The 72,089-nt window shown below is 38.7% G+C and overlaps 1 pseudogene; it reads left to right on the top strand.

The window, feature by feature from the left end:
- Positions 1–37,082: 37,082 nt before the first annotated feature.
- Positions 37,083–37,201, top strand: LOC111740322 (annotated as a pseudogene).
- The last annotated feature ends 34,888 nt before the right edge of the window (positions 37,202–72,089 follow it).

Raw genomic sequence — 72,089 nt, 5'->3', positions numbered from 1 at the left:
TAGAATTTCTACTGTTCCTTTCTCCGGAGCTTAGGAAAGGAAGGATGGTGTAGCAGAAAGCAGAGGGACTTTGGAGCTAGGCAAGCCAAGCGTCAAATTCCAGTTCTATAGCTACCTTGCTGGGTGACCTTGGGAACTAAGCTTGATATCCATTCATACATTATTAATTAATTTATTTTATTTCAAAATATTTATTAAGTACTACTATATGCCAAGTACGAAGCCAGGTTCTGAAGGATGGTAAATAAATATACAAAAACACACACTCCATATCCTTCGCAAACCTTGTAGTTGTCAGGGCAAGATATCAAGAGTCCAGAGTTCAATGATAGAATTCTTGAAAAAGTAATATAGTTCTCCTTAGTTACAAAGTTCATTCTCCTTTACTATTGATTATGGTTTTTATTGTATTGAGTATTGAAAGGCATATTGCATTTTCTAATTTTCAATCAACATCTCTTTCTTCTTTGTTCTTTTTCTATCTTTACTTTCATAGGTTTTCATTTCGACCTCATTCTACCTGATTGCTATTGTACTGTTTCATTAGCATGCCTTCTTCGATGAAGAAAAAACACAGATCAATACATTTTGATGTATCAATACATGTCACCTCTCAGTGAAATTACAGTTATCCAACATAGGCCTTTTAAATATAAAGTATTATTTTCATTTTTTCTTAAATTTAACAGAAAATAGAACACAAACTTTAAACTAATAGAGTTACCAAACTTTAAGTAAAAAGTTCTTTACAAAAATAGATTCCAATTATTAAAATCCTCTCTAAAGTTAAAGAGGGCAATATATTACTTAAAACATTGAGATTGGTGATATTTTTAAAAATTATATGCTTCCACCCTAAATAGCATCTCTTGAATCCTGGCTTTCCCCATTTCCTGATTTTAAATATCCCTTTTCATTGTCAAGTTTTATAATACTTTTTATACTAGGTGAAAATAACACTCAGAATCATTAATATTAGTTATACATTTAAATGAATTTAATGTTCGTCACCGTTCCTTTTTACCATGACTTCTTACTCCTATGTTTTTAATTTCATCTCTTTACGGAGTTCATTTCTTTGTCTAGCATCTGTTGCTTTAAGTCCAGGGAAGGTTTATGCATGGTTTAGGTTGATTTTCTGCATGTTTGAGGATGTAGAGCTGTCATCTTAATATATTAATGACACATTATAGCTGGACATAAAATTAGTGAGCCCAATTTCATTTCTTCCAAAATTTATGGATACTCTTCCACTGTCTTCTGGCATTGCATATTGCTGTGGAAAAACATAAAGCAAGCCAGAACTTTTGCCTTCTGTATTATTTTAACATCATCATCAGTAGTAATAGTAGTAGTAGTAGTACTAGTAGTAGTAGTATTGGCATATAATAAATTTACTAGGACCCGTGCTCATCATTCTGTGTAAGAAAATCTTGGCATAGGATACAGTGATATTTCTTTCTATTGAATAATCTTTATTTTACAAAACATTTTCACAAGTGATTTTTTTCAAGCACAATCTTATCTTTGACTATATTTTTAGTTGAGTTTATTATATTTTGGGGACTTTTTCTGTGGCTTTCACTTCAGTGATACTTTAAATTTTTTCTTTGGTTATTTCTTAAGCTCTTCCCACCTTCTACGATTCAATTGTTACTAAAATTCTTGCCGTTTGGCTAATAGATCATTATTTTTTTATATAAGGAAGATATCAAAGTAACTAATTTTTTTTGAAACTATTGGGAATTGGAAAACTATTTCCTTGAACTGTTCCTCAATAGTATATGTTCTTTTCGCTTTTCATCCCAGTAACTATTACATTTCTATATATAGATTTTTATGCCTATTTCATTGTGATAATTTTTTGAATCTGACAAAGTGTTGGCTGAACAATATTGTACTTGGCGAGGGCGGTAGAAGTAAAAGATGGGAGGAAAATTCTTTGAAGGTGGTAGATATCATTATTTTATTGGTCCTCAGAATATATTCATCAAATCGAACATTTCCATTCCTGGGAGCATGTGTTCATTCCTTCTTTTTAGGCGATCGGGAGATCACGTTGGTTCCCATACAACTCCTGTATGTCACAAAGTTTCTGATTTGTGATCTGGTGATCACTCTTTTCATTCTATCCTTTAACTTCCTTTTTTCAGAGATGGAGCGACGAGACTAGGTAGGGAAGAACGAGTTGGTGGGCTAAATCATAAACACTTATAAAATGTCATTGTGTAGAGACTTCCTCTGGGCCAGTGGTTTCTCTCTTCTTCCGGGGCCGCCCACGATCAGATTTTCAAAGATCACCGAATAGTCTTTTCAGGACTGCGACACTTCTAGAAAAATCTGCCCCCAGTTCCAGGTCCAGGGAGCCTCACCAATGTTCTCGGCATCCATCCCCTTGACACGGACCAGATTTCACGGTACTGCATAGGAATATATCAACGTTTTGTGGTTTGGGGTTGTAACTTTTTTCACTGTCACTGAAGATACAGTAGATTTTATTTCTCCTTCCCTTTGTCTTTTTTTTTCTTTTTACCATTTGCAGAAGACTTAAAAGGAAAATTCCCCAATCTTTAAATCAAAGTCTATTCTGTGACTTTTCAACAGACCTCATGTTAAGAATGAACATCAGTGTCCTTACAATTTCCATCACTCTACCTCCAACTAGAAAAAAGCATGAAAGAGTACATGAAGGAAGTATGGAAGCTGGACCTGTGATGAGAGATGAGATGATGGAAGCTTGAATTAGGCAATGCAGTTCACTCCTTCTGCTTGCCATGACGTTATACTCACTCGGCTTCTTTCAGTGAAAGATGATCACTTTAAAAGACATATTTCCCTGCTGTGTTTAAAATAAGATGAAAGAAGAGAAGATTGACCTAGAGTTAGTTCACAATGCCTTTCTCTGCTAGTGCTATACTTTGGACAAAGTCTACTATCATGCAACTTAGAAGCTCTAACTCTCCCACTGCCGTGCCTAATGTAAGGACTAACACACAGGACCACTCAAACAAGGGGCAATTAAGTGAAATAATTCAATAAATTCATTGTGCAAAGTCCATCCCATCTTTTCAAAGTTAAATCACATCTTTCTCCAAACGTCTCTCTCATTCCCTACAGCTTCTCCATACCGGTTTTCCCTTTCCAGAGATAAACAGAGCAGTGGAGTCTGGTTTGCTTGGGTGTGCAGTCAGCACCCTGTGAAACAGACACAGAAAAATGGTTTTCTTAGACCTGCAGTTTAAAGTTTTTCCTTTTTTCCATTTTTGTCACAACTCAGCAGTCCAGTCTTGCCAAGGCCTGAAACAAGAAAAAAAAAAAAAATTTGAATGAAAACTGTAAAACCCCTATGCTCAGAACGTCCATCCCATCTCTGGAGGCAGCCCCTGGAAAACGTGTGTCGCCTTTTTGAGTAAAGCCATCTCTCCTCCCTTTTTTTCCTTTTTCCGAGACTCTGAAGCAAGCCTTGGGTGGGGCCTCTCCTCCCCAAGACACAGAACCTACTATTTTGGGGACTTCATGCTTCAAAGGGTCTAATTCTAATTGGGTTATGTGTCCACTGGAAACTTAGCCACAGGGAGTGGCTGAAGGCCAAGAGAGGCAGCTTGCACTTGACTGAGTATTAGAAGGACAACTAATACTTAACTGCTTTTGCAGCGGGCATCCTAGTTTAAATCTCAAATCTTGGCTCTGCTATTTTCTAGTCGTATGACTGAAGACAAATTACTTTTCCTCCCTGAACCTTGCTTTTTCTCATCTGTAAAATGGACTTAATAGAACCCTTTTCACATGTCATGTGTTCACAGTAATTAGCATAGAGAGTAAGCACTCAATACATGCTAACTTGCATGCACAAACTCTCTCTCTATCTGTGTGTGTGTGTGTGTGTGTGTGTGTGTGTGTCTGTCTGTCTGTCTGTCTGTCTGTCTGTCTCTCTCTCTCTCAGGCACATACACACACATTTTACTGAGTACCAGCTGCTAGATAGACTAAGTGCTGTGCCTGCGTCCTTGGGCCAGCTTTATGAAGTTTGTATCTATTACCATTATTTTGCAGATGGTGAAAGTGAGATCCAGAGATGTTAAGTAAACTTGCCGGAGGTGGCGCAACTAGTCAGTAAAGCAATGAGGTTCAGATTTGAACCTAGATCTCTGACACCAAAGCCCATGTTGTTAAATTCTCTGTCATTTCAGTCACTCGAGATATCCCAAGTTCTCTTCCAAACTCAAACTGCAAAGTCTACAAAATGACTTTACATCAGGTTGATAACGGTCAAGTGCAAGGAATCCTCCATGTTGACTGAGTCACCAGACATCTCTGTGGCCTCTTGCAGGAGAGTCCCTCCCCTTGGATGTTTCTACCCGAGAACTTCAACTTGTCACTCCCTCTGTGAAGGATCCCCTGTTTCCTTCTATCCTACAATATAAAAACAGTTAGTCCCATTCTCTTCTGTGGTCCCAAAGTTTATTGTCATTTTTCAATCTCAATTAGTACTTCTAATTCATCAGATATTTGCTCTCGGGTATCTATCTCCACTCCTAAACTAGTTCCTAAGAGTAAGGACTGTGACTTATTTGTACATTCACCACCTCATGTCCAGAATATCCGAGGAAATGCATGTTGAATGAAAGATCACAGGAACAGCTCTGTTTTACCAAAAAGCAGTCATATCACCGATGTTGGGCCAAGCACTTTCCGTGTAGTCTCTGATTGAATTCTCACAATCATCCCATAGGGGAGGAACTGTTGTTGTCCTCACTTTAGAAAGGAGGAAACTGAGCTACAGGGTAGTAAAGCAACTTGCCATGCCCTTACTGAGATGGTACAGAGGGGAAGTGCACCAAACTACACCCCGCTCCAAGGACATGCTCTTTCCTCTGCTCTGAAATGAAAGAAGCAATTAGCTTCCTCTGCGACAGACCTCATCACTTTACTTCAAACACCACTCACACGCGCACATAAGGGCATGACCACAATTGGGGCTTTACTCCTCAGGGTCAGTGTGATTTTTCCATGCAACGTAACCTTTTCTAAATGCACATATTTCTCTTCTCCGCTCCTCTACGGGAGCGTTACTATAACCCCTTGCCAGCTATTTCTTTCATTAAAACTGAAGACAAAGAATGAGTTTGAGATGGGTGTCCAGGAAGAGAAAATGCCAAAGGGCGGGGAGAGGGCTGGAAGGAAAGCAGAGGGCCATGGAAGGATTGAGAAATGGGGCAGGTCCCTCCATCCGCCACCGTTAGTGGGCAGCCCCAGGAGCTGTGACTCTCAGCAGCAAAGCGAGCAGGGCCAAGGCCCTCCCTGTCTGCCTCTGAGATCATTCCCTAAGTACTCCACCACCCTGGTCTCCAGGGATTAACCCCTGTCTCTCAGGAAGGCACTTCCCCTGCCCGCCTGTGTCCTCGGCTCCCGGAGGCTGAGCCGATCTCGGAGCTGACTCAGTTGTCCCTTCCTTTGAGTTCCTTTTACACTCTGTATGTGCTAGTCCTGTCTACTTTTCCAGTTACTTCTCACTACAGAGTCAATTTTATCTCTGCTGCCTGAGCCTACAGCTCAGGGCCTGACACAGAGATGGAACTTAGGAGAAGTTCCTATAACCAACTTATAGAGAAGAGAGCACAGGCTTCAGAGTTCAGTACACACAGATTTGAATATGAATTCTGCCAGTTAGTCTCTGTGACTTCTTAGACAGTTACACCATCTCCCTAAGCCTCATTTTTCCCATTTGCAGTTGAAGATAATTGCTCTGATTCAACTTTGCTGTGTGGCTCACATGAGATGATCCATGTAAAAACATTTTATAAACTATAGAGTGCTGACCAATTAGTAATTCTCATTACAATCAAGTAGTCTAATATTACACTATTAGAGCTGCTATTCTGAGATCTAACTAGAGACCCATTTTACAGGGTTTGGGTATACGGGCCTCCCAAAATTTGCCTATGTCTTCTGAGTGCTTACAGGTATCTCCCTACATCGTCATTGTAACCTATTGCGTTCCTTCGTCATTCGTTTGTTTATTTATATTGACGCAGAGCAGGGCAAATTTCTCCGAGTTGGGAGGAGAACAAGCCCTGCACTGAGAGAAGAGAGTCCTTTGGCAGAGAGTGTGGAAAAAATTCAACACACGTGCCAAAGTTAGAGTCAAAAGGAAAGTTTATTAGAAAAGGGGTAACACTCCACAGAGTGTGGTCTCCTCTCAGAGGCAGAGAGTGAGAGGGACAGTGAGAGACACAGGGAGAGAGAGACAGAGTGAAGGCACTGAGAGGGACCCTGAGTGTTCAGGGAATTCAGTTCATACGTCTTTCTTGAGTTCCTATTTCCTTTGATATGGACATACAGTGAGGAAGGGGACGGGGAAGAGTATGTAATGCTAAAAGACAAGAATATGTAGAGTGAAAGGCTGCTGGCAGTTCCCAGCCTTTAATCCTTAGGTTCTCCACACTTTTAGCCATAGGGAATGACTGCTGGTTCCCAGTTTCCCCTTTTCAGGTGTGGGGAATGGGCAGTTAGCAATCTCAGTAGAAATCTTCCTTTGTTCTGAAGGTGTCCTCCTGGCCTGGCTTCAGGCTGATCAGCATATTAGACTCTGAAAGTAGCTTGATTAACATTTTTAATTCTCTCGCCTTCTCCCTTCATTAAAATGAGTTCAATAACTGCCGTTAGCAAAGGGAAGGTGTTGGCTGTGGGAGCTCAGAATTGGGCCATATATCCTGCGAGACAGCAAGGAGATGGTGTCTGGGATGAATCTTGGTGGGTCCAGGTGGAGCAGCATGTGCAAAAGCAGGGTATGATAGAGCATGAGGCTTACTGAGAGCAACACGTAGTCTGGGTAGCACCGAGAGATGCCAGGGGTTGGTTCATGTGGGGCCATTAGTGTCAGGCAGCGTCTGTTTCCTGGGCATGCAGCCTGTGCAATTGCATATGCCCTGTGCTTAAAAAGGCCTTGTGTCTTCTTTAATGCTTTGCTATTGCTGTCTTGAAATTCCTAATAATTTTTTAACTAACAATTCTGCATTTTCATTTTGCACCGAGACTCGCAAACTCTGATGTCAAGGCAGAGAGTGTAGGCTTTTTCTTAAGGACAAGAGCTACTCACTAAAGGATTTTAAATAGAGGAGAACGTGATTAGACTTGGGTTTTAGAAACATCAGTCACAAGTTGTTCCTGGGGAGACTAATGAATGAGACATCAATGGAGAAGCTGTCGAAACAATTGAGGTTGGAGGGTGCTGAGGGTCTGGCCTAAGGCAGAAGCAGTTAGAGGAAGGAGGCGGGGCCAGATTTGATTGTTGTAGTAAGTAGAAGATGTTGAACGTAAAGAGCAGAGATAAGATCAGGATAATTCCCATTTTTAGCCCAAATGATGGCATGAAGCAAGCCACCAATGAGACAGGGACCCTATGTGGTAAGTGGCAGAAAATTCCTTAAAGAATAATACTATTTAGTTGCAAAATTTCCCTCCTCATCCTCCCCGCTTTCTGCTCCTCTTCTTAATCTCCCTTTTCCTTGTCCTTCTTCCTTGCCTCTCCCTCTGTCTCTTCGGTTTCCTTTTTTTTTTTCTTTTTCTTTTCATGGAGCTGGTAAAATTAGTATGAGCCAATAGGAAAAAGTGAGACAGATTTCAGACTTTAAAGAAGTGTCTTTTCCTGTCTGTCCTCTAAATGGCTTTCAAGGTGCCAAGCAGTTTCCTTCCTAGTGGTCTTATTTCTGCCAACCTGATCCCTCTTTCCAGAAGGCTTTTGTCTAACCACCCTCCCACCTCTCCCCACACCCATGCCTTCACGCACAGACATTCAACTTACATCCTCCTCATTCTTTAGGCTTTTAATTGACAGTCCTCAGGAAAGTCTTCACTATTACTAAGCATTGCTTGCAACCCCACTAACATGAACACAACACACACACACACACGCACACACACACAATTTGTTCCCCATTATATATTCCCGATTTCCTGTCCTATCCATTTTTTTCAGCACTATCACAACTACAATAAAATATTTTAATTATTATTTGTATAATACTCTTCTCTCCAATTAATATGTAAGCACCAGGAGACAAAAATCATGACTACTTTGCTCATTTGAACTGGTGGATCTCCGTATACTTGTCACAGAGCCTGGACAACAGTAAGTGATAAATAAATATTTTCTGAATGCAGTAATATTAATGTAGGGAGGAGTCGAGAGAATTAAAAATGTTAATCAAGCTACTCTCAGAGTCTAATATGCTGATCAGCCCTGCAGCCAGGCCAGGAGGACATCTTCAGAACAAAGGAAGATTTCTACTGAGATTGCTAACTGCCCATTCCCCACACCAGTGAAAGAGAAAGGAGAGTCAACAGAGTCATTCCCTATGGCTAAAACTGTGGAGAACCTAAGGATTAAAGGCTGGGGACTGCCAGCAGCCTTTCACTCTACATATTCTTGCCTTTTAGCATTACATACTCTTCCCCTTCCCCTCCCTCACTGTATGTCCATATCAAAGGAAATAGGAACTCAAGAAAGACATATGAACTGAATTCCCTGAACACTCAGGGCCTCTCTCAGTTTTGTTTTCTCTCTCTCTGTCCTTCTGTTCTCTGCCTCTGAGAGACCACATTCTGTCTGTGGAGTGTTATCTGTTTTCAAATAAAATTTCCTTTTGACTCTAACTTTGGTGTGTGTGTTGAATTCTTTCCACACTCTCCGCCAAAGGACCCTCTTCTTCTCTTGGTACAGGTTTGGTCTCCACCCCACCAACTCGGCAAAATTTGCCCTGTCCTGCATCACATTGAAATTATTTATTTCACATTTTCTCAACCAGATCTTGAGTCCTCCAATGGAAGAAATGAGGCTGTCTAACTGTAGATCATGAGTGCTTAATAGGGATAATTTTTGCTATCTGTTAAGTACTTATTTAATACCCCGAACTAACTGTGCTAAATAATTTATACATATAATCTCACGTAATGCATATTACTATAGTGGAAATAGCTTACCCAAGATCATAGCTAGGAAGTGGGAGACACACTACACAGGAATGGGTCCTACTGATTCTAAAACCCATGTGATTAATTTATATATTTTATATCCCCTCAAAGTGCCAGGCAAATACATGATCACAGGATGTGGTAGTCTTATTAATAGCCCTGTAAAAGATACCCTTATACTTGGAAACTGTGAATGCTACCTTACACGGCAAAATGAATTTTTGCAAATGTAATTTAGAAATATAATTTCTGAGATGGAGAAATTATCCTGATTTTTTGGATGAGCCCTAAATGCAATCACAAGAGAACTTAGAAAAGAGAGCAGAAGAGATTACAAACAGAAGAAGAGAAGGCAAAATGACCGTGGAGACATAGATTGGAGTGATGTGGCCACAAGCCAAGGAGTGCTGGCATTCACCAGAAGCTGAAAGAGGCAAAGAACTGATTCTCACCTAGAGCCTCTAGAATGCTTACTCCTTATTTTTAGCCCACTGATACAATTTTTGAACTTCTGGCCTCCAGACCGTGAGAGAATAAATTTCCAAGTCTCCAAGTTTGTGATAATTTGTTACAATAGCCACAAAAAGCTAATATATAGGATAAATGAATGTTTATTCAGAAGAATGAATGAGAGTGGTAAATGTATAGAAGAATGAATGAAGTGTACAGTGGATGATTCTTGTAAAACACACACACACACACACACACACACACACACACACACACACACACCCCTACTTTTTAACTTCCAAGTTAAGTATTGCCTCCATTGTACACATGAAGGAATTGGGGCTAAGAGTTTAAATGACTTTTATAAAATAGCCAGCTCCTGGGAAAAGAATCTGGGAGTGGACACCAGACCTCCTGACTCCTATGTTAACCCATTATTTTCTTTCTCGATAAGAAAAACAAAATCAGCTTAAGAGAAAGAACCCGTATGTAAATTTTCTACCTCAAACTTTGAATATTTGTTTGGATGTTTACTCCACACTTGTGCGATCGGTGGGATCGGTCACCTACCACAGTCATGAACCCCTGAGGGTAAAGACCACCCCTTCTTCATGGCATTGCTCCTGGTCTCTGGCACAGTATCTAGCATCTAGCAGCACTGGGTGGATGTTTGAAGAAAAGAAGAAATGAATCAAAGAAATTCAATACTAGACTTAGTAAAAATTGTGACTTAGTGCCTTTTTTTTTCCATTTTATGATGGCTTTGGATGCCCAAATCACCAAAATATTAGAAAAAATAATTTTCAAACAAGTGGAAAATATTAGCTTATAGTATAATTATGGATGTGTTTGTCTTCACTACTAACTGAGAAAGCCTAGAGAGAAGAAAATATGTTCCCCCGTCTCTGTAGCTCTCATCTCGTGGGAGGTATTCAATTAACCAATACTTACTGTAACTAAAGACGTGGTAAGGCCCCTTTTGCTCTCTGAGCAGGCAAGCTTTTATGCTTCTGGGACACAAATCTGACTGTTCTCTTCCTGTGTGACACTTGGTGTAACAGTTCCAACCTGAATATAAGTAGCATTTGTAGCGTTCGAGCCACCATGCATCTCCATCACTGTACGTAATTGAAAGCTAACCCTGGCTTCCTCAGGGAGGAATTACATATGGAAGATTCATGCCTTTGGGATATGAAGTTCCCAATTGTTAATTTATAGGAGGTCATAAATCAGTGAGAAAAGAAACATTGGCTCACAATCCATGGAGGGAAAAGACATCTTCCAAACCCAAATGAAAACCAAGCCACATGCCTAAGGATGATTTAAGACCCTGGGATCATTTATCTGTCCCCGGCTAATTTGGACTTCTCCTCAGAAGAGAGTTTTGCACTGACCACTGACCATGAATGAGAAGGATATAAGACATTGTTCAGCTAACTATATATCACCAAGAGTGTCATTTCTGCTCAGAAGCGTAATGCCATGCATTGCATCGTTGACCATTACCTGCCAGTTGGCTGTAGCCACCATGGCCTCTGGAGCCAAGGTCTGTACTTGTAGGGTCAGCTCACATTGAGATATTGGTTTAAAAATGAGATTCTTAGCCATGGTCAAGGTATTTGAAACACTGTTCTTGTAGACTAGAAGCAAGAGGAAAATAGTTGGAGATAGTGCATGACTCGCTTGAGGTGATAGTTTCCCAGGTATATACAAAAGTCAAAACTCCTCTGACTAAATACTTCAGAACTGTATGTTTATAGTTTATAAAATTGAAATGCCAATAAAATTGTTTCTGGAAGTATAAAATAGTTAATTATTAGAAATTAATTGCCTGGAAATGTAACTACTGTAATTTGTGATTTCTGATCAAGGAAAAGAATTGTTCCTGAATATCTGCTATTATGGATCAAGATCTGTGTTAAATGCTAAAGATGGTGAGTCCCTGCCCTCTTCCTCTGGCTTCTGGGCCAGAGGATGAGGTGAAGCATGTGAACAGGCTGTTATAGTCTGGCAGGTGTTTTGACGGACATAACATAGAGAGGGGGTGTGGGAGTAGAGACGATCCATTCAACCCACTCGGAAGTACAGGGCAGATTTGTGAGGCTTGACGAATGAGTAGATTCAGAGGCTGAGGAGGGCAATCGAAATAGGGAAAAGATCTTTAGAAAAAGGAACAGATTGTAGTATGAAATAGCAGTTTTGTAGATTTTTTTCATCATGAGTAGCTGGAGTGGGAGAGGGTTGTTGGATCAAAATGTATGAGGTTAGAAAGGGCAGTCAATGAGACTGGAAAGGTTAAGAAACAAATTTTTTCCAGATGAGAGTTTGTCTCAGCTGAGCCAAAGCAAAGCAGACCAGAGGCTGTATCCTCATTGGCTGGACAAGAGAACAGGGAATATAATTTTGTCCTATTTACCCATTGACTAGACAGAATATGAAAAGAAGATAATAAAGACAGTGTTGTATAGGGGTGAGCAAGATAGATGGAAACTGGGAGACCTGGGTTCCAAGCCCTTCCCTTTCATGAAACTTACTGTGTGACTGTAGGCATGTCTCTCCCTCCCTTAGCCTGTTTCCTCACCAGTCAGTTGGGGATAATGACAGCTACTTCACAAAATTTGAATGACGTACGAAAATATGTTGAGACAAGCATTTTCGATGTTGTAACACGCTTTTTCAAAAAGAAAGTTGCTCATAAAATTGATGAGAAGAGTAGGAAAGAGTCTGTTAAAAGGAATCTATACAAAGTTCTTTCCAACTTTACATTCGATGAACCTGGCAGATGACCTTGTGAGGGGCTATTACAGAAAGACATTCATAGACATTCGACTGGCTGAGTGGAGGCATAAATACATCAAGCTAGACTTTCAGAGACGAGTACTGTGAAAACCAAAGAGAGGAAAGAGGTGGCATTGGGAAATGGCTGGGCTGCTCACGGGCAAGGGCAGGGAGCGTTGTGGACTGGATAAATTTTGTGAATCTTCTATAAGATTCTTACAAATTTCCCCAGTGATGTAGGACATTGAAATCATGTCACGTTCCCTGCTGCAGGGCCTTCACACGAAGTGGGAGGCAGGGCTGTAATTTCCTGGGCAGGGTCCAGGATGGGCATAGCCTTTGGCACAGCTGAGTCACCCACAGGATATTAAGAGACATTGAGTGCCTCCCCTATGCCTTCACTGACCCGTCTCAATGCTCTGTTGAGACTCAAATCTTATTTGTAAAGGGAAGACCCCCCAACCCTCACAAGGGTCCCCCATTGCTGTTCTGTGGGAGCCATCTAGTTCCTTTCAATTGATTGATTTCTCCGGATATGCCAAGGGGTGGTCCTGGGGGTAAGGGGGGTCTTGGCAGGATATGCCCCCATATTCTCAGTTCATTTGCCACTGTGCCTTTGCCAAGTTTTGCTTCCCATTGCATTTCATCAGATAATTCCTTAGTCTGTATCTTTAAGGCACATTCAGAGAATCTGAATTAAGCTTCAGTCAGCCCCTGACTTCCCCGAGAACGCGTTGTTAGGGAACTCGCCTATAAAGGCAGCCCGGGCACTGTCCCAGGCTCCAATTGCCTTTTCCTCTTCTCCTCATCCTCCTCATCATCATTCAATTAATCTTCAGCCAGTTTTCCTCAGTGGCCCCTACTCTCCTGGCCACTTGACAAGCCCTTGTGTATCCTAAACAGCTATGCCAAGAATCTGCCCATCGTAGCCCTTCTTTTCTGCTTTCTGCAGCCATGAGACTTTTGTCTAATTATCTCTGGACTTGGTAGCAGTTTCATTTTCTGGAGAAGAGCATATGAGCTCTGGTCTCCAGCTTCCCTCAAACCAAAGACAGGACCCTCAGATAACAGGGCCACTATAAGTGCCTCCTGTCAAGCACTCTAATCCACCCAAAGCAAATCCTTCTCTGAGGAAAAAAAAAAAAAAAGAATTAACTTGCAATATCTTATTCATAAGTTAAGCATCAAAGTAAATGACTACAACCCTGGCTAATTTGGAATCCTTGGGACTTCTCTGTTTAGGCCAGAGGGAGGAGTTTCCGCAGCATTCTCTAAGCTGTGAAGTTGTTAGCAAATATTCTCTGAAACATCGAGAGTTTTCACAATGTGTCTAATGGGAACATGGGGGCCATCTGCCTCTCAGAAGCAACCAAAATAGATCCCACATCTAATGAACCATCTCCATCCCCACTGCTGTCACTCTAGGCCATCCTTAGCTCTTACCTGACCCATACAATAGCATCCCACATGGGCTCCCTGTCACCACGTTTACACCCCTAAAATTTATTCTGCATGTGACAGCTAAGAGACACTTTAAAAATTTAAATCACATCTCATTTTCCCCTCCTACTCTTAAGTCAAACCCATTTAGGATAAAACTTAAACTCCTGTGTTCTGCCTGTAAAGTCCTATATAGTTTCATTATTGCCTACCTGCCCAAATGTGACTCCTAGCTCTCTTTGTCTCATCCACTCTGCCCCAGCATAGCTATGCTCTCTCAATTTCCCAAATTCCCAAACCGGTTCCCTCCTAAGAGTCCACACAGTAGAAGTTTCCCTTTTTCATGAGATATTCCCCCTTCTTGTTTTTATATACCAGGGTTCTTGTCATTCAGATCAAAGATCTTCAGAGAGGCCTTCCTTGGTCACTTAATTTAAGTTAACTGACATTTAATGTTAGTTTGAACCATATGAAATTGCTGTTTCATGGGTCAAATATCGAAAGTTTCATAAGGTTCAACCTATTAAAAGCTCTGCGTCTATTTGTCTTGCATGATAGTGAGTTTTTACACATGTTTGTGTTGTTTGCTCTATATGCATATAGTATGAAGTGTTAGGTCTTATACATAGTAGGCTTTTAATAAAAGGTATTTGCTGTTGTGTCACTGTTGTCATAGTCATTATCATTGTCATCATCATCATCATCATCATTATCATCATGATCGTCATCATCCTAAACCATGAAGAAAGACATAGAAGATGAGGGAAAGATAGAAACAGAGGAAACGGGAACATTAATCTGGCTTGGGACATAGGAGACAAGCAGTCTGAGACCCAGTCTTCCACTCGAGGCTAACTGTGTTATCTTGGATAAAGCAGCATCTTTTGGAGGTAACACAAGGGTTGGGTTTTTGAAGCAGACTTTCAAGAAACAAATAGCTTACCAAGTATCAAACATTATGAATAACTTCAAAGCTGTAAGTAATCACAAGGCACAGGGAGAGCAGCAAAGAGAGGATGGGACAGCCAGTGCTCTAGGCCCTTTCCTGACACATTAGGACTTGCTTTGACCCAGATTTCACATATAGGTTTCTAAAATATGAATAAAAGCACATCACTTGAATGAAAGCCACATCTTTGCATCATGAAACGTTTCTTGCATGATAGTGAGTTTTTACACATGTTTGTGTTGTTCGCTCTATATGCATATAGTATGAAGTGTTAGGTCTTATACATAGTAGGCTTTTAATAAAAGGTATTTGCTGTTGCGTCACTGTTGTCATAGTCATTATCGTTGTCATCATCATCATCATCATCATGATCATTATCATCATGATCGTCATCATCCTAAACCATGAAGAAAGACATAGAAGATGAGGGAAAGATAGAAACAGAGGAAACGGGAACATTAATCTGGCTTGGGACATAGGAGACAAGCAGTCTGAGACCCAGTCTTCCACTCGAGGCTAACTGTGTTATCTTGGATAAAGCAGCATCTTTTGGAGGTAACACAAGGGTTGGGTTTTTGAAGCAGACTTTCAAGAAACAAATAGCTTACCAAGTATCAAACATTATGAATAACTTCAAAGCTGTAAGTAATCACAAGGCACAGGGAGAGCAGCAAGGAGAGGATGGGACAGCCAGTGCTCTAGGCCCTTTCCTGACACATTAGGACTTGCTTTGACCCAGATTTCACATATAGGTTTCTAAAATATGAATAAAAGCACATCACTTGAATGAAAGCCACATCTTTGCATCATGAAACGTTTCTGTTTTATACTCCAATAATCACATAGCTTACATGACATTTTTCAGCGAGCCATGCCCCAGGAATCCCTGGATTTCAGGTTTATTTACCAAAAGCAATCCTAGAGTGATGAGGTACATGTTGCTAAATGTATTCCAAAGATAAAAAACTCTGCCACTAATAAATACTATCAGTATTGTTTTTCTAAAATCCTTAATAGCATATTTACAAGGAGATCTGACCAGGTCACATTTCTTTACCCCAGGCCACCCCAGGAAAGGCCAAGAATGTATCGCAGGCCTGTGTAATCCTTTCCTTCTTGCTTCTCCAGGCTACAGCTCTCTCATCTGTAAAATTGCTCACCATATCTGAGGACCCAAAGGGCTCTAAATCTCGTGAACCCATGTTAAGTGAGGCTGTTTCTTGTCACTACGTGGACCAGGTAGAAGCAACATAAGCAGCACATAGTAGAAGGGAATCTCTATCAGGGAGGTTGTTAAACTCAACCCAAAAAGCTTCCTCCTATTTAGACTGCCAAGCAGGCAGGGTATAATGAAAGAAGTGTGTGCTCTGGGCTCACAGAGGCCTGGGTTCAAGCCTCAGGTCTATAATTTAGTGTCTGTACGTATTGGGGTAAGTAGCACAACGTGTCTAAGCCTCTGTTTCCTCACCCACTAGAACGCAATCATGAGTTTTAAACGAGATGATGCATAGCAACTCCAAGTGCAGAGACTGGCATAAAGCAATTGGCAGTGATGAAGTCATTCACTCATTTATGCCATTGTATGCATCTACTCTTTCACAAGGCCTTGCTATCTATGATGTCTTCAGTGTACAAAAAGAGATTCAGATGGTGGGAGTTAGGCCCACTCTGATGGGCAGCACAGACAGACCACCAGCCACACACACCTCTTTCTCTTCCTACCATCTTGCCTCCAGCTCCAGCTCATTGCACACATAACATCCAGAAAGAACTTCCTAAGCTACAGATCTGAGCCTCTTCTTTGTTTACAGCTCTCCAGTAGCTCCTAGACACTTTAAAGATAAACCGTATGCTCTTCATCCTTTTTAGCAAGGGTCTTGGTGGCAAGGCAGTTGTTTTCTTCTCACTGACCCCCCAGCATTAGTCAGGGTAGACGAAATGCTGAAAGAAGTAATCCCAAAAGTTTAGCAGAATAATACAATAAAGTGCGTTTCTCACTCATGCCTCCATCTGGTTTGGGTCAGCTGAGAAGGGGGTGATCGTCGTGGGAGATAGTTCAGAGCCCTTGTTTCCTTTGGTCTTATGGGTCACTCTCCTCCTCTGGGTTCTCAGAGTTCTGTCTGCCAGAATATGAGGAAAAGAAAAGATCATCCATGGAAAGGTTTATGGTCCAGAAGACAAGCATGTCACTTTCTATCGCATTCTGTTGGCTTGAAATAAAATCAGAATTTTATTTCACTTAAATACAAAGGAGGCTGGAAAATTAGATATTGTTAATCATTAGCATTCTTTGCCCTATTCGCTTACAAGTGATGCCGGAGCAGCTCTAGACTCCTACTTAGTTGCCACACCATTCAGGTCCACACCTCTGTGCTTTTGACCTTGATGGTCTCTCTGTCAAAAACGCTTTAGGTAAACTCCCTTTTAACCTTTAGTTCTTGTCCAAGCATTGCCTTCTCTTCAAGTCTTCTTTTATTGGGCCCCTTCCTTACTCAGAGATAAAGCTAATTGCTCATCCCTCTCAGTACCTCTAGACTTTGCCCACACTTTCACTCAGTCTTATGGCTTGTTCATCTGCTTACCTCCCCTCTAGAATCTCAGCTCCTTCTAAGCAGAGGCCTGTGCTAATGCATCACTGTGTTCCCACTATCTTGTACACACCCCAGTACTGAGTGAGCTGCTCAGTGGGAAATTGCAGTGATACCCAATACTCAGAGAAGCAGAGCTGAGCGTCACAAGTTTAAAGTCAGACCATCTGGTTTTGAAGCTTGATGATACTGTATAACCTTGATCAAGTTGCTTACTCTCTGAATCTCAGGCACCTCATTTGTAAAGCCAGAAGAATATTAGTTCTCCATATCACACTGTCATGAAAAACTCATGAATTAATGGATATAAAGCTCTCAGTGTGGTGCTGAGTACACACAAAGAAAACTCAGTAAAATACTAGCTGGTGCTATTATCTTTCCTTCTGACCTATGTTGTAGGTGGGAACTTAAATGCTCTCCCCTGACTTTGAGCAGCCTTGAATTAGGACAGGCAACCTCACACTGTGGACACATGGTTCCCACAGAGTGACTCAGGCAGTCAAGGCCTTGGTGAGCTCCCATGGCCCTGGAAAGGTTCCTTGAGTGAGGTCTGGCAAGGGCAAGGAGAAGCTGACAAATTAAATGATTTAGTCTGTTCAGCAAAGTAAACGTGGCTCCAGAAAGTTAGAAGTAACTCAGAATGGAAGCTCCAACTGCCACTGAGTGGAGGAAATTTTTTTTTCCAAATTCATTTTGTTTTTACTTGAGCTGCTTCATTTCATCAACATAGCTCTTTGGAACATTGGCTAAATTCCCTGAAAAAGGCTCTCTGTTTAAGTGCTTTTTTTTTTCCTTTTCCCTCTCCCTAGTTCATCAAATGCAATAAAAATTAAACACTTGGAAACCTAGAGAAACCCCACAAAACACTGGGCCAGCATAGGTATGTACCAGGTATATACTTTCAAATTGATCGGTAAAGATGGGACTGTAGGTTCAGATGTAAAGTTGCTGAAAGCAGCACAGTGACTACAGTTAAATCATTTACCAAAATGGCCCTGCAGTTGATAAATTGCCTGCTTTTCACAAAGATCCTTTCATGGAGGTCAGTCTTGAGTGAGGCCCTCCAGACCTCCCCATTTCAGCCTCAGGAGGAAGGAAGAGGAAGGAAGTAGACCCTCGTCTGCAAAAGCACAGAAGGTTTCTCAATCAAGAGTCCAGGTTGCAACCCATTCTCTGCCGAAGCGTCTGGGCAACGGACATTCACTTTATTGCTCCGCCAATATGACCACGTCAGGGGCCTGAAGCCAGAATATGTTGAGGGAGTTTTTTTCTTCATTACCTGGAACTTCTTCAAAAAGCGAACACTAAACCAGAGAACCTGATCGTGCTGGTCCATGCGAGATTCTGAGACGGCCTACCCCTTCCAGTTCAGAACCAGCTAATTCCAGACCAGTTCTGATTCCTTCTGCGTATAAACCATCCCAGTTTTAAAGTTTTAGTTCTCTCTGCTGGAGAGGAAATATATAATGTCAACATCAAAAGGCTACATAAAGGGTATTTTTTTTCTCTGCTGCCTCCTCACCTTTTTTGTTTTTATAAGAACTTGGCAGAGCTGATAAATTAAGCAGATTTTTCCACACAAGGAACATAAGGATTCATTATAAACCGCACACATGAGTTAACATGACTACGGTGGCCTAGTTTAGGAAGATAATTTCACTTAATTTTTTTCTCTAAATTATAAGATATTTGATGCCTACAGATATGAAAAATTATCTGCAAAGGAAAATCAAAAGAATAACACCACTGTTTTATGAGTATTTGCCAAGAGATCAGTATGCTGTTGTAATCCTTACGTGATCCTGCACGATCACTTTGCTCAGAGAAAATTTAAGCTCCTAGAAGTTAAGAACTTTGCTCATGATCCTACATATAGAATGTGGCAAAGCCATCAATCAATCAAATTTTGGCTTGTGGACTTTGAGACAGAAAATCTCACCTCACTGTTCTCCTCTTCAAAATGGCATCGTGATTTGCCCTTGGGATTGTTAGAAGGATTAAATGAAACCTAAATTAATGTAGCCATCTGTACCTTTTATGTAGTTGTATGTGAAATTCTACCAGCATAGTGTCTGAAGCCTCGGTCATTCGGAGCACTTCACAACGACAGAGTACTAGGAGATAAACAAAGCAGAAAAGCAGAGACCCCTCCCACTCAATTTCCCCAAAGACCACACTCACCCTATCCAGGCTGGGAACTTAGCCTTATCATTGCACTAACCATGTCATAAGACTAATGATGGGGCTTTATTCTTGGACCACTTTCAGTGACTACACAACTACTTCTCATTAAATGTTGGTCGAGATGTCAGCTGGGGTCTTTTTGACCTTTGAAATCTCAGCAAAATTAGCTTGACATATTCCCCAACTACGCAGCCTATGGACATCCAAAACTTTCTCCAATTCTCCAGGAAATTCCCAAGAAACCAAGAACCTCTTGTCTCTGAGGGCCTTGTTTTTAGATGGGTATCTCTGTTCTAGTCCATAAAGTCTCAGGTGGGGAAAACAAAACAAAACAAAGCTACTTTTTTTTAGTCTCTGAAAAGTCCACTCACACATTTGTGAGAAGAGTAGACTTTATTCAATATTGGGGAGAGGGGCCCCAGAGAAAAAAATCTCTATCACCACCATGAAAACAACTGTCAAAGGAATAGCATATCACCAGTCAGGAAACATCCTCTGGCTACTTCAGTACCAAGGTATTTCACAAATTCATCTTAGCAGCCATATCGGCCTTTCTCCATTTGGCTGACTTCTCTATTCATCTCATTTCATTTAAGGAGTGAAATTGATCAATCATGCTCCTATCCAATGGAGAGCTAACACTCTCATCCATGACAGTTTGGCATCTGTCACCACCGACACCTTGAAGATCTCACTAACTTCAAAAGAATTATTAAGCTTCATCCACCCCTCTTCCCAGAAGGCATTCCAATGCCGGATGCTAAAGATCATTAGATAAGTAATAATAGAAATCTCTAGAGCTCTTGCTATATTGCACCAGGCACTGTTTTAAGCACATTGTATTTATGAACTAATTTAATTCTCACAATTCCATGAGATTGTTATCATTACATTCCCATTCTCAGATTGGGTCTGAGACACAGAGAAGTTGAGCAAATTGCTCAAGGTCACACAGATAGTGGCAGACTCCTGATTCAATCTCTGACAGTCTGGTTCCAGAGTTTGTACCATTCATTTCTATATACTCATCAGGTAGAAAGATTGGCAGCCAGTTATTTTTCTCTCCCTACTCACTACAAAACAAAATAATGACTTTATTAATAAAATAAATGAACGAGAAGAATATGAAGTAAAACTTTGAGGTTTTAAAAAAAAATGTATGAAATGTGAACAGTGGAAAGGAGGCCAGAAACTATCAGGGCTAAAAAAAAAAAAAAAAAAATGTGGTAATATCTAAGAAGTTAGTTTCAGAAGAAACAGAGGGATCCCTGGGGCAAGCGATCGTCAGGAATATTGACCAGACTCCATTCATGAAGTTACATGAAGGGGTTAAATTAGGACTGTGTTTTAAATCCTGTAATCTATCTCCCAAACTTTCGGGAAAAGCAGCACGGCCACTGAGCAGGCTGCTTCCTTTCGGAGTCCCCTGCGGGGAGGTGGAGGTTGTAAAGAGGCAGGAGGAGAGAGCTCTCTGTTACATGAAGACTCGTGTTGCTACAGGGAAAGGCCCCTCCACAGAGGAGTAAACTCAGGAAAGTTTCCACTTCTAAGCGATCTTTGTTTCCTGCTTGGAAACCACTGTGGTGTGTCTACCTCTTGGACAATGATGTCTGTTATACGCATACAACTCTCTCATCAAAATTCAGCAGGCTGCGTAACTAGGGCTGGGGCTTCTTAATGAGTTGAGGGAGTTACGGTTCTCTTCCCCTGCTCCCTGTTCTAAACACTGTGCTCCTATCAAAAGGAAAGGTTAAATCATCCTGAATTTCCAGATCGTTCTTATAGAGGAGTAAGAAAATCACTCTTGATGATTAGATTATTTGACAGGTGACATTTTTTAAAGATCTATCTTGAGAAATATATATCTCATTCACTGAATGATTTCGCCTTTTCCGTTTGGCAAACTCGCATACCCTCACCTTTCTCTCCACCCAGAGTAACTGAAAGGTTATCTCATTAAGCACAATACTTTTTTTAGACTCCAGCATCACGAATATCCAGAATTATAAAGATAATAACAATACTCCTTTAATATTAAGAACTTATTATTTGACTAGACCATGCTAACTGTTTGACAAGCATAATCTTATTGAAATCTTAAGACAACTATGAGGCAAATAAAATTATCTTCATTTTATAGTTGAAGAAACCAAGGTTCAGGAAAGATTCCATAGGCCACGAATGACAGAACTTGGACTCAGCCCAGGTCTGACAGATTCCAGAGCTTTAATTACCTCATTAATTTCCCTAGTTGAGACATGGCCATTGCCATTGGTGGAGAGCACAGCAGAGCTCACTGCCTCTGCCACCAGACTGTCTGCTCACTCATCTATCCCGAAAGGCCTCCTAACAGCAAGAAGTCTCGATTTCTCCACATCAGTAGCACTGAGCCCAGAAACTCTTCACGGACCCTACTCATTCAAGCCATACAACAGGCCACTCTAGTGAAGGCTGTTCTTCCTTTTATCTCTTATGTCATTAAAGGTTAGAAGTTTGTTCCCCTTGCTTCTACCAATCACTGTGGATTAGATTTCCTCAGTCCTTCTATGCAGTTCTGACTCATCTGAGATATTTGCCGATGGTCCTGCCTTGTTATATATTCCTTCACACTGTCATCTGAAGACCTTCTGTCCTGGTCACTCCTAATTCTTTTAATATTCACTTCTGACTTCCAGTCTCTCTCCTCATCACACCTATCACTCACATCTTTGGTGACTTCATCATCGGACAAGACTTCCAACGTCCTGGCTCTTCGGATTTCTTGCCTTCTTTATTTCTTTTGATTTTTATCTCTTCACTTCGGTCACATTATCTCAATTCAGTGAGCCACAAATATAGGAACACCTTATTTTATTGTGCTTTGCTTTATTGAGCTTCACAGATGTTGCATGTTTTTTTTTACAAATTGAAAGCAAGATCCTCTACGAGCAAAAAAAAATTCCTTGTTTTATTGTGATACTTGCTTTATCCTCAGTGCTCTGTAACTTATCCCATAATATCGCGCGAAGTAGGCCTGTACCATTTTACAGGTGTTCTGAGAACTTCCAGTTAACAGACTTATCTACTTTCTCCTCACCTGCCAGGACTCCCTTGTTTTCACTTCCTTTCTTATCCAGCTAAGATGTCATTGACCATCACAATGATTACTTTTCTCAAAATCCTCCATTTCTTGCTTTGCAATTATCTTAGCGTGAGTCTGATTTAAAATCCCGAACCTGAATAAACTCGACTTGCTATCTTCTCCATATCTGCACTTGGTTTGCTGGGTAATTTGGAGGAAAATCTCTCTGAATTGAAAACAGCCATAGTTCATGGTCTCCAACCTCAACTGGGCCTCTAATGATGCCGAGGAGTCCCGTTATGTTTCTATAGGCAGTGCTTTCCCCTTCTCTGAAGCAACTAGTTCAAACTGTCTTCTCTGCTCGCAAATGCATGACCCCCACCTCTCCCTTAATCTCCACATAACCTTGCCTCCCACAGAAAAATAAAAGACATCGATCAAAACTCCCTCAATTTCCTGCCATAAAACTTACATATTTGTATCTTCACTCATCTCTTCCTCCTCCCTGCTTGATGGACTGAAAGGATTATTGTTTATCTTACAGAAAATTGGATCCCATTCTCTGGATCCTATCCCTTCTTGCCTTCTCAGGAATATTACTCCATCCATCTCTCCTTCTTTACTGTCTGTGTCTTATTAGCATGAGGACATGGCACTGTTTCCAATCCTGAGGTCCTCCTCCAGATTCCATACACATTCTCTCTTCTCTTTCACAGAGAAGGTTCCTTGAAGCATCTGTATTAAATATCTCCATTCATCACTTCCCACTCACTCCTCAGGCCTGTGTCTTCCCCACCTTCACACCACTGAAGCTACACTTGAAAAATTGACCAATTATCTCTTTCTTACCATGTGGCATGAGCATATTTCACCTTTTGTCTTACTTGATTTCTCTGCAATTTAATACTGTTGGACACTCAAAGCATTCTCTTTCCTTGGTCTCTAAGACATCGTATTCTAATTATCCTCCTGTCTAGCTATTCATTTCTTTTTCTGTCTTGGACCATCTGTTGTCATGCTTCTCATTTCCCTGGTTGATCTCATCCTCTCTTGTGATCCCTCCAATGTGTTCATGACTCCTAACCCTGAACTTCTATTTCTGTCCAGTGTTCAGTGCTCCAGAGTTTTATATTCAGTAGATTGCGCTGGGATGTCTCACAGGCATACCATATCAACATTCATAAAACACCTCCTACCTTTCAGTAAACACATTCATTTGCTCCTGCATTTCAGTTTCGGTGAAGCGTGTCATCATCTGCCCAGTTTCTCAAGTAACAACACTCCTGTCCTCTTGTTTTGCCTCAGTTTCCATATATAATAATTATTCAATTCTATGAATTTTATTTCTCAGCTATATCCTGAATCTATCTACTTACATCGAGTTTCATTTTTACTGATGGGCCACCACCTGCCCTCTTAGTCCAAGTTTCATCCGTATATCACCCTCCCTCCCTTTGGATTGTTGCCCACATGCCTCCATGTGCTTAACTTATATTCTTCCATCAGATTTGCACTCAGATTTTACCTTTAATAAAAAGCTCTTCCCAACCCCAAGATCGAGTTGGGTACCCCTTCTCTGTGCACCTACAGAATCTTGTGATTATCTCCATTATAGCAGCTACACTGTATTTTAATTGTCTGTTTACTCACCTCCCTCACCCACTGTCTAGTTCATAACTTTGTCTTGAACATCTAATCTAGCCTGTGGCATACAGTAAGTATTCATCCAATATTTATTGAATGAATGATCTATTTTTTAACCATACTTTTGTTTTCTATGAGTTGTGCAGAGACATAAAGACATATATTACTCAATGAGGGTATGACTGTTCTTTTAAAAGTCAGCTTTATTGAGTTATAATCTATATGCAGTAAAATTCACAAATATTAAGTATAAATTTCAATGAGTTTTGATAAATGTACAATAATAAGTATTACTATCATAATATAGAAAATTTCTATTGCTACAAAAATTACCCTTAAGCCCTGGGGCAGTAAATCCCATCCCTTCACCTTGAAGACCCTGGCAATGACTTATCTGTTTTTATTACTATAGTTTTGCCTTTCCTAAAATTTCATAAAATTTGATTCATATAGTATATAGTCTTTTGAGTCTGGTTTCTTTCACTTAGCATAATGTTTTTAAGATATATTCATGACGTTGTGCGTATCAGTAATTTATTCATTTTTTACTGCAGAATAGTATTCCATGACATGCATCCACCACCATTTGCTTACCCATTCACTAATTAATAGATATTTAGATCATTTCCCATTTGAGGCTATTATAGAGAAAGCTGCTATGCACATTCAAGTACAAGTCAAATACACGTTTACATTTCTCTTAACACCTACAAGTGGAATTGCTAGATCATATGGTACATGTATGTTTATAAGAAACTGCCAAACTATTTTCCAAAATGTTATGCATTTCCATTAGCAGCATTCGAAATTTCAGTTGTTGCACTGCTTACCAAAACTGATTGTCAGTCTTTTCAACTGTAGCCATTATAATGGTCGTGCAGTGGTATCACTTTGTGGTTTTAATTTGTATTTGCCTGATGGCTACTGATGTTGAGCATATTTCCAAAAGCTTATTAATCATCTCTGTCTTCTTTTTGTGAAGAGTCTGTTAAAATTTTTTACCTCTTTTTACTGAGCTATTTATCTACTGGTTTTTCAATTGTAAAAGTTCTTTATGTTTTTTAGATAAAGTTCTTTGTTAGACATACATATTGCAAGAATTTTCTCCCAGTCTATAGCTTGCCTTTCCATTTTATTAATAGCATATTTTGAATAGCAGAAATGTATAAATTCAATGAAGCATAATTTTTTTTTCTTTTGTGGTTTATGCTTTTTGTGAAGTATCTCAGAAATGTTTTTTCTACTTCTACTTCCTACTATAGGATCAGATTTTACCTAAACATTTTACATTTTGTGCTACTACATTTAGTGATCCATTTCTAGTTAATTTTGTATTCACTAGTTGTGAAATAGGATGTTAATTCACTATTTTTCATATGAATATCCAGTTGATTTAGCACCATTTGTTAAAAATCTGTTCTTTTCCTCATTGAATTAGCTTAGCACCTTTTCAAAAATTAATTGATATGTAAAAATGGTATTTGGGGGATTAATTCTGTTCCATTGACCCTTTCTCTCTCTTTATGCCAATACTGTACTAATCAGTGTATTTGATAATAGGTGTTGAAATCAGATAAATAGGGAAATTTATCACCATCATTCTTTTTCAGAACTATATGGGCTATTCTAGGCTATCCACTTTCTTGTAAATTTTAGAATATTCGTATAAAATTCGACCCCCCCACCAAAGAAAACCTTCTGGGTAATTGATTGAGACTGCATTTAATCTATTGATCAATTTGAGGAGAATTGACATCTTATTAAAATGTCCGATCTGTTAACATGGTATACCTCTCTACTGACCAGTGTCTTTTTATGTAAAAATGTTCTGTAATTTTAGTATACAAGTCTTGAACATATTTGGTTACATTTATTCTTAAATATTTTGTGAGTTCAATCCTATCATAAATGATGGTCTTAAATTTCAAATTCTAATTATTCATCAATGGTATATAGAAATACAATTTACTTTTTGTGTATTGATCTGTTTCAAAATTGCTAGATTTACTTTTTAGTTCTAGTACAATTTGTAATAGATTTCTTGGAATAATCTATATACTCAGTAATGCTGCCTGAAAATAAAAGTAATAATTCATTTTTTTTTTACAAGTTCAACGTTGTGTTGTAAGGAATAATTATTTTACTTAAAATGTTTTTTGTTTGTTTGTTTGTTTGTTTTTGATGATCAGTCTGGTGTGGTCACAGAATAACACCACGAAGAGATACATAAAATTAAAGGATTTATTATATTCACAAATCCTAGAAGAGGTGGCATGGTTCACCACTTGGGGCCTTATGAGAGGACTTCCAAGGGGGTGGGCTCAACCAAGTGGTGGGGATCAGAGAAAGAGTAAGGATCCATGGGCAAGTGACTTTACTTGTGGTCAGGGCTGAGTACAAAAGCAAAAAGCACAGTTGGTAGCAGGGGAATATTGGTTCATTTAACTATCCCTAGGTCATGGAGGAGAGCAAGTAAGATAGCTTGTGGCAGGGACCAGCCTTTTCACAATGGTTCACCTAGTCACCTGAATGGGGTGCTCACAACCTATTTGTGGGGATGTTGAAGCATGAGAAATATGAAGTTTTGAAAGTGTACGACACAAACTTTTATATATTTTTTTCTTGTCTTATTGCATTGCATAGGACTTCCAGTACAATGTTGACATCATGAAATAGAAGTCATCGAAGTAAACAATCTTACCTTGTCCCTGGTCTTATGGAGAAGGCATTCAGTCTTTGACCATTAGATGTGAGGTTAGCAGTAGGTTTTTCTTGTGAATGCCCTTTATCAGGTTGAGGAAGCTCCTTTCCACTTTTAGTGTTCTGAATGATTTTTTTAAAAAAATACATATTGAATTTTTCAAATGCTTATTCTGCATTCATTGAGTTAATTCTCTTTCTTTAACTCTGTAAATATGTTAAATTTTGTTGTATTATTTTGATTAAAAAATAAACATTGCATTTTGGGGGTAAATCTCCCTTTCTTGAGCTATAATCCTTTTTATACATTGCTCTTTTAAATTTGTTACTATTCGTTAAAGATTTCTACATATTTATTCATAAGGAATACGTCTTTTTTTATCATCAGAATAATGCGGGCCGTGTTACCTATCATTGCATAACAAATTACCCCCGAAACTTAGTAGCTTAAAGCAACAAATAGTTATTATCCCACAGTTTCTGTCAGTCAGGAATCCAAGAGTGGCTTAGGTGAGTGGTTCTTGTCATAATGTCTCAAGAAGTCAAACTGTCCACCAATAATGAAGTTATCTGGAGCCGAAGAAGTTACATCTAAACTCATTCACATTTAAGAGGGAGAGGGAGAGGGAGAGGAGGGAGGGGGAGGGGGAGGGGGAGGGGAAGAGGGAGGGGGAGGGATGGGGCGGGGGGGGGCCTGCCTCTTATACCATCACATCTTTCATATTTTTAGTTATACAAACCAAACTTAATACAATCTGGAAAGAAATTAAACAAAGGGTGAATACAAGGAGATGTGGCTCATTCTACCTGAAGAACTTTCTGTCCTATTTCTTATAATGTGGCCTTGCTAGTAACACTCTCAGATTTGTTTCATCTAAAGATGTCTTTATTTCACCTTTGTTTTTGAAAGAGTTTATCTGAGCATAGAATAATAAGCTGTTATTGTCTCTTTCTTTCACCTTTTAAATATGACATTCCAGTGTTTTGCATAGTTCCTTTTGCCTAGATGTCTTTAATAGTCCTATTTTTGTTCTTCTATATGCAATGTATAATTTTTTCTCTGATTTAAACTTCTTCTTTTGATATTTATTTCCAGAAATTTGATTATGATGTGGCTTTCTTTGGGTTTGCAGAATTTTCTGAACCAATGGATTAATGCTTGAAATTTTTTAGTCATTGCTTCCTTCCCCTTTTTAGATTCCAATCACATGTATTTTAAACTACTTGATATTTACCAACAGGTCACTAAAGTTCTGTTCATATTTTTTCAGTCTTTTATTTTCTTTCTGTACTTCATTTTGGATATTTTCTGTTATGTCTTCATGTTAACTAACATTTTTCCACAGTTATTAATCTGCAGTTTATCCCCTTCTGTGAAATTTTAATTTCAGATATTGTGTTTTTTACCACTAAAAATTCCATTTAGTTTTCTTTTACATCTTATTTTTATCTCCTTAATATATTTATGATTTCTTTTCTCATACTTTGGCATATGACACATAGTTATGAAGGTATGTTTAATGTCCTTGTCTGCTAATGTTATCAGCTTTGTCATCTCTGAATCTGTTTCTATAGATTGATTTTTCACTGGGTTATAGATCCCAGTTTACATCTTCTTTGTAAATCTAGTATATTTAACAATTTTACATTTTTAAGTACTGTATTTATTATGTTTCTTTGAAGACTGCTAGTTTTTCTCGTGGCAGGCAGTTAAGCTACTTGCAGATCAAATCGACCCCTTTGAGGTTTATTTTTATTATAGAATCAGTCTTCTAAGGTGATTCTAGAATAGTTTTTCTTTAGAGTTAATTTAGATTAACTTCTAAGATGTGACAATTCTGGGATTTCTAATGAGTGCAACATTCATTCAACACGACCCCTCCACTATGGCTTGTGGGAACTTGGATGACATGTTCTGGAATCATCTGGCTTGAAATTCCCCAGTAACTTCTTTGCCCAGAAATTGTTCTTTGTCTAAACTTGGAGTTTTTACTCTAATACAGATTGGTATTCAGGCCAGGATTCTATGGTACCCCTTTGCAAATTTCTGATATTTTTTTTTTGCTCAGATATTTTCTTCTAAGTTAAGACAATGAACATGGGAGCAGGGCAGATTGGAAGGCAGATGTCAACTCATAAATGAAAAGAAATGAGAACATGATATAGGGAGACATTCCATTTAGATCAGAGGGGAAAGGGAAATCCTGCTTCTTCTAGGCCAAATGTTAGTGGAAGAAGAGGAGAAAGAGAGAGAGTAAGAAAGAGAAATGGGCATATGGATGTCTCCCAGTCTTTGATGTGTAGGATGAAAAATTATCTAGTGTGCATGGTCAAATTCTCATTTTTCCTATGTGACCTGAACACTTAAAGTCAGCAGGCCTGTCATACTGCAGAGGGTAGGACTAAGGTGGTCCCAAAGCAAAGGCTATAGAACAAATAGCCTAAATTGTGATCCAAATGGAGACCATGAAAGAATCTCTGAGGAGTATTCATACCAGTAAGAGTTAAGGAGTAATGAATCAGCAAGGAAGATTGACCTGACTCTAACTGAGTCAAGAAAGAAATCATCAGACATAAGAACAAGCCAAGAGGATGCAGAATACCCATGAGAAGGTCCCAAAACATGATGGATCAACCCTACCTCAGTGGATACTACCCCAGACACTAATATGCTAATGAAAGCACTAGGAATCTAAAAGAACTCATCCTACTAAAGCTATTAGCTTTTTTTTTTTTAACAAACCCAAATGAGAAAGGAGTGCAGAGAAAATGGGAAAATGGAAGAATCTAAACAACTTAGTAAATATCATAGAGAGATTGAAAAAATTCCAAAAATCAATTTAAATTATTAGAGCAAACAAATTTTAAGCTAACGTGAATTAGATTTAGTTTAATTTAATTTAATTTTGTTTGTTTGTTTGGAAGACAATAGGAAGGGAATCAGTATGATGAAATAAACTAGCATTATTTTCTTTGCATGTCTGACTTGCGATGTGAGGAAATTTACAGTCTCTCCTCTACCTCCCTCCAAATATATATATTCCTTATAACTGTCCTGGGAGGCAGTGTTATGATTCTCATTTTACAGATGAGAAATAGAGGCTCAGAGAAGTTACTTGGCTTATGTAAATTTACACATCAAGGGTATTTTGCAAACTGTCTCAGTGTCCTTATGGTTCCAGCCCCAAAGCTTATGAAATATCTGTCTTTCTCTCCCATCTCCTTTTCTACTACTCTTACTCTGGAAGAGAGTTTCTTTCTGTCCCATCGACTCATAATTAGATTCAGATTTCTTTCTGTGCTTTTTAGATTGATGCTTTAGCTTGAATGGTTTTTTCGGTTTGTAATTTTATTTCTGAATGCTGTATTTTGAGTTATACTCAAGACTATGACCTATATCCCATAGGTGGACACTTCTTTTAACTCCATTTTCCACAATACCCAGGCCCTCAGCCCTGCCCTCATCCACATCCAGAATCCACAACTTGGAGTATTCTCTGAGGATCCAGTGTTTTGTTGACACCAGCAACCAGATTTCTATGCAGCTCAGTTAATTTCTTTTAGGGTTATTTTCTTCCACTAAAGAGAATGCTAAAGATTAGGCAAGGCTGTATATGTGAAACCCAGAGCTTATTTTTGTCAAAACTTAAATGTTCTGAATATGGAAATTTCTTTTTCTTTGAATCTGTGTCTAAACTGTAGTGTGTTTTTGTTCTACACAAAGATGAAGCACTAAATTAATGTGTCACATTAGCCATTGGGAGGAAGTCAGTCTGAGGTTCTAGCTCTACAAGACATAGTCATCAATAGCAATTTGGAGGTACATATGCGACTTGCTTTATAAATGGTGACATGACCTATGCTCTCAGGAGGAAATCTAAGAAAGACTCTAACTTCACAGGAAATAGGGATCCGCTCTGCCCAGAGTTTCCACAAGCTCTCTTAGTTCCTGCCTCTCCAAAACTTCCACAGACCCCCAATGTTTTTGCCTGTCATAACTTTGCATTAGTGATGCTTCAAGTGTAAATATTACATTAAAACTCATTTCCAGTCACTATTTCCAGGAAGATTCACTAACTTCAAACCTGGACCATGTGCCCTACTTTTGTGATTTCATGGTTGCACATCTTCATCATATCTACCATATTGTACTATAATTACACATTTACATATTTCTTTCCCTTACTAGACCATGAGCACCAGGAGGGCAGGAACTATATTTTGCTCATTTCTGTATTCCCGGTTTTTAGCAGAGTGGCACATCTTTAGTGATTAAAACATGAGTTAGGGAAACCAAGAGGAAAAAGAGAATAATCTAGCAGATGAAAAAGGAAATGAAGAAGAAAGGAGGGCAAGTGAGAGAGGAAAAAAATAAAGAAAGGAAGGATGAAAAAAGCTAAAAAGAAGAAAGGAAGAAAGAGAGGGAGGAAATGAAAGAAAAAGAAAAAGAAAAAATAAGGAAAAGAAAGAGTAAGAAAGGAAAAAAAGGTTGATCTTTCATCTTTCTATTCACTAAAAGCCAACTTTCGGAGTCTATTGTTCTAGACAGTTGGTCCTTCTTTACAAGTTTAAAATACCATCAGATGAGTTTCTTAGCATTGGATAGCTCTTAAAGCTGGAGAAATGTAGAATTGGAATAAAAAAAATAAAAAAGGTGGGTGTGGAGGAATGAAATAAAAAAAAATTCAGATGTTCCAAAGGTACCATTCCAGACATAGGAGTTGATGCTATTTCACTAGTCTCATCTGTGGAGGTGGGGTATGAGGAGGTGACTTTACCTGGGGTTGAAGCTCAATTTTCTACTCAGTCATTTGCCAAAGACTGATTTCTTCAATTTTCATCAATTTCATGTCAACACCACTCAGGAGAGTGTGTTTTTGGCCTCTGGATGCTGTCTTTTAATACTAACCAATATGGGAACTAATCCAAACCATAGAGATAAAGAATCCCAGAGAATGTTGTGCAACAGAAGCCATTTGCCTGCACTTTTGAACCATGTGGGATTTTAAGAGAGAAAAGACAATTCTTTTTAAATCTAAGTTTTAAAAACTCTGAACAATCTCAACAGAGTTTAGGTTTTCTGTGCTTAGCAAGTAGTTTCATTTATTTTTTATTGCATTTACTCCTTTTTTTTTTTTTTAGAAACACAGATTTGAATCATTTTCTGCCTTGCTTAAAATTCTAACCTTGTGTCCCAAGCTTATAAGATAAAATGCAAAACAAACCCCTTTATAATTTGACATGAACTCATACTTGGGGCTTAATCTCACACTGTTTCCTTCCTTGCACCATACACTCTTAAAAAGCAACCTCTGTAACAAATTATAAGAAACACCTATATGCTTTTTTTCCTATTATTTCTTCTTCCTAGAATGCTCTTCTTTTCTTTCTCTACCTACCTAATACTCTTCAATATTTACCCTTTCTAGAAGACAGTTTGGCTTTGTATATATAAGAATATGAACTATGAGTCAGTTAGCCCAGGTTTTGAATCTTCTACCTAACCTCCAAATACTCTTGGGCAATTTGTGGACACTCTTACCATCAGATTATTCCTCTCCAAAATAGCAATAATAATACTGACCCCAGAGAGTTGCTGGATTGATCAAATAATTTTAAAAGATCAACATATTGTCTTGAAAATAGTGTTTAATACCATTTCCTTATCCTATTATTATTATTATCATCAGCATTATCATTGTTCTTGTCATCATCATTATCATCATCATCATCATCATCATCATCAGTATCTCAAGGTTGTTGAGTTGAATAGAATAATTCAAGAACAAATGTTAGCACTGGAACTAGCCCTAAGATACCAATCAATGATCAATGATGGTGTTTATATAATTATATAATGCTCATCATTATTATACTTAATAAAATTCCACTTGTTATTAATACCCTTCCTCTGTTAGTCTTATAGATGTGATTTACACCTATCTTTAGCATGGTACTTATAACATTTTATAATTTTCTGTTTATGCGTTCTTCTGTGATTTATTCAACAGCAGTCTTGTTCAAGTTGACCACGTATCCCTAGAGCTTAGTACCACATGAGCTCTACGTGAACTTGCATTGAATGAGTAAAAAGAGTTAATGGTACATTTTAAGCCATCCCCACTATTTTGTTTTGCTTATTTACAACTTAGGCCATTTATCTGCTAAAGGTCTGTCCAGAGTGAGGTGTATGGTCTATGAGCACCAAAATGGGACAGAGGGCTCAAACCTTTGACCTTATTAACACCATATTCTCAAACTGAACTAAATAAGCTCCCTTAAAAAATCAGCTAGATCTTCCAAATACCCCCAGAAAGTCCTGGATTGCCATGAGCAGGATCATTTTGAAAAGACTTGGAGCCTACCCAGGAGTCTTCTCCAAACACTCATTACCAATTGTGAGATGAGTTCATAGGAACTCACCACAGATCATTAAATGATTCCTTCAGCATTTCAGAATTTGGAACCACCATCTAGCTCCATGGAAAATTTTAGAGGAAATTAGATTATGGTTGGGAACATTGGCCAAATAGATGAAAGAGAAATAAATGTATTTAATAAATACTCAGCTTGTGGCTTTTAGCAACAGTCCACGTTTCATCTTCTATCAAAAAAAGGAAAAGTGTTAACTCCTTCCAAACCTCACTGAAGCTAGCTTCAGAGCCAATGTTTACATCTATATTACATACCTAAATAAGAGATGAGGCCCCAAGATAATGCATGATAAAACATTTTAAAACTACATACATATCTTAAATTTTACTTCCTGCCTAAACTCAGTATATTGTTCTCAGGAAGGAATACTTTATAGGAATAACTAAGGGATTCAACATCAGTCAGAGCAGATTTCAAATCTTGCCTTTGATACTTGCATAGATTATTTCACCTATTTGAAGCTAATTTGTCTGCCCAATAAAATGGTAACATGCTTTTCAAAACACTGTGAAAGGAATAACTGTAATATATTGATGAAAACATTACCACAATGCTAAGCACACAGATTCTTAATAAATACTACTTTCCTTCTCATTTTCCCTTGGCTCTTAGAGTATTCTTAGAAATAAACACTCATAAGTTTGTGCTGTGAAGAATCCAAATATATACCAACTCATTTCTATATTAATTCATAAAAGTATAGAGACAACTTCTATAAAGTAGAAGAATATCATTCATGTATACCCATCCCTGGCTTCGGTGACAATTTTTTTGGAGAAGTATAGTATTGTACACTAGTGTAATATTGATACATGAGGATTGGGTACCTCTCTAGGAAACCCTGGTATCTGAATACAAGCATGATAAGTTACAACAGATTACTCACTTTCCAAAAGACTACTTTACACAAAAGGATTAACCACATGACTCACTTTTATACTGAGTTCTCCAGGTACCTATAAAATAAGATTTAGTTTTTTAAAAATTACGTTAAGTAACTTCGAGAACAAAATCCTTTTGCAAAACAAAATAATACTTCATGAGGTTAGCTCATATCAAGTCTAGAATCCAGGTTGACTTAGTGTCAAAGAAGTCCTGCCAGATGATGAGACACATTCTCCTGATGACAAGCTCTTAGGCTGCATGGTTAGTGTTATGGAAAGGTAAACTTATCCTTTCTATGAGTACTGTCCTTTACGTGTTCTAGGATGGTGGAGGTAAATTCAAAGTACGGGGAAATCATAGTTATTAATTATCTCCCCTATGCACCAAGTCTAACATATGCGTGACCTCACTGAATTCTCCCCAAAACAAAATAAGGGAGGTACTCTCATTACCATTATTATTTTGAATATTATCATTTTATGGAAAATGAAATATTGATGTGTCAAAATCACCCAGCTAGTGAATACCTGTTGCAGAATTCAAACACATTCTTGTCCTGCTCTAATGCTCATACTCTCTCCTCTACCACAGTGCATCTCATTGCACAGAGTCAATGAGGGCATCTCATTGCACAGAGTCAATGAGGGCTTAAAGCCAAGTTCTCTAGATGTGCAGATGATGGACATATTGTTGTAATTTTAGAATTAAGAAAAAAATTATTGAGAAGCAGCATCTGAACTGATCTGACAAAAGCGGGGAAACTTAAAAGCACACATTTTTAAATTTCCAAGCATACTCCAAGGAGCCAATTCAGGTGAGATCACAGATCCTAAACTTCAACCAACAAAAATCTAAATTCGTTGGCTGGATTTGAGTCTCAAGGATATTCCAAGAGTATCAAATAAAAATAATCATTGTTGAGTGAAACATCAGTTTAGTAGTAAATTCATCTGTTAAAACACAAGAGGAAAAATGCACCATGTAAACAATTCATTTTTACTGGCCTCTATTAGTTCTTGAAGTTTTCCATTTCTCCAAAAATTGCTCTTTTCTTATTCATATATGTTGGCAGTAATATCAAGTCTTTAGCCAAAGAAAAAGGACTGGCCAGACTTCATTAAGCTGCAATTTCAATAAACATCATAAAGGAAGGGAGAGACTTGACAGCAAGTAGGTTACAGAAACAGGAAAACATTCACCACTGGGCAAGCAGCTTAGTTTTCACATTCTGTCTTCTGCTTGGTTACTCAAAGAAATGCTTACCCATTGACAATGCTGAAGCATATTGCCAGTCAAAGAGGCCCAGAGTAAGGAAGCACCCTGGCTAGTTCATGAGAGTGCTGACCTTATCTCAGCTGAAGTCACCAACTAGGACTCCAGGGCCCCCAAGAATCTAGCATCAGCTTCCTGCTTTTGGGGCACAATAATCCAATGTAGGACAATTTCTTTTTTATGCTTCTTGACTTCTCTTTCTTCTAGTATAAAAGTGAAGAATAATCAATGAGTATTAATAAGAATAACTAGAAAATGTGGGAAACTGAACATAAGGAATGAGAAATATAAGAAAAAAGTTGTTCAATCATAAGTAGGTATTTCTTTGATGCAGTGTAAAAGGAAATAAAGAAAAATAAGACATAAATAAGATAAAACAAGACAAACAAGCAATATGTGAATGTCTTGGAACAGAATTCTTATCTGTTAATCAGAGAGCTAAGATATAAAGGGTATGTTAACCAGGCAACAGTGTTGAATTGAACTCTGTTATGTGCTAACATGGAGTTATCATGGATGCCATTAGGGTCTCCAAAGCTTGGTGTAGACATGGTGTAGCAATATGGTTAAGAGTATATGATTTGTTGGACTGGATGAAGATCACCATTTGGCACCTATGCGTACTTAAGTAATTTATACCTCACAAACTCATATTTTCTTATTGCTAAACTGAGAACAGCACTATCTATCCCATATCATTTCTGTAAATAATATACGATATGAATATAAAAAGTGCTTAGCACAGTGTCCAACACACAGTAAGGTACCAATTTAATTAATTAACTATTATTAATGACTTGCTATTGTGTGAGGTGGTTGAGATATTTCCTTGATTTATCTTCTAGAATTTCACTACTAGCCATTACTAAGATGAGTAAGTTAAATAAAGAATATCTAGATATTTTTTCTGCTTAAGAATCCCACTTCCTTCTGTGAGAGCACAATTGGCGCAGCAAAATGGGTATCAAAAAATAACAATTTGGTTTGCATTGGTAGAAGTGAACATACAGGTAATATAATTAGAGTGCAGACCAAGACAGAATATAACTTTTAAGTTCTACTGTGTATGAGGGAAATTGTAGATAGAATAGTCTAGTAGAGAGGAGCTGTATAAAATGGAATTAGAATGTCAGAAAAGATAGTAACACTAGACACAAATCTCTCCCCCACCAAAAAAAATATATATATTTTTCAAGTACAAGAAAAAAAAATTTAGTCCATAAAATCTTAATTTTAAAAATGTTAAGTAAAATACTAGCATTTAAACCTACACTTTCTGACAAACAAACATCATGCCCTAGTAGAATTTATCATAGAAAAGCGGGTGCAATTCACTAAGAAAAGAATCTACCAAGATATGATTATTTAACATATGAGCAAATGAAAAGAGAAAACAAACACATGTCTCAACAGAAACATAAAACTTACAATAAAAATTTAATAGAATTTATGATAAAACTTGGTAAATTATCGACAGCAGGAAACTTCCTTAATCTAATAATAAGCAGCTATCAAAAACCTACTGTAAATATAATACATAATGATGAAGCTTTGGAAGTATTTCCATTAAAGTAAAGAAAAGATAATAGTGTAGTCTCCATAATAACCGTTAAAAGTCATCTGGCTGTCCTAGTTATACAATATTAGACAAGAAAAAGAAAAGAGGCATAAGAATTGGAAGTTGTCATTACAACTTTAGATACTATAAGTTTATCAATATAGAGTCCATAGCCATGCCACCCTGAACAAGCTCAATCCCATCTGATCTCGGAAGCTAAGCAGGGTCGGGCCTGGTTAGTACTTGGTTGGGAGACCACCTAGGAAGACCAGGTGCTGTAAAAAAAAGTTATCAACATAGTAGATCAAGAAAAACTAAAGTAAATGAATTGAGCAACTGTGAGATCTTAGAAGGGTTGACTAATATACAAAGATATATGTATATATATATATATATATATCAGTAATAATGTAATATAAGTGTAGTTACAGCAAAAAAACATTCTAAGGTATTTATAATTTTTAAAATATATGTGTGTAAAACTTATGGAGAACATTATAAAATGTTCTTACAAAACAAAAAACAAACCAAAATATATGGAGAGCTGTGGCAGTTCCACGGATGAAGATGTTAAAAATCACAAAGCAATTAATTTGATCCAAATTACTGATATAGTCAATGTGATTTCAAAGAAAATTCCAACAAGATTTTTCCCCTACAACTCTATATACTTTTTCTAAAATTGATCTGGATGTGCAAACACCAAAGATTAGCCAGGTAACTCTGGGGGAAAAAAATAGAAGGTATCACAACTATTCATTAAAACATATGTATGTTAAAACTATAGACATTAAAAGAGTGATATTAGAACAGGGGAGAAAGGTTAATGGAACAGAATTTGAAGCCCTTAAATAAATTTAAATACATGTGAGAAACTAGGATACAAAAGAAGTAACATTATAAATCAGTGGGAGAAAAATAACTCACTTTATACATAAAAATAACTAAATATAAAACCTAAATGGGGAAAAAAAATCAGAAAAAAAATCCAGGATAATAATTTTTGACCAAGAGATAAGAACCAGATTTTTAAAGCTTTTAAGTCGGTATTTGATAAGAAAGCACTGATAAAACCGACTACATCAAAATTAAACTGTTTCCTCTACAAAACATTCTATGAAACATACTAAAGAAAAATGACAGGCTTAGAAATAATATAAATATCTAAAACGACACAGATTAGAATCTCGAAATGGTAGAAAAATTATGTCAGTTTAAATAAACCAATGATATAACTTAAAAGTGGGCAAATGGTGGGAGCAGACACTCAGAAGAGGCAATGAACATATGAAAGGATGATTATCCTCACTAGTGATAAAGGAAATGCAAATTAAAACAAGAGTGAAACACTCCGTTTCACACCAAATAGTTTGACAGGCATTAAGGAATCTGTCAACACCAACTGTTGGTAAAGACATGAGAAAACTGAACTCTCATACCCTGCTGGTGGGAGTGTAAATTAGTACAATCACTTTGGAGAGCAATTTGGCTGTAGATAATGAAACTTAAAATGTGCATACCCAATGACTTAGCAATTCTACTCTAGAGAAAGGCTTGCTTATGTGTACCAGGGTATCAAAGATGCTTGTTGTAGCATCATTCTTTGCAGTGGGGAAAAAATTGGAAATAATCTTTATGTCCTTCAACAGGGAATAGGCAAATAAAATGTGGTGTATTCATCCATTTACTATAATAAAAAAACTAAAATGAATTAATTAGGCCTATTGTAAGGACATAAGTGAATGTCAAAAATGCAACATTGAGTAGAAAAAATGGAAGGGAAATCAAGTTGTTAAAAAGTATGTTGTACAAATCATTATGTTTAAAAAACAGCAACCGCATATATTATTTATGGATACATTTCATAATAAACAAAGAAAACGGGGCTGTAAAATTCATGCTAGTTATTGCCTCTAACGGAGGAGGATACTAGAAGAAAAAGAAGCTTCAACTTTGTGATGTTTTATATTTTGTAAATAAATCAATTGTATGGTGAATAAATTTTAATAATTATAGTTGGGGAAGGCTTCTAAGAGAAAATATGACTCTACCACTAGAATGTAAGCAATAGGAAGAGGGGAATGACTTTTGTTTGTTTTTCTTTCTGTTCTTAGATTATAGAAGTCACTTAATGTCCCTTGGTTCTCCTCTCACATGTGTTCAAACCCAGGGTGTTTCCAAGACAGAGGGAAATGCAGAGATGAATAAGATGCCATCTAAGTTTCTAGAAAGCTCATCTACATCAGGGTAGTAGACCTTAGGCATCACATGCATGCATGCACCTGTGCATGTGCACGACCATGTGTGTGTGCACACGTGCACGCACACACACATACACCGCTTGTGCACACCACTCAATTGCCATAAGTAAGAGAGTTAAGGTTCTTACAAACCTAGAGGGATAGCATCTTGTTCCTCCAATCAGGGATCATTTTGCATGTCTGCTCAACCCACTTGAGCCAGCACCGTCCAAGGCAAATCAACACTTGACATCACCCTAATTACCTGTCTTCTAGGGTCTGCCTGAATGCTCTCCAGAGCTTCATTTGGTTCTTCACTTAACAAACATTTAATAAATTTACCAGGCTCTCTGCTAGGTATTTTAAGATATACACAGTCTCTCTTAATCCTCAAAATAGCTCTTTGTGGTCAGTATTTTAACCTCATTTTATAGGTAAAAAAAATTACCACACACACAGTTAAAGTGTCTTTTCCAACGTTACAGTTTATAATTGGTGTAACTGGAATTCAAACCCAGGTTTGAATGACCCCAAAGCTAAGATCTGTAAAGAGACCTGAGAATACAGTTGCTGAATCAGCTTCCTCTGCGACCACTTCATTCAGACCTTCATACCAGACACCATGGAAAGAATAAAAAACATATAAGACACAACAGCTTGGGATCCCATAGTGGGCTTACCTCATCAGAGATGTAAGAACCCTCTATGCACAGGGAGGTTATAATTAAGCCATTCTGCAGCCCCCTCTGGGCTGAAAAAGCCTACTGCCTTTCATCTTTGTACTAAGTCTTTGCAGTTCCCACCAGATTCCCACATCCCTTTTGGGTTTGAAAGCCAAGAATTGATCACGGCCCTGCAGCGAGGGAAAGACATGTACTGTCTCACTCCAGCCAAAAGTTCTCATGTGCGATGTTAGGGAATCCCCTTCTTGGTCCAGCTTGGAGGTCTCAGCACAATTAATGTTGTTTGAAAGTTGCAAGAAATAACACCTAAAACCTCCCTGTCGCTGGCCAAGCCCCAGTGAATTTTTCAGGTGTGTTGGATTATTTTTCCTCATGTGTCTATATGAGTGTCTGCTGAGCTCATCTGTAGCAGGAAGTGGGATCAGTGAAAACACCAAGAAAAAGGGTAGGGAACGTGTCCTCTGAGCATAGCTGGAAGAACAAAACTCAGTTTCTGGATGTCCTCAGTCTACTAAAACTTTGAATTCAAGAAGGGTTTTTTGTTTAGTTTTTGTTTTGTTTTATTTTTCCTGCATTGGGCACTAAACTGGGAAAAAAATAACCTGCCCTCCATCCCAATGAACCACAAGCAATTTATTATAGAATACCCTGGTGGGAGAATAAGTATATGTCTTTAAAAAAAAAGAAATACGACAGGGAGTTGCCTCAGTGCCAGTGGTGTGCAGGGCAATCATCTTGTCCTCTTCTGCCTGCCCAACCTGTGTGGTGGGTGGTGGGGAGGGGTGTGGGGGTGGTAATGAGACACACTGTGGTTACTGGCATGCAGTGGTGTGACCGTGGAGGCCACACTGTGTGTCAGATGCCAGCTCACATCTGCAGAGTCAGCAGAAAGGACAGAGAACTAAGGGAAAAGTGCATTCAGAGGTGTTTGAGCTCTAAGAATCTTCAGGCATCTTCTGATCCTCAGGTCTTCAAAACTGTCAACCAGCAGTGTCATCTGAGGAACTTTTTAAAATACTGTCTCCTGGAGTCCACACTGGAACTGCTGAACCAGAGCCTTCAATTGTGAGGCTACAGATACATGTTTGGGAAACACTCCGAGTCTCATACCTTCGTGATAAACCTGGGGAAACTAGCGATAAAGAGGGAGCATTATTTGAACACAGACAACGGCAAAGCTCGTCTGAAGCCAGAGGACCTGACTCCCAGCCCAGAATACCTGGATGAATTCTCTCTTCCTCTCTCTAATCTCATCATCTCCGCCGTCTCCATTGTTCCAGTTTCAAGGAAGGGTTTCACCGACAGCTCAGAGCTCAAATCAGATACCTGGGAATCATCATCATTTTTTTTTACCCTTTACATGAAACTCACGCCCTCTCGTACTCACTTTATCGATTAGTATTGGCTGCATGGATCGTCTTCCCCTTCCCCACTGCACTTCTCCAGTTCGGCCAACACCATCTCTCACATGAAATGCAGGAGCTTCCTAGGTAGTGTCTCTGCCTCAGGTTTGGCCACCCTATCCATCCTCCACTGTGAAGCAAAGCGTCGAAGTTTGAATCTGATCTTGTCGTTCCCTGCATAACACCTTCGAAAAACCAAAGACTTTGACCAGCCTTCATAACTTACCTCATTTTTTGCTGTTCCCCAACTATCACTTTATATCTCATGCAACATAAAACTTCTTCTATTCCCTTACACATACCATTCAGTTTCATGCCTTCATGCATGCATTCCCTCTCTTTAGCCCCCGCCCCCAACAGGAACCCACTCACACCTTCATTCCATAAGGTTTAAACTCTGTGACCCTTATAACAGGGGTCCCCAACCCTCATGGCCGAGGACCAGTTAGGAACCGGGCCACGCAGCAGGAGGTGAGTGGCGGGTGAGCGAGCGAAGCTTTGACTGTATTTGCAGTCACTCCCCAGTGCTGGCGTCACCGCCTCAGCTCCACCTCAGATCATACACTTTAGATTCTCATAGGAGCACCGGGTCCTTGGTGCCAAAAAGATTGGGAACTTCTGGCTTATAAGAAATCTTCTCTAATCACAGCCATCTGGGTTAGGGACTTTTCATCCCTGTAGCATCCTATGATTTCCCCTATTAAATTCTTTATCAGATTATATTCAAACTATTTTATGTTAATTTACTGTATTTCTCTCTATAGTGTGAGGCTTCTTAGCACTCAGATGAATTCCTGGTTCATTTCTATATTCACAGAATGAAACACATGACCTGGCATTGTACTTATAGTATTTGTCAGGCCAAATAAACTTCTCCTGAAATAGGTTGATGGACCTAATTTCTAATTACTCTCCAAGCAGGTGGTTTTCTATGAAATGTTTTTTAAGAGATGCCAATAACCCAGACAATCCTCGGCCACCTGAAGTCGTCAGTGCAACCTAGGCCTTCTGTTCTACCTAGCTTCCAGGGCTCTATAAGCTAGATCACAGGTTTATGAGCAACATCCTGGGATTGGGCAAATAATATCTCCCACTCGACAAGACACATAAGTGTGATTACTGAATTCTTACAAACACCTCGAGAGGGAGATGTTATTATACCTATTTTACATTTTAAAAAAGTGGGCTCAGGAGAATATTTCTGAGACTACACAGCCACTGTAGGGTAGAGCTAGGGTTCAAATCAGATCTGTGTGTCTCTGAAGACCATACTTTACTAGTTGACATCCCAAGTATCTGGCTAGTAGATAGCTGGTCACAGGTAAAATCAGAAAACAAAAGAGAACTTAACAAGTGGGCCAAGCCTAGAAGATGCCAAAGGTTTAGCCTAAAACTTCAATGAGTTTCTTTCTTTCAATGAGTTTCCTTCAATGAGTTTCCTATTGGACCAACATGTGCTGGAGGAAGGAATCGCTTAAATTCAAGCCAGAACACTTCTCTTTCAGGGGTTAGACTACACAGATCACATAACGTCCTAGAGGATTCACCTTAGGTGGCTACTTGGTAATAAGGATCAGCAGCTGAGAGTACCTTGATCGACCACATGCCTATTCAGTCATGACAAAGGCAGAAATTATTCTCAACTGCAATTCGTGTGACTCTCTTCAGCCTCTCCTTCTCTCTGCTTTTGGTACCCTCCCCACACGCAGTCCATCTCCATGTTACAGAGATAATCACACTCAATGTATTCCTATAATTTGAAGTTTCAAGTTCTGGTTCTAGTCATAAATGTATCAGTTTCTGCCTTTGGAATCTTTGGTGAGAAAAGGAAATTTACATTTTTAAAAAACATTTCCATATGCAAAATTATAGTATACATATTTTCCTTTGTTCACATAAAAAATTTTAAAAAACACCTGGAGGGAAATGGTGTTTTCATGCACGGATGGTAAGAATAAAGCACAACCCTTCTGGAGGGTGACTTGACAATACCTAGAAAAATCTAGAAAAGTGTATACACTTTGACTTAGCAATTCTACTTCTGGAACTTTGCCTAAGGGAGTAATCATCAAACCACGGTCCACAGACCCAATTCAGCCTGTTAACTAATTTTGTAAAGTTTTTCTTCAGATCATAGCCACATCCATTCTGTTACATAGCACCTATGGCTGCTTGTATATTATAAGGGCAAAGCCGCAACAGAGACCACGTGGCCCACAAAACCCCACATATTTATTATCTGGACCTTTATGGAAAAATTTTGCTGACCCCCCACTACAGAGTCATGAGAATATCACTGAGCCACTGCTGATCCCGGGCCCTTACACACGCCATCCATGTGCTTCTTCATGGGACAAGGGTTCCACTCCCTGTGCTCCAGGCCTCTGACCATGATGTCCTTACGTTTTTAGGCCCAGGGAGCTCCAAGGCCACCTTCTTCAGCTCCTCCTGTAGCCAAAGGGCAAGGCCTCCCAGTGGTGCTGTGTTTCTCCTACTTATATACTCGAAAATAAAAGTTCTAATTTTTTCTCCTTCCCTGAACTCTTTGAGAGAATCCAGATCACTATAACAGAGACAAATAAGATTTTCAAAGCTCATTTTCCCCAACGCAGAGCACCAGTGCCTCTGATGATAGACCTTTCTTTCCATTTGATGAAAAGGAGCCACCACGTTCTTGCCTCAAAAGTAAATTGTCCTGTCAAAGATGACCTTAATAGCTTTTGGCTCTTTTTTCACTAGAAAAAAAAGAAAAAAAGATAAATATTTAACATGGCACCTTGCTATAATGTATTCATTTTATAATTGAAAAGGCCAATAAGGCTATTTCAAAAAATAAATAAATGAAAAGAGTCTAGTTCACAGGTGGTTTTGAGAAACAGTTCAGATTAGCCAAACAACTTGCTTTTATAAACTCTAACATGCTTCGCAGATATAAGGTGGAATTCTTACGAATAAAATTTGATATTTCAAAACAAGTGGGGGTTATTATTCACATTGTAAAAGTTATCTTTATAACCTTCCATAAATTTTGTTTAAAGAATTAAGCTCACCCAAAAGCAAATTCCACAAAGGAAATAAACCATACATACAAAGAAGTGTAATATGTGTACCATTTTCTCCCCAAAGGATGTTATGAAAATTTAGTGGGCCTTTAAAATAGATAAAAAGAGAGCTGTTTTTTGAACACAGCTCTACCCAATAGGCATCCCCAAATTTACTTAGCTGGCCCACAGGACATCTCAGAAAGACCCTTGAGTTCTACAGAATTAACAAAAAGAAAGAACAGTCAGTTCTGTAAATTAGAGAAAGCTGACACTGGAAGAAAACTTAGGGGAATGTTTTGAATGTATTTCTCATTTTCCTGATCATGAACTGATTGCAAAAGAAAAGAAATATTTGCTCACAGTCACAGAGAGCTCATTGGTGAGAGGACCTAGGTTTGAAAGTCTCCAAAAGCAGACTCTTCTCATCTCCCTCTCGCCCCCGCCCCCAACACTAAAAAAAAAAAAAAAAAAATCAGGAATATTGCTGAGCTATGGATTGAGGTCTACCTGAGAAGGCATAAAAGATTTTAGGTTCACTAAGAGAAGGGGGACTACCCGACCCTCCTGAGAGCTGCTAAGAGTCCAGGTCACCCTACACCGAGCGGGAGGCATCCAGCCCTCGCTGAGCTGCCAGGCCGCACGCCATTCATCACTCCCCTCTGAACCGCTTTCCAGACCTGCGCTCGACACTGCTTCCTGACAGGTTGTATATCGTTTCCGTCTCTGAGCTCAAGGTTCATTTTTCTCCCATTTATGGTCCTGCCTTACCCTTTAACTAAACACTAACCATACTTCTCCTACTTTGCCTGATCCAACTCAGGCTATAAGCATCACACAGTCATTCCCTATGGGTGTGCCCCCCCAACCCCCGCCAAAAAAAAATACTTTTACCCTCTGAATAGGACTCTGTCAAGACTGATGACTACCCCTTCCTGCAAGACCAAATCCCTACGCTGAGGCAAAGAGAGACTCAGATTCTTCTTGCCTCCCTCGCCAGGTTCACCCATTTACTGAATTTTGCCCTCACGACTGAAATGTCAGCACCCACAGCATCACCAGCAGATGATTCATACGCATGCACGTAAATTGGATACACCTTCTTCTGCAGGCGGGATCTGCCCTCATATCAATAATTAATATCACTTGGCACTTACAAAAGATTTTTCAGCTTTGAAATGCCTCACAAACATGTATTAATTGACCAGACTTGCCAGCTCCAAATATTTTCACTCTACCTTCCAAGCCTCTGGGTATTTATCTAAGTTACACCCATACTCCATACAGAACTTCCAGCATTGACTGTGAGTTGGGAAGCTGACAAGAGTTCAGGGAATCCCAGCTTACCCAGCTTGCCATCTGGACCTCCAGAGCTTTTTCTAGGCCCATAACTCCCTCTAGCAGAGTCACAAAGGAGTCTCGTTTCCAGGACTTTCAGAAAAGCAGAGATTATATACATAGAATTTTAAACACAGAAAGATGAGGATTTAAAATCCAGAATGCCCCCTGGGAAAAATACCCAGGTATTTCATAAGTAAAACAAAAATAATAATACCGGAATGAGATGTTATTGGGTGAAAGATAATGATTCTAGGTGGATTCTAGGTGATACCTAGCACATAAGAAGTGATACTTATTGTTAATGTTTTATGTGGTATAACTTACAAAACCCTGTGACTAATTGCTACTGTCAGTTTAAAAATTGGGAAACAGAGGCACGGAGAGGTTGAGTAACATATACCAGACTACATGGCGAGTAGGTGGGGGGCATTGGGACTTAAGCCTGGACAACCCGGCTCCGTACCCTGACCTCTGATGCCCGCACTGCCCTCCTCTCGATAGCGATTCTCACTGGATGGCAGTTTCACTGTTGCTATCGTTCCAGAAGTTGGTCAAACTCTTCTGAGTTAGAGATCCAGCTGAGAACACATTCTATTCTCTGCTTCCTAATCTCTAGCCCCTTTTTGTGATTTTCTTGAATTTGGACAAACAAAACCTTCTATGGGTCTTACATTTTTTCAGAAATACTAATAATACTCTATCAGAAAGAGTTTTGCAATTTTTTTTTTTTTCTGTTTTCAGTAGTTTGGGGCCATTTGTGGAATGAGAAAATGCTAGAAACAAGCAATCTGAGGTGAGTCGCACCTCCCCTCTCCTCTCCTGTCTCCTCCGTGGAAACCGTTGCTCACCTGTAAAAATAGAATCATCGCATCCTGACTCAAGGGAGTGCTGGAAGGGAAAGCGATGATGTTAAGGTTCTCTCTCCGTTAACTCAGAAGTCCTCAGAGCCCTTTACCGTGCTATTTGTGACAACTTCAAACATAGTGATTTGCTGAGACGAATGTTCATTTGGAAGGAAGTAGTCATGAGCATTCCACAAACTCCCAACCCCACAGGGTCCTGAATTTACAAGGCTCCTGAAAATTGGCATTTCTGTCTTTTTCTTCTCTTTGGCAGAAATATCGCAGTCTTTAACTTGTTCAATTAACCTGTTTGGCGGTACTTACTCTTACCAGATCCTGTGTGAGGCTGCAAAAACATCAAGGTGAATAAAACACAAACCCTGTGAGGGAACACGTGACCACTTACTTGATAAATGCAACAATGGCAGAGTGCTGCTTAGGAAATAGAGTGATTAACTGTTAAGGGAGTCAGGAAAACATCAAGGAGAAGGCAAACTCCTGGGCTGGATTTTAATGATCGAATATGTTGAATAAGGGTTTTGGGGTGGTGCTGAGGATCAAGGGCTGGGAAGGGCCTTCCTAGCAGAAGGAAGAGTATAGGAAGTTATATCAGCATAAAGCATTATGATATGATGGGACAAATGCTAATACTTCTGTTTTAGACTTACTTATGCCTGGGAAGGGCAATGCTAGGTAGACAGAGCTACATATGGAAAGGCCTTGGATGCCAAAACTCATGAGCTCGGAATTACATTTCCTCCTGTATTCAGAATGTGCTGAAATGTTACATTGCCTGGATCACGTCCCTCTGCATCCTAGGAGCTGCTGACCCTTTTACACTTGGTTCTCTAACAAGACATCTCTCCCCTTCATCGAATAACCCCCATCCAGGTCCTATGTCAGCTCTGCCCTTCTCCTCCAGCACTCCCACGACCACTCACAAGGTACCTGAAGTGCTTACAGCAGCAGAAAGTAGGAGGAACTCCCCAGAGCAGTGGAAAAATAAGCTGCTGAAAGGTTTATTTCCCTGCTCAGAATATTTTTACAAAGAAAACCCACAAGGCTTGTCACCACACACTCAACTATTTTTAAGCTTCCTGACCAGATCTTCTAGATAGACCTTTGGGGACAGTAAGTGGCGGCAGAGAGGTGGGAGTTGCTCTTGGCTTTGGGTAGGTTGGGTCTTCCGGGAGCCCTGAGATTTGGTTTGGCCCAAAAACATTTCTGGTGGAGGGAGTGGGGTGAAGTAGAAGCAATTAGCCCCCGTGTCTGTGTGGCTTATTCATCTTCTATGACCAACAGGAACTCCAACCCCTTACTCCCTAGGACACAGGGGCTGCCAAGGGAAATGAAGGTGGGATTTCACCTCCCTCAAAGCCACCATGCCATGGATTCAGGCCACAGACAAGGAGCCCTTAACTGATTTTGTACCATATTCCAGGCCTGGGTCATGACTCAGCCGAACATACTCCTCTCTCTTCTCCCACACTGACCAGAGCCTCAGCCAGATGGGGCTGGTGGGTGGAGGGCTGAAAAGCCAGAAAGGGCAAAGCCATGTGGGTGACAGAGCATTCTCAGAGTTTCCACTAATGCTGTTTCTTAGATCCTGGGGTTCCAAAGCCAGTCCAGATTACAAGTGAAATCAATTCAGGTTTTCCTGGGAACAAAGGTTGACTTTATCACTTTTTTTCCAAATAATGGTGAAGTGTGCCCATTTATGAAAGAAAAGAAGTAATGGCACATTCATCATGCAAAGCAGGGGTCCTCAGATTGATCTGGTGAAATAACTTTTTGAAAAAAGGAAACTAATACCCGATTGAACTTTTTGTATGTCTGTCAATCATTTTAATAGTAGTTTGTGAGCATGTTTTAGCAGGGTTTATAAGATGTGTGTCACATTTGTTCCTCCAAATAACCTGGTAGGGTATGACAAGACCATCTTCTTCATTTTATAATTTGAGACAAGTTATGCAAACATCTAAATGTTGCGAAGTAAATATCAAGATGCAGGTCTTCTGAATTCTAGGCAAGATTCTACAAATACATATGGTACAAACTACGCTGAAAATTTTTCAGGAGCATGTTAAGTAATAGAAGTACAATGACTAAGATTTCTCTGACGCTTAGAGAGGTGAAATAAATTGACCAATGGCACAAAACCTGTAAATAACAAAGCCAAGATTTCAAACTAAGTGTGTCTGGAACAAACTGTGTGCTTTTTCTTCCTGCTTGTAGTGTTCCCCATACTCCTTTTTTGAAACATTCAAATTGAATATTGTATTCCCCATCTGGCATGCTTTTGAGGACTGCGAGACTCTAGAGTGCTCACCTGCTCTGGGCATGTTTCTTTTCAGCTCTACTTCTCATGCTACCCTACTCTTCTCTACTTCCTCTCCCCAAGCTCCTCCCACACAAACTCATTGTAGTTACAAAGATCCGCAATAGAGGACACTGTCACACAAGAAGCAACTTAAAATCAAGAGTCAGATATTAGTATTCTGAAAGGTCATAAGCCACTGCCCTCCTTAGGGGCCATTGCTCTGTGTGTCCCTGCCCGTGTTCACCATACTGCTCCTGAAACTTCCTCTGGTCCTTGGTTCCAGGGCCCCAGTGAATTATAGTTAGTCTTCTCAGCCAGACAATAAAAATTACCTAACTTTACTAAGCAAACCACTTAGTGTGCTTTGTCTTATCACCCTATCCTTCAACTCTTTTTCTCTAATCAGAATGGAAAATTCTCAATCTGCAGATCCTTCTTAAGAACAAGAAAATTGTTTCAAAGGTCTCCAGAAAGCTTGACAAACTGGTCCAATGTCCACTCCCAAACCACTGGCAAAGGGAATGGACAAGAAGATACCAATGTTTTTCTTCTAGAGCAAGAGATAGGATAGCCCTCCTTAAGCCTTATAGGGAAGGAGTGACATCTAAAAAGGTTCAGAGTTCTAGGTGCAAGAAGATGAGAGCAAATTTGGTGCTCTGATATTCTTCATTAGCTGCTGTATCAATCCACAAACCTCAGTGACTTATTTTTACAGAAGTGTATTTCTCACTTACACTGAATCTGCTATAGGCCTGGCGGCTCTCCTGGATGGCTCTCCCCAGTGATTCAGGTATCTAGACCCCTTTCATCCTATGTTTCCACCAACTCAAATCCTCCCTTCCAGATGCAGGGGTGAGGGGTTGAGGGGAGGCACACTTGAGACTTAACCATCCCTCTTAGAAGTGGCTATATCACTTCCAATAACATTCTATTAGTCAGAAATAGTCATATGGCCAACTCAAGTGTGATGGATGCTGGGAAATGCTTAGGAGAATGTCATTAACAGGTTAATGGCACAATGGCCAATTCACACAAGCATGAGTATGTTTCCTTCAATAAGAGAGTCATATAATGTAAGTCTCCACTCTTAAAAAAAAATCAGAATTTTTAAAAAATATTTTATTATTTATTTTTTAAAATTTATTTTATTAATTTCGAGTATACAGTACATTGCTTAGACATTTATATAGTTTATACAATGACACCCTAATTGCTCTCTCTCCCCTCTGGCTCTCCACCTAGCCATTACATTAATGCAAACTGCATTCCCTATGCTATGTTCCCCATCCCCCTGACCATCTATCAACTACTCATTTGTACTTCTTTAACCTTTCACCCCATTCTTCCATTTCCCCAACCCCTCTTCCTTCTGGCTATCACCATATTGTCCTCTATATTTGTAAGTCTGTTTTTGATTAATTTGTTCTTTTCGTTCCTTAGATTCTGCATATAAGTGAAATCGTATGCTATTTATTCTTCTCTGTCTGACTTATTTCACTCAGCATAATAACCTCCAGGTCCATCTGTGTCGTTGCAAATGGTAGGATTTCATTTTTTTTAGTGGCTGAGTAATATTCCATTGTATATATGAACCATAACTTCTTTATCCAATCGTCTGTCAATGGGCATTCAGTAGAATTTCTAATGTTATAGTCTCTTCTTAAATCTGCAACTGTCCCATATTGATTCTTCAGGTCAGGTTCAATGTATAATACCTGAGCTTCCTTCCTCACCTCTTTCCTCCAGTGTTTATTTAAAACATAAATGATCGTGTAGTATGCAGAGAACTTTCTTTCCATCGCCCAAAGAAAACACCAACAATCAAAGCTTTTTTTCTTATTACCTACCCACTCCCTTCATCTGTTTTAACATCCCCATATAAGTTATACTCAACAGATCTTAATCTCAGATTTAAATTTCCCTAAGTTAAAAGAAAATACAATTCTTCATCTGTCTTGTTTTCAAATAAAATTCTTCTTCCTCATGATTTCTTCTATTTTGGCAGACGAACAAGAATTATGTCATAGCCTATGGCCTGTGTCCCCTCAATTGAGGCTTGTTGGAGATAGAGCTAAGAATGAGGAAATTTGGATGGTTTCCAGTTTAATTCTATGCTTTTCTTCCTGTGGCAGCTTTTTGCCTCCAGAATATTCTAGGGAAATCCAGTGTGGGCTGTGGCTGACAGGAAATTAAAAGTTCCAGTTCTGTCCTCAGTAGATAGCAGGCCTGGTTACTTAGTCACGGTTAGTTTAATGGAGAGGAATAGGTCTCTTTGCTTGTGTCAAAGACCCAAAGACATCATCAAGCTCTCAGTGCACATGAGAGGCCCAAGACCAAGAACTGGAAATAGAAATTATAAGCAACAGTTTCTAATTCCAATGAGTTTTTCTTCAGTGGATTGTGAATTTTCCAAAATGGCATTTTTTAAATACTTCCCCGTCATAACTGAAGTTACCGTTTACTTCAACATCAGGCTGAAGTTAATCAGACTTACATTTGTGTTCAGCTTTGCTATGAACCAGCTCTAGGGCCTTGAGCAAAATAGTGTCCTGTATGCATCTGTTCTGTCACTATACATTAGATGAATATAGGGGCCTGTCCAATGCGAGGGACCATATCTTGTTTGCCTTTGCATCCTAGCGCATAGCACATGGTCTGATTCTTGATAATATAATTGTTTATTGGGGAATGATTAATGAATGAGATTGTATTAGTCGTCTCAGGCTGCCATAACAAAATACCACAGAATGTATAGCTTAAACAAAAGACATTTATTTTCTCATAATTCTGGAGGATAGAAATCCAAGATCAAGGTGTTATTAGGGTTGTTTTCCGGTGAGGCCTCTTTTTCTGGTTTGTGGATGACCACCTTCTCATCATGTCTTCACATGGCCTCTTCTGTTTGCATATGCAGAGGGAAAGGGCAGGAGAGAGAGACAGACAGACAGAGAGAGAAAGAGAGACAGAGAGACAGAGAGAAAGAAAGACAGAGAGAGAGACAGACAGACAGACAGAGACAGAGAAAGACAGAGACAGAGATCTGGTGTTTCTTTTTCTTCTTATAAGAATACCAACCAGTTCTATCTGGTTGGGGCCCCATTTTTAATAAACTTATTTGACCTTAATTGCTTCCCTACAAATACAGCCACACCAGAGTTTAAGTCTTCAACATATGAATTTGGGAAGGAGTAGGGGAGGATACAATTCAATTCATTACAGAGAACTATGGATTTTTCTCTTTAAATCTTATAATGGAGCAAAATTATCTTAATTTGCTACATTTCTATTGTAGAAATTCTTGTGGGTTCTATACACTGTTCTCATATGATTTGTTATCATCAACATTGCCAAATGTAAATAACTGTCACCGGCAGCTGGCAGGGGAAGCTATGAGTTTGAGGAAACATAGGATGAAAGGAGTCTGGATACCTGAATCACTGGGGAAGAGCCATCTAGGAGAGCTGCCAGGCCTACAGCAGACTCAGAGTAAGACACTTGTAAAAATAAGTCACTGAGGTTTGTGGATTGTTATAGAATCATTTGGATAAGTGAGCTTTAAAGACAATTTAGCCTGATTTTCACTATAGAGAGGGTCTCTAGTTCTGCTAGCTTTCGGGTATGATAACGTATCGAACACAAATTTTGTCGTAGAACTTAAACTTAGATCTCTTTGAAAACATACTAATAAAAATTTTTCTATCCTTGAAATAATGTGTCTTAAAATATGTAGCTATTGTTTGTGATACTTATAATTTAATTATGAAAGTTTAGAAAGACTTTATGATTTTTACCAAAACTGAAATGTGCCAACAACTTGATCCAGGAGGACGTTATAGTGTTCCAGATTCTTTCACATCCTATTCAGGTGTAGGTTCAGGTCACAAAATGGTATTGAATAACAGGGAAGTGAGAGAGAGAGAAACTGAGATGAGACAGGAGAAAGTACATTATTCATTTTACTGTGAAAATGGACTGTGGAATTTAAATTCAGGTCTCATGTTCTCAGAAAGATGTTCAGATATTGATCAAGGGTGCTCGTATTACACGTGTTGTGAAATCATTTAAGTGCAAGTGAGATTCCCAGGTGAAAAATGTGAGAGAAGACCTTCCTTCACTATCAAATGAAGGTGATCAAGGTAATTACATGAATATAAAGCATATAATTATCACATTCAGATTAATATAATATATTCTAATCTCTAACATTCATATAAGAGTATTACAATATATTATTACCATTGCAAATCCTTTTTGAGAGTCTGTTGTACTTACGGAAAATCTACCGTATCTCACATGCATTTCATATGTCATCGGAAACCCTAGCTGAAACTGCCTCCAAATATTTTTGGCAGGATATATTTTATTTTTATGATAAGTACATTACTTTTCAAGTATATCTAAAAGTGGACATTCGAATTCACCTTCAAGTAGTGACTGTGCCTTTGGGGGAGAGGGAGATCCAGCGCTTTAATGAAACACTTTGTTTTTCAAGGATAAAGTCAAAATCCCATTTTATTTCAAGACAATGAGAAAATAAACCATCCTTTGCATAATAGAATGAAGTTGTGAGTAGGTGTGCAGCTCTGCAGATTATTTTTCTTTTCATGAAAGTCATTGTGAGATTTTTTCTTTTTGAGGGAAGTTCAAATGCGTTCTGGACTAGATGCGGGGAGAGTCATGGCAGTAGTAATGTACCCTCGTATGATGATTCCTTGGGCCAAACAGTTTGCAAATTGCTTTTGAAGCAAGCTCTATTAGTATCCCCTTGCTACAGAGGAGTAAACTAAGACACATACTAGTAACTTGCCCAGGGTCACATAGCTGGATTCACACTCAGGCATCTTGGTGGGCAAGAGGAAAGCTGGCCTTTGCATTACACTGACCCACTGAGGGTGGGACAAGCAGGGTGGAGGAGAGAGGGAGGGATAACAAAATTGATAGCCAATTGGGGACCCAATCGAAAGGATTTCCAGTCATAAATGATCTTGGGTAAGGTTTAAGATAGGTCCATGGTTTACCAAAATCTATCCTAAGGCTAGTGGCACTTATTAATAAAATAGCAAAAATTATTCTTCTGTTTTGAGTGCTTAGGCTGTGCTAAGTTCCTTACGTGTATTATCACATTCATTCTCTAGAATAGTGTGCAACATCTTTGTAGAAGGATATCAGAGATCTACACGTGATGACCTGTGCAGGGTTTAAACCTCAGGGCTTGGTGTAAGAGGAAAGAATCTCATGAATTCATACACATGTTAGAAAGTTGTAAGGTGAATAGAGATGAAAGATTTATGACTCCAGTTATGAAAGAGGTGAATGGGTTCTTGTCAGATTCTGGCAACATGGGTCATGGTGGCCTCGAAACAGGACCGAGCCTTCAAAATTGATCACATGATCTAACTAAATGCTTCATGACATAGTGGGGTAGCTTTGGCCCACTCTGTGGAATAGAAAAATACTTTCAGGGACAGTCATCATGAGAAGCTTTACCGTCAGCATTACCCAAGGTGACAATAGGCAATTTCATGATATTGCCTCCTAATATGTAGGCTTACTTTAAGTATTATAAAAGAAAAGGCACAAAGAAAGAAACATAAGACAATATCTATTTAAAATTAGGGAACTGAAACAACAATAGGAAGATTACAAGATTATAAGAACTCTTTCTCACTCCTTCATGAAAATAATAGCTTAGTTTAATTTCATTCCAGGATAAATCCGACTTTGTGAAAATTTTACATCCTGTTGTCCAGAATATAAACCACTTTTGGTCTTCTTAGTAACCTATAAATTATGGTTTAAAAAAATAAAATAATAAAATAGGAAGTTAAAATAAACAAACATCAACTACTGTGAAGTGACTCTTTTACTGGACTATACTTCTTACACATATTTGAAAAGACACAAATGTACTTATTTTCTCCCTCTGTGGACATTGTGCCAATCTGTCTATCAATCTCTCTACACATACACACACATTTTTATATATATGTACACTAAAATACATACTAACTAAAAATCGGAATCAGATCAATTAGGCCCCTGCCCTTAAGGGTACCAGGCAATGCTCTGGTACACAAGGAGTTGCCAAGGGACAAAGGGGGAGTGGGTAGGAACAAAAACAAAACAAAACAAAAACATTCCATTGGCAGACCTTTCACCAAAGAGTCAATGAGCCAAGTTAGAATGTTTGGAGAACCCTGAGTGTTGGACAAAATAAACCTATTGCGTTTGTATCTCAAAACACCAGCTCCTCTAAGGTAACTTGGGCTCCTGAATTTTAATGTCAAAGCACATGAGCAACCCAGCATCATTTAGACAGACTCTGGTTTCAGCCTGTCTTCATGAGCCCCACACTTCCCTGGGGCACGTAATTCCAAGTTCTATGAACTCCCTCTTATGTTGGTGAAGGAGCAGTTTCCAACTATTCATTTTATCATGTTCCATTCTTCTGCATGCCCATCTCAGCAAATTATTGCCAAGCAGTTTTACGTTTGTCATTCCCCTGTGATTCCTAAAGCCACTATCCACTTTCTATAAGCTATTTGCAGAGGGTGATGGCCTCCAGAGTGACCAGCAAGGGGAGAGCCATTCATCCGCATCATTCATGCAAGAAAGAGATCCCCAGAAAAGAATCAGAGACAAAGAGAGGTCTCCAGTTAGGCACCGAACACTCTAACAGAGTGTCACCTTTAAGAAGCCGCCAAGGTCAGAGAACACAAATGCCTGCTCACAGCAACACCAGCCTCCATGCCTTTTCCTGCCCAGCTCACCTCTCCATCACTGACTCAATTGTGCTCCTGCAAGGATCAGGAATAGAATTTTCGGCAAATGGGAAGGATAGTTAAAAGTATAAGGTGGAGAAAAAGAATTAAAAAACTGATCAAAGAACACCCACACTCACACCACTTACCTCCTGCGTAGTAGGCTTCCTGAGTTAAGAAGAGGAAAACTTAAATTGTACTGAAGCTCAGCATTTTGACTGAGTGAAAGGGACTGGACCTTTCGATTATTGAAGTGAGATTGTACTGTGGTCTAAAATGAATAGAACTCACATTATTTTCTAAGGGTGAGCAGATCAGCTGTTGACCTGCCAGAGATTTTTACTGAAAGGGACAGGGTTGGAAGAGTCCAGAAGGAGTCCACAGAAGCAGCTATGAGAAAAAATGCAGGCCTTTTCTCATTGCACCTCACCTATTCTCCTCTAAGAATAGAACCATGCTAAGAACAGAAGAAAGAACGGGAGGGAGAGAAAGTGTTTCAGGATAGATATCAGCCCATCAGCATGAACACACGAGGCTTTTTTGGTAGTTTTGTCCCTCCTCTGGAGAAGGTCAACCAGGAAGTCACAGCTCTTTCACTTACCCAATAAGAGCCTTGAGCTGACTCATTTTCTACTCTTTATCTTCTAATCACCCTCTCCCTGGTAGAGATTAATCCCCCTTGTAAACATTTCTATGTACAGTGGAAAGAATTTAGCTGACCAGCTGTCATGAGCATGTAAGCCCATGGGGTAATCATAGTCCTTTCTGAGTCCAAATGACTAAAGTATTGTTCTGCTTTAGACGTTAGTCACTTGCAGACTCGTTGGATGTGAGTGCGCTCAGTCAATCACTTCTAGGTACTCTCACAAAACGGAGCAGGCATGGAAAAGCTCGGCCAAAATTTAGAACACTATGGTTTCATTGCAATGGGCATCTTTCTTAGGTAGCCCTCTTTTTAAACTTCCCTAAATTATTTTACAATCCATTGTTTTTTAAAAATATATATATATAACTGTCATTTTTAAGGTCTCTCGTTTGCCATGTGCTTTGCATGCCATCTCTTGTTTGAGCATTGCAATCCTAAATTAGGTATTAATGTCCCTAGTTTACAGGTGAGGCAGTTAAAGCTAAACAAGGTAAAAACTTATCCAAGAACTCAGTGAGCAAAGAATAAAGCCAACAGTCAACACCAAGTCCACTATACCCTGTTGCCTTTCTTCCTTGGATTGTCCCTTTGGCAAAAAAAGGAAGGAAATTTTCTGAACTATGAAATTAACTCTGGACTTAACTCTGGACTGTAGAAAACCTAATCATAAGAAGTATCTTCCCACTTACCCTGCTTTACCCAGCTCAGCAACCTGTCAAAAGCTATTTCAGGATTCGAATCGAAAGCTGTGAGGACTTTAACTCAGTTCCAACATGCCATTTCACGAATCTGTGGAGAACAACTGCTAGAATCAGCTGAGGCTGGTGGGTTAACCTTACAATCCAACTCCATAAGGCATTAGAGATCCCAAAATATCTTGGCTCAGTTCACCTGGACACAGAGCCTTCCAAAAGAGAGCCAATTTGCCCTGTTCAATAAGCAGGAATAAGAGTTCTACCACATCCAAAATAATTTAGACTCCAGTTCCCAAGGTAACTGATGTCATATAAATCCCAAGGGATATAATTACACTTGGAGGAACCCCCTCCCCTGAGAAAGACCTAGGTCAGCGGGGAAATTTATCCAAAACCTATATGCTTCTATTATATAAATTAATTTTCCTAATGTTTATGGATACTCCTTATGGCCCAAATACCTATGAATCATATTGATTTTTTACTTTCACCTCCTTCCAGTAGCTTTAGGCTGAGTAACTAATATTCTTTTTGGAAATTGATGCTTTCTGGAAGCACAAAAAGGCTTCTGAAGAAAAGTCTGTGTGAGGTCCCATCGGAAAACAAAGTGCAGCTACTTGCCAATTCACAGATTTCGGAGATAGAAAAGATGGTTTTCAATGGCTCTTTAATAAGCTGTTCATGCTGGGGCTGGAATAAATGTAATCTTCAGTGCCCCTCAGAAAAAACACTGGAGACGTAGTATAATCTTCCTGTGGGGTAATGTTTTTATAATCTGGAGAGTCATGGAAACATAAATCTATGTATGTAATGCCCATTTATTTGTAATTTATCACCCACTAAGCCAAATATCTACATTAAGCAGAGCTGCTTCCAGAAAAGACCCTTGAGACTAAGAGTCTGTAAAAGAAACAAGGACTAACTGATTTGAGTTTTTCAGGGGGATGCCCAAATGACTGTGTTTTTCATATATTTCTCCCTATCTAAAATCTCCCCAATTCATCATCCATTAAGACCTAAATTAGGCCTCTCTTCCTATAGAAGTCTTCTTTAAATATCTCCCCAACTGGAGAGCTCCTTCTAGGTTTTTTTTGTGTTTTTTTTTTTTTTTTTGTCTTTGCAAATCATTTCATATGTCAGTCAAACTATAAGCTTCTTGAGAGCAGAGAAAAGGGAAAAGCACTGAACTATAAGTGAAGTTCCAGTTTTCTCAGTGGCTTTCCATGTGATATAAATAGATCACATCTCTTCTTAGCTACACCATTTGTTTTCACTTATAAGATTACTCGGTCTCTAAGGCCCCGTACAACTTTAATATTCAGTAGTTTTATGATATACTATGTCCTACTGGTCATTTCCCCAACTCTCCTTACCTGATGCATAAAGCATGGGTTCACCAGACTCTAGTAACCATGAAAGCGGAGATACCATATCTGACTTCCTTATTTCAAATGCCTGACACTGTGTGACACAAAGAAAGGGCTCAGAAGATATTCCACTGAATGAATGAATGAATGAATACACATTTTGTAAGTTAACTGACATTAAGCACATAGAATATTCCAGATATACCTGTGCATTGTCGTATGTTGTCTTCACAATGCAAGCGCTGTAGACACAGTTATTCCAATTTAATTAAGAAAGATGATGGAGATTCAAAGAGAATTGGTGATTTGTTCAAGGTGCCACAGCTGCATTGTATGTGACCAGTGGGTACCCAAGTCTGTCTGGCTCCTGTGCGTGTACTTTCTTTCTGCCACTGCACCTCAAGACTCAGCCTGTCTGAGAAACAATGCACGGACCCACGCTGCTATATTTCATGCTACTGTAAGAAACAGGCTTATTTATGCTGATCTGTTTGGAATGGCAACAGTACTCACCCTAATTTGAGGAACAAAGAACTAGAAGAGAGGTTGGGTTTCCCACCAAACCCTCTGCAGGCAAATCAGCAAGCCGGAATGAAGTTGCAAAAGGAGCTGGGAAATAGCATGCATGATGAAATGGTTCTTTAGGTTTGTGATCAGGAAAGCCTGAGGCTCCGGCTACAGCTGCCAGGCCTACAGATTAAGCTTCTTTCTTTCTTTCTTTCTTTCTTTCTTTTTTTCTTCAAAAGCAAGAATGCTGAGACCTTAACGTTGTTTTCTTTTAAATGCTATAAGCCTTTCAGGAAACAGCTTTCTCTGAGAACCTGCTCATCACAGAAAGCCCCTTGAAGAAGTGCCAAAATGTAGTTAGTAGGGAGGGGGAAAGGGAGGGGGAAATATTGGGTTGATTCAGAGGAGCCATTTGATGGTGAAAGTGCCTTTATCAAGGGAGCAGAGAATAAGCTGGGCACCTTCTTATGCATGCAGAGCACAAAGACTCCTGGGAAAGGAACTCACATTTGGATGAAATGTGGCTGGAAACAGAGATTCCTGAAACTCTGGCGATGTTGAACTTAACAATTATAATAATAGCTCCCATATACTGAGGACTCCAAGCACTGAGCTATGAGCTTTCTATTATATTTAATCTCATAGTCACTCTGTGGATAGATACAATTACATTTATAAAGAAAAAAGCTGAGTCTCAGAGAATAGGAAAGACTTGCAAATATCATAGAGGTAGGACATGGCCCAGGCCCCCAGTCCCACAACAAATTTCACATTACATTGTCACATCTTTCAGTGTCCAATGGAACTCTAGATTACTGAGGCTAATTTAAAACAAAGTAGTATCCGGGATCAAGAAAGGGGAGGAGCGTTTTCATGTGACAATCATGAAGTCATTACTCTTTAACCATGAAAAAGAACCCAGAACCCCCTGGTACATAACTCTTGCCATCTCCATGTATTAGAGCTTATAGAATGTCAAGGAGGAAGGTGCTACTTATTCCTCAGCATCAGCCATGTATGTAGATTCAGGGTCTGAAAACGTCATCCTTAGAACCATCTCTCAATAGTTTCTTGAGTGGGGTGGGGAAGATAGGAGGGCATGGGGCAATTAGTAGGCAATTAGTAGAACTTAGGCTTTCGAATTAGATAATTCTAGCTGTGCATCCTGGTTCTGACACATATTAGTTCTCTGGCTAGGAGCAAGTGGCTCAACCTTTAAGAATCTTGATTTTCCCATCTGTGAAATGGATTTAAGAAGAATTTACCTTTTAGAGATAATGTGAGGTCAGAGAACACTCTAAAATCATGGGTAAACAGAGTGATCACTGCAAAGTAATTCCTTTGATTATTGGTGGGTTTCATGGTTGCTGTTACTGATGATTTTTATAATGTTCTTTGTATTATTGCTATTGTTGTAATTATTATTGTTATTATTCATGAAATGAAAGCACATAGACACACTGGAGTGGACTAATTTCTAAGACAAAGTAATAATTGATGACTTAATTTAGAGCCATAACAATAATCAAAACAATGACATATATTATTTATTAGGTGATTGCTATGCAACGGGCATGGTTCTAAGTTCTTTTACATGTCTTACAATGTCACATAATTCTCACAGCAACCCTATTTGGATATGAACAAAATGTAAGTCACTTAGAAGGAGAGAAAACTGAAGCATAGAGAAGTTAAGTAATGTCTTCTAAATTCGCAGAGTGAGAGTTTGAGCTGAGATACAAATCCAGTTAGTCTGACTCAGGCTAAGTTTGCACTTAAGAGTAAAAATTGTCAACATTATGTATTTGCAAACTATGTTCTGCAGATTCCTAGAAGATGCCAAGTGTAATGGGGAATAATCTACAAGAGATGAGCTCCATGGTTTTCATTAACCATTTCAGCTGTTTCTCTTATTCATTTAAAATGTACAATGTTCACAAAATATCTCATTTAAATAAAGGATTTTGTGGCTGACAAGCATTAAATAAATTGTTCTTGATAAAGTGTGTTTCATGGGGTAGAAGTTCATGGGGTTCTGGCACAGCTAGGGTCGAGTAAGGACTCCAGAGCGATGGGGAAAGACCACATTTCATACAATGTCGGCTTTAACATGATTTGTACATCTGGCCCTATGCATGTTGGTACTAACAGGTGATTCCTCTCAGTTGGAAAGAAGTAGATGATAACTCAGGTATAACAGCAGCCACCACTCCCCTCAACTGGTCACTAAATAGCTTGAGCATTTCAGCACTATCTTCAATGAACAGCAGCTCTGCAGCTAAGTTCCTAAAGGCCTATATCTAATTGAAGGAAAGATAGTTTGGGCTCCAAAGATGCTTGGTTGGCAGGCCTTGCTGGTGTAGCCTATCGATATGAGTTAGAATGAATCATCATTGTAACTATAAATACGTGTTATTCTCTTTTAACACATACATAATTTAACAGTACCTTCAGATACTTCTTGACGTTTTCTCCCAAAATATCCATTATTTAAAAAAAAAAAGATAAGTGTAAATTCAGAGGCACGAAATAGTTTTAAAAGAATGAACGGATATCTTTAAAGTGATAATCTTAAGAGTTCTTTGTTGTCTCATGCTATATCCTAAAAAGTCAAAGTGATTCCCACGTGAGATTCAGATTTTGAGAAATTCATTCTTTCTTCCAGTCATATCTGATAGTTTCTCAGTAGGCTTTAAAGAGGATTAATTTTGATTCTATTTGTTTTTGAATGATAAATCTTTAGTGTTTGCTGTTTTGTTTTCATTTTTACTAATGTTATCAGTGTGTATTGCTATAAGTAAAATATAATGAGAAGTCTCAAATGGCCAAATGACTAGAAGACCCCCCAAAGAGCTCACCAAGGCTAAGAATCATGTCATTTTTAACTTACTGTCCTTTTTTAAGTAGTTTTTATCAATAGTTTTTTCACTGATGTCTCACGTATGAATCAATTAATAAAGATCAATTTCACTCTATGTGACATTGTCCCCAAAGCACCGCTAGTGAATTCAGTGTTCGGTGCTTCTTTAAGGGGTGGAGGGTGAGGCCCCTAGGCAGCACACCTTGACTAGTTTACTCAGAGAAGGAAGAATAAACTTTCTATCTCCATGGGTCTTGGAGACAAAAGACACTCTGCCTTGATGATTCCCTATGTGAGTATCCAAGAGGATGCAGGGACATGGAATCTTCTCTAAATTGTCATAGCCTTCCCCAACTACAGACTCTCCTATATTATAGGACAAGGGACCTCAGGTACTGCTTACTTATTCATTAAATAGATGAGTCATTATCTCTGCAAGGCAGCTCCTTCTACTGTGTATCTTTCCTCAATAAATAGCACTATTCAGATCTTAAGCTAGCCGAATAGAAGATCTATAGTAGGTGGAGCCTCCTCAATCTCGTCTCCTTTACCATCCAAATCCAACTGGTCATCTAGTCCATTCTCTTTCTCTGGCCTGTCCTATATCATCCATTGACTGGTGATTGTTGCAGCATCAACAATAGGCTTGCTCTTCCTACTCATTCTCCAGGCTGCAATCATAATGAGGTTTCTCAAGCATTGCCACGACTCATGTCCACCCCCTATAAGCACTTTAATGACTCTCCATTACTCACTGCAATGCTTTACAAACATTTTAAACTCTGGAACCTTTTCTTCCAGTGAAACTTACAATACAGAAAAAAAGAGATAAAATTAGAACTGTTCTGGGTGTAAGTTAAATAAGAGAGGCAAAGCACTAAAGGATCCCTTCAACAGAACACACACACAACAGGTCTGGTCCAGAAGCAGCTCCTAGGACCCCTAGAGAATCAAAGGAGTCCAGTTTAAAAATTACTGTTTCGTGAATAATACTTGAGCTCTCAAAACTCTTCAATAAGACCACATACGTGATGTAGCAGATTTCTCTGGTACCCATGTTATCCTCTCGGTTCACTTGTAATTGGAGTTCTCACCATAGTAGACCATTCCCACTCTACTGCTAAAGCTTCTCATCAAATGCTACAGTACATCTTTCCAAATTTTGCCCAGGAGCTTCCTTTTATTTAACATAAGCTGGCTCACGGTGCAAGAAAGCATAGCCCAGAATTGCCTCTGGAGTTAATTCTTCCGAGACCAACTTTCAACTGATGAGGAGAGGAACTACTAGACACATGCTGCAGGCACCTGTCTGGCAGGTGAACAATTCTGAAAGAAATTCAGCATGCTTCTCAGAGGCCCTGAAGAAATGGAGCCCTGTTGTTTCATAATGCACCTCCACATTGAGTTTTTTCCCTTGCTTGTGTCCCTTCCCCAGACAAGAGTCTCAGCTTTAAAACTGGAAGGCCTGCATCCCTTTTAGTTGTGGACAAACCAGGATGTTTGGTCATCCTGTGATTTCATTCCAAATATTTTCACAGAAGTCATTGTCTTGGGCTCCACTTTTGAGGAAACCTTAACTAGGATATATGAGTAACATTACAGAGAAAGTCCTGCTATTAACAGAGCTGGAATCAGTTGAAATCTTAGGCATTTAATAGCTATGTCACCATGGGCAAGTTACCTTGCTTTTTTAAACCTCAATTTCCTTATCTGAAATCTAGGGATTAAAAATATTGACGTTTACAGATATAGTTATCAATTCATCCCTTTTCTACAGTATTAACTGAGTACATGGATCTCCAGAATAAATACCATAATTCCTAGCATCCTCTGCAGCTAGGTGTGGCCATGTGACTACCTTCTGGACAATGTTCAAGTAAAAATATTGTAAGGTAGCTTCCAGAAAGTTTTCTTAGAGCACATCTAGTGTATTCCCATGACCCTCTTTTTTTCATCCCTTCATTCTTGCTGCTGACAAGAATGTAGATAAGATACCAAAAGGTAGAGTAGCCAGATTTGGGCTATGACAAGGCCTGGGATATGGAGATGAAGAGGCAACAAAATGAAAGGAGCCCAGGTATCTTAGACCCTCTTGGACCAGAGTCACCATTATATCCCTGAACTTCAGACTTGTACATGAGAGAAAAACAAATTTGTATTTTGTTCATGTTACTATTATTCAGGAATGGAGAAATGCAAATATTATCCTTAGCCAAATTTAATCCTAGTTGAACAATAATTGTTTTCCATTTTGGTGGGGATTAAAAGAAGTTTAATATACAAACCATTTCACATGAGACATAACACATATCTGGCATGTGTTATTGTTTTCAGTTATGGCGGTGAGAGTGATGGGTGGGCTAATGAAGCACCTTGATGATATTCAACTGAGAGCAGTGCTCCATTCCCCAGATCTGCCCCAGTCTGGTCTGACACTGTTTCCCAGATACATGAGGGTATTCACATCTCATCATTCCACAAATATACTACAAACACCTATTCTTCCATGTATTTGCAATTCTCTTCTCTCTGCCCAGACTATCCTTTCTTGTCTGCTCCACCTGGTGATTCTGATTCAGTTTTTATGATTCTGCCAACCTCACTTCCCCAGCTCCCTGGGAAAAACTAAGGACTGACATCGGTGCTGGCACAACACACTGCACACCGTTTCCCCTACCTCATCAGAATTTAAGTTTTGAGTATGATGTGCATCTGGCAATGGTGCATCTAGTCCAAACTTGAATCATACCAGAAATGCAATGCATCATGATAATATTGTGGTGTTTCTCTAAAATATATATATATATATATATGTATATATATATATATATATATACATATATATATATATATATATTTATAATATGATTTGCTTTTAGTCATATCAAATATATATATATATACACACATATACATATATATGTATCACCTCCAAAATCAAATGAGTAGTGCTTGTGAGCGCTTAATGGGATGTTTTAAAAGGACCACAATTCTGGAAATGCCACCTCATTCAAATGATTTACTTTTGGGATGATTTGCTTTTAGTGGATATTTAGAAAATAAGTGGTTTTGAACTGTTTTTTACTCACGACATTTCTGACACCATCACAACTTCTCCAATTCTCCAACATCAGTTGGGTGTCTTACAAAGTCACTTCGATTCTGACACTATTCTACTGGAGTTAGCACCAGAGCCAGTTGGAGCAGTCTCATATGATTCCTCCAATTCAGAGGTCATTCACAAGTCCCAAGTCCCAAGTTGTCGCCAGCACTCTGACCAACTATAAATTCAGAAACTTCCCATAATCAACTCCCTCTTCAAGTCCAATAATTTGTTAGACCGATTTGCAGAACTCAGAAAAGCACTTTACAAATCATTACTGGTTTATTACAAAGTGTTCAACACTGAAACAGCCAAATGGAAGAGTTGCATAAAGCAAAGAACGTGTGTGTGAGGGGTGAGTAAGGGGCAGTGCAAGGAGGTTCTGTGCCCTCTCCAGGTACACTATTCTCCAACTCTTTGTGTTTTCACCAACCCAGAAACTCTTCAAACCCCATCCTTTAGAGGTATTTATAGAGATTTCATTACATAGGCATGATTGGCTAAACCATTGGCCATTGGTGATTAACTCAATCTCCATCTCCTCTTCCCTCCCCAGAGTTTGGGAGTGGAGCCAAAAATTCCAACCTACTAGTTATCTTTTTGTCTTTCTGGAGACCAGCCACCACACTGAAGCTGTGTAGGGGCTTCCAGCTCAGTCATCTCATAAGCTTATAAAAAACACTATTCTCACTCCAGAGATTCCATGAGTTTTAGTATCTATGTACAAGGAACCAGGGACAAAGACCAAATACATATTGCTTATTTATTAGAGTGGCTTCCTTCTCTGTCTTAGTCAGCTAGGATAAATTACTTCAGAACAGTGAAGATTCTGCTCAAGGGCAAACAGGTAGTAAAATTCAGAGCTAAATTTATAGCCAATGCTTCCTGATACCAATCATAATACCACATCACAAGTCTGCCTGCAAGACAACTCACGGCATAATAATAATTAATAATAATAATAAATAATAATAATAATAATCAGAATCACAACAATAGCTAATATTTATTAAACATGCATTAGGTACCAGAAAATATGCTGAGCACTTCATAATGATTATTTCATCTTGTTCTCACTTTATATATGTATATCTGACATAAACTCTTTCTCTCCCATTTTATAGATAAAGAAACAAATCTGGACATTTCAATGACTTGTCTAAAGTCAAAAAATTAGTAAGCAGTAAAGCAGAAACTTGAGTGCGGGTTCATCAGGCAGCAAAACAAAAGTTCTCACCATTCTACCAGAATGCATTTCCTTAAATATAATATCCAACTCAAATTTAGCTTTCATTTTCAACCTCATCCAGAATTAACTTTCCCCCTCCTCTGTATTCCCATAGTAGTGGGTACATCCTCTGTTAGACCACTCACCATATTATATTGTAGTTATTAGCATAAATGTCTGTCTCCTCTACTTGTCTGAGTGTCTGTTGAATCACATTGTGCATTATTATCTTTGTATCCCAAGGCCTGGTAGAATGGCTTATATAAAATAGTAATTCATTCAGTTTAACAAATAATAATGGACACAAAAAAATACTTCTTGAATTGGAATGGGTCTTGGTCTCACCACCTATAAAATGGAGACTGTTCTTTCCTGGATATAGAGACAGTTCTCATTCTTCGATGTCGAAAAAATGCTCAAGACTTCATGAGCCAATACATATGTGCAATGGGCAAGGAACATCTTGAGAGAATGCTACCCTATTATTATAAGGTACTACTGAAAAGGGACCAAGAGAGAAAATTCCTACTTTCCTAACATGATCCAGCTGCAAGAGAAAAGCAAAAAGTTATTGCCTCTATACTTGAAACTAGCAAATTGGCGTAAAGGCCCAGGGTGCAATCTTTGCTGCATATTGCTATAAACTCTAGCCCACTATGCAAACACACAATATTCCTGTGTGGGGGAAGCTGTCATTGTGTCTCACCACCAGGTATGCAATCAGCGTCTGGTGGGAAGATTGCCAGGCTGGCCATCTGTGTTGTGCTTGGTTGCTAGGGCACAGGCAGGGAGCTATGTAGTGTCTTGCTTTCACCCTAGCCACAAAGGCCTGGAGCAATGACAAAGGCTGCTCAAAGTACTGGAGCTCCAAGAATATGTACATATTTGGCTTAATTCATGGAACTTTTATTGAAGGCCAGCTCAGAAGACTGGGATTTTTGTCTAGGCTCTGCTTCTGGGAGCCCCCAGGTTAGACATATAATTCTCTGACTATATACAGTTCTTTGTTGTAAGTAAAAAGGACCGAAAGCTCAGTATTTCCCAAAGAGGGTCTGTGTACCACTGGCAGGATGTGAAATGTTTATAGATACTACATGGACAAACTTGTAAAGAATTCAACAACTGTGAATTATTGTATCGTGCACTAGAAAATAATTGTCATATCAAATACTTGATATTATATTACATAATAAACTGACTAGAATGAATGTAAGTAAATAGTTAAGTTTTTTAAAAAGAATCAATATTAGAAAATATGAATACCGGTAGGGAGTATGTGGATATGACTGAAACTGTGAAAGTGAAACACGAACGACTAGAGTTAGATGTGTTGGATAAGTTAGATCAGACATTCTAGCATTTGACTCTGCAATTCTAACGCCAATGGGAATTTATTGCCAACAAAATTCCAGGAAAATTATCTGGACATAGAAGAGAAAAGTAAATTTATTCTGAAAATGACTCCATTTATTTAAGACAAGTTTATCCAAACAAACATTTTCTAACACCTACAGGACATCGCACACCAAGCAAGGCATTATGGATATGAAGATGAAGAAGACAGGGTCTTGGCAGAGTCTAATCAGGGACACACCTGGGGAAATAAATATCTTTAATTTAGTATGATGTTTATAATAGTGTGAAGTAACCTGGAAGCCAGAGAGAGAACACCGGTTTTCCCTAGGAGAGAAAAATAGCCAAAGAAGTCTTTACAGGGGAAGTGAACACTGAGCTAAGTCTTGAAGCCTAAGTCAACATTATGTGAGCCTATAAGAAGGAAAAGACAATCCAGGCAGACAGGAAAGCATGTGAAAAAGTGCTGAATGGCAAATCTAATGGCAAATTTTGTATTTTTTTTACTCTATGCATCATGTATAAACAAAAGCAGCCATGTTAACTATTTTGTGTACTTCATGAGTGAGAGAACCAGGTGTTGAATGGAGTTATAAGCAATTCCACACCCATGTACTTTCTCCTGTATCATATCGTATTTGCCATTCATATCTGAAGCCTTACCAATGTTTAGCTATTAATGGTATTTCCAGCTTATTTCTTCTTACCCCACCAAGTGTGACAACTACTTACCAACATAAGAAGGAGTAATGAGATCTGCTTCTTAAAGGTTGGTATCCCCAATTGCAGGCAACTTTTGGACTTCACATTACTTTTCCTCTTTTATAAAATTCTCTGTAGAATAATTCCCCCAAGACACTTTTCATTCGTTATTTTAGGCAAAACCCAGAAAGTTTCACAAAGTCTCTCCCATGTTCTCCTTCCAGTTTATACACAGACACATTTCTCAGCCTTGCTAATGGAAAGATTCCACTCCTGGGGAAAACTTTATTAGGAACAAGGCAAAAAAAGATGCTGAACTATGGCACTGATTAATAAGGCTCTGACATTTGGGGATTGCTCCACAAGAATGCTCCATAAGAACTGAGGACACTTAATCCAATCAAGTTAGAGAAACAGGACAGCCATGACAAAAGGCCACAAATTCTCTACAGCTCGCTTTAAAACAAAAGAGCTGATTTGAAATGAATATGGCTATGGCTTTGTTTTTCCTCTTCAAAAACGAGCAGCTATTCTAAGTCAAACCAGATATCGCTACTGACTATGGGTAGGTGTATTTACCCTGTGGGAATGGGAAGGAAATTGTATGGAAGCCAAGTATAAAAAATATTGGCCTACAGGTATGAGAGAGCCGAGGAGGAAAATAGAAGTTGAGGATCTTCCCATAAAAAGGAACATTTTCAGCCTAAGGAGAGAGTTTTACAACAGTGGTCTCAACCTAATGACATGTTACGGTGAAAATAGTGAAACAACTATGAATTCTGGAGTGAATCAGAGAGAAGTTTTAATTTCAGCTGTGTTCTTTACCAACTGTGTGACCCCCCAGGCTCTCTCCTGTCTCAGTTTTCTCATATGCAAAATAGGACTCATAGTATGCACCATAAGGATTGCTACGAGAATCCTGGTACAAGTCGTGAGAGTACTTAGCAATAAGAGAAATAACATGTGTTAAATAAATGGGGGTCTCTATGCTCAATTCCATTCAATTGACAATAACTTTTGGTTGTCTGATGGATATTTTGAATATCTCCATCAATGCTTTTTGCTTTTGTTATTTTGGTTACTGTATATTATTAAATTTATTTTTCTATCTCCTTAATGCCAATATATTAAAACATTATTGGTTTTTAGTATATTTCTCTTGTATCTGGCCAACTTTCTAAGTTGTCTTATCTGTATTAACATTATTTTTACTAATTATCTTTTATTCTCCAGATATAAAATCCCATACTTTATAATAATAATTTTGTCTTTCTTTCTAATAGTTTTTCTTTTCTTTTCTTTTCTTTTTTTTTTTTATTGCATCATTGTCTTCTTGCTGGATTTTAGTTAATTCTAGTAAGACAAAATAAATTCTTTTTGCAATGAGGCAAGTAACATAGTGACTTGATTGGTGATCTAGATTTTCATGATGATAGCTAAAGAGGAGAGATTTCTATCGCCCTCTCCCAAAAGATGCATCTGTCAACAGCACTAAAGCAAAAGTGCACCGGATACGTGCCACTGGGTAAAGGCCAATTCTGGAGCAGTAGAAAGAAACCCCGGAACAGAGATGCTGCTATTTCAGAACAGAGTTGGGCTTTGCCGTAGGGGTTTTGCTTCACGATCTCTGCCATTTTGAATTAGAGGTGTGAACAGCCTCAGGTTTTGAGATAGACAGCTTTCTGGCCTCTACTTTCAGGTCCAGAAGCACAGAGTTGTCAGTAAAATGAAAAAAAAAAAAAAAATCTGGTTAATAGATCAAAATCAGTATACCATTCAGAGAAGTAGGCTTTACCCCACAATCCATTCTGGTGAGAAGAGTCATTTCGGAGGAATGGATTCTTAAGTTATGAGTTCTCTCTGCCTAGGGAACATTTAGCCTTCCATTTTTAGTTCGCAAAGATGTCTTCATAGCACCCATATGTCACTGGCATACGTTTCTTCATTAAATCAATAATGGCTCATATTTTCATTCTAATATTATACCCCATCACACCCTCCATCAGCATTCAGTGTTGTGTGCCTTTGTCCTGAGTATTTGGTCCACAATGGTCTTCATTCCCTTGTGTCTCCTTTACGCAGTAAGCTTCTGGTTAGTTAAGGCAACACCTTATCCAGATTTCCTCTGCGCTATTATTGTGTTCTATATTTTCTTCATCACAGCACTTATAATAATATTTAATTTGATTACATTGAAAGTAGACTTATGTCTTATTTCTCTCCATATTCTCACGCCAAAAACTGAGCCTGATATATATTATTGTTATCCACATCTATCAGATAGAGTGCTTTTAGCAGTAAGTAACAGAAAATTCCATTCATACTGCCTTAGTTAATAAGAAATTGTACTAATTCAAATAATTGAGGGTCAAAACGTAGGGCAGATTTAGTTTTGATTTAATGCTGCAGTTCTGCTTCAGATTTCTCTCTGTGTCTTCTTCATCTTCAGGCATGCAGAAAAATGACCACAGCAATGATGAGCCTCATTCCCCTGCACAGTAACTTACAGAGGAGGAGAGAGACTGATTCTTCCCATGGCCAACTTTGCTTCCCACATCATTTCCAGCATTGGGCCATGTGCCCATCCTTAAAAGCCATTGACTGGAAAATAGAGTGGGACTACCCTGAGATGAGTTAGATCTATCCCTGGAGCAAGAAGTGGGGTCACCCTCCCCTGCAACACATAGACACTGGTCAAGTTGGGGTTCTACTGGAAAAGTATTCAGCTAAAAGTAACTACTAGATTTGCAATCATTAAATTAATAGTTTAGTTTCTTCATATAACAAGAGCTAGGTGCCTGCTAGTATTAATTCAGCCACCCAAAGTTACCAGGACTGATACATTGAGATTCTCTTAGTCTTCCCCTCATGCTCGTTCAGTATGGGTTGTAAACAGGAGGGACTGAAAAAAATAAGTTCATTGAAAATACTGTGGTTTTGCTGTTTTTATTGATGGAGAAGGGATTTACAAATATGAAGAAGGCTAAGGCTAGAATAAATCCCATGGTATTGTGTAGACTGAAATGAAAATTGATGAGGTAAACTTGTGGTTTTAAATATAAAGGAAGGGAGGAAAGAAGGAAGGAAAAGTTTATGTGTGTGTGCAAGCATATATACGTGTTATACCTCTGTCCATTATAGGAACCTAGAAACGTTGGCACCCCTTTCACAATGAGCGTGTCTCATTTTTTTTTTTCTATGTAAAGAAACTATAACCTCTAAAACTAATGGTTTATCCAGTGCTAGCAGAGGAAAAATTCTAGATAGGTCTGGAACATATTGTATCATAAAGCAAGGAATTGCTTAAAAAAAATGTTGGAGATAGGTCAAAACATCACTGGAGCCATTTTGAAGGGGCTCCACTGGCTAAGTCTAGAACAATTTGTACATCAAAATAAATAATGATATTTATGGATTGTACACTTTTGAGTAAAATAGAAATCTATTAATCTATACTGATATAAATCAATGAGAGAAAAGGAAAAATTCTCAGTTAGAGTAGAAGATGTAAAGTAGCAATTCTCAAAATATATTTTTTATTAATCATTAATTGATGAATACAAGATACTTATTAGACTTATAGTAGAAAAACCTTATAGACACTTTTAGCCAAATGGTGAAAGTTAATATCACAGGTAACGAGACAAACTGGCATTTGGTGTCTAACCATATGATGCATGAAATGAATGTTTGGCAGATATTACTGCTAAAAGCTCTTAAATCATGAAGAAACATCATACAAATTCAAACTGAGAGACATTCTACAAAGTAACTAGCCTGTCTTGTTCAAAGTCTTGAATTAAAAAAAATGTTTCATTTTGAAGGAAAAAAAAAATACATTACAACTTAGCAAACACATTTTTCTGGATTGGATCCAGAACATAAAAAGTATATTATTCAGACATCAGAGAAATTTCAATTGGGTATATGAATTAAAATGCAATATTGGGTCAGTGCGAATTCCCTGATTTTGATGGTTTTACTTTCATTATGTAGAATACCCTCATTTGTAAGAAATATAAACTGATGCAACTTATTAGAAAATGATTCAGAAACAATAGCACACATGAGTGTGTGTGT

Source organism: Pteropus vampyrus, unplaced genomic scaffold (assembly GCF_000151845.1).
Source record: "Pteropus vampyrus isolate Shadow unplaced genomic scaffold, Pvam_2.0 Scaffold61, whole genome shotgun sequence".
Taxonomy (NCBI): domain Eukaryota; kingdom Metazoa; phylum Chordata; class Mammalia; order Chiroptera; family Pteropodidae; genus Pteropus; species Pteropus vampyrus.
Note: the sequence above shows the minus strand (reverse complement) of the source record. Positions and strands in the feature narration are given on the sequence as shown.